This window comes from Meriones unguiculatus, chromosome 2 (genome assembly GCF_030254825.1).
Source record: "Meriones unguiculatus strain TT.TT164.6M chromosome 2, Bangor_MerUng_6.1, whole genome shotgun sequence".
Taxonomy (NCBI): domain Eukaryota; kingdom Metazoa; phylum Chordata; class Mammalia; order Rodentia; family Muridae; genus Meriones; species Meriones unguiculatus.
Window position 1 is genome coordinate 107,453,890 of NC_083350.1, and position 72,089 is coordinate 107,525,978.

Sequence of the window (72,089 nt, forward strand, 5' to 3'; positions counted from 1 at the left end):
GTCATCGGGCCTGATGCTATTGTTTTACTATTTGTGTCTCCCCAAAATTCATGTGCTGACAGCTTATCCTCTGTGGTATTGAGGGGTCTTTGTGAAATGAGCATGTCATTAAGGTCAACACATTTGTGAGTAGGGTTTATGTATTTAAGGGAGAGACCCAAATGAGCTTGTTTGCCCTGTCACTGTGAGAGGACATACTAAGAAAATGACAGTAACATTCATGCATATAAAGCAGATTCTCACCACAAACTGAATTTAGAGTCCCTTAATTTTGGCCTTTAGAAATATGAAAAATACAATTGTGATTTTCAATCTACTCAGTCTACATTTTTTTTTTCTATAATAGTGGAAAGGGATGAAGATGCTAAAAATACCAGCATGCTTTAATCCAGGAATCATGGTGTTCTGAGTTTCCTGACCAACTAGAAACACAAATTACTTGATATCTTGGCTGAAGTTAAATGTAAGCAACACACAAAATTATTATATAATCTTGTAATATAAATACTCATTTTTCCTTAAGTATAAAGAGAATGGGACATATAGATCAGTTGTAGGGAACTTGTTTTCTGGGTTTAAAACCAAACATCACAAACTTCCCAATGGAAAAGAAAGACATACCATTCCTGAAAGGTTCACTGGAGGAATTCAAAGTATCCTAATATGAAACCCTCAAGATGCAGAGAAAGTTGAAGTTTAGGTGAAGCACTGGGCCCCAAGTGGCACAAAGTACAATGGACTTAGACTCAGACACCCTCAGGTTCAAAGCCACACTCTGCCATTTGGCTACTTGGTTTTAGGAAGGCAAGTGAAACTCTCTGAAAAGAAAACTCTTATATATTGCCAGTGGAAGTATACAAACCTAAAAATAGAACTACTGTACATACATCCAACAAGCTGAATCACTATGTCTTTAGGTATATATCCAAAATAAATGGAATTATTACATTGAAGGGATACTTCATTATCATGTGCATTGTGTTATTAGTGATAGCCAAGACATGGAATCAACTAAAGTACCCATCAATGGATGGATAGATTAAAAAAATGTAGTATATCTGCGTAATATGTTAGTTCTCAGTGATTAAAAGGATGCTGTTTGTGTCGACTTGCATGGGAATGTAGGACACTGTGTTATATGAAAGAAAATATGCATAGAAAGAAAAACATCCCATGTTCTTACTCGTTTGTGGAATCTGCAAAAGTTGACCTAATAGAAGAGACTAAAACAGTGATCGTTAGAGCCTATAGAGGCAACGGAGGCCAGGAAATAGGAGAGCAGATAGAAGGTATCAAATTCGGAGGGAGGGATTACTATTACAGCAAAGCATGGTAAATATGCCTTACAGTGATTCACTGCACATTTAAGGGTGATTGAAAGACTCAACTTCCAAGGGATCAACATTGGAAGTAGGAGAAAACAAGTAACAGGATAGAAGCCTACCACAGAGGGCATCTGAAAAACTCTATCTAGCAGTGTATCAAAGCAGATGCTGAGACTCATAACCAAACCTTGGGCAGAGTGCAGGGACTTCTATGAAAGAAAGGGGAGTTAGTATGACCTAGAGAGGACAGGAGCTCCACAAGGACCAAATATATCTGGGCACAGGGGTCTTCTATGAGACTTTTTCTCCAACCAAGGACCATGTGTGGATATAATCTAAAACCCCTGCTCGGATGTAGCCCATGGTAGCTCAGTATCCAAGTAGGTTCCCTAGTAAAGGGGACAAGGATTATTTCTGACATGAACTCAATGACTGGATCATTGATCTCCCCCCGTAACCCCCGAGGGAGGAACAGCCTTGCTAGGCCACAGAGGAGGACATTGCAACCAGTCCTGAAGATACCTGAGAAGCTAGGGTCAGATGGAAGGGGAGGAGGACCTCCCCTATCAGTGGACTTGGAAGGGGGAAGGGAGGAGATGAGGGAGGAAGGGTGGGATTGGGAGGGAAAGAAGGAGGAGGCTACGACTGGGATACAAGTGAATGACCTGTGATTAAAATAAAAAGTAAAATAATAATAAAAAAAACAGACTCAACTTCCAGTACAGACTTTTAAGTGTTTGGATAGTCAGAATGCTATTGTGCTGATTTGATCATTTTTACTGTACACAGTGCATAGAGTTATCATACTATACCTCATAAATAAACAAACACTGTGTGTCATTGACATTAAAAACATTGGACTGTATTCCTTTACTATATGTAACTTATACTGATTAATTTTATTCTTATAAAACTGAAACTGTTAAGGACATGAAAGCCAAAGAAGAAAACTCTCTCTGACCTTCTACATTTCCTGCAGGTATGAACATTAGCCATGGCTTCCTTCCTTTTTTTTTTTTTCCAATTTTCATTTTTATTTACTCATTTTGTATGTCAGTCATAGCTCCTTCCCTCCTCTCCTCCCAGTCCCAGTTTTCCTTATCCCCCATGCCTTACTCCTCAGAGAAGGGGGGCTCTTCTTACCCACCCACCCTAGCATATCGTGTTGCATCAGGACTGAGTGCATCCTCTTCTTCTGTGGCCTGATGAGGTAGCCCCACCAGGGCAAAGTGATTGAAACGCAGGCAACAGAGTCCATGTCAGAGACGGCCCCCATTCTCCTTACTAGAAAACCTATCTGAAGACTGAGCTGCCCATCTGCTCCCTCTGTGCAAGCTGCCTAAGTCCAGTCCATGCATGGTCCTTGGTTGATGCTTCAGTCTCCACAGGTTCACCTGGGCCCTGATTAGTTGGCTCTGTTGGTCTTCTTGTGGAGCTCCTGTCTCTTCTGGGTCCTTCTATCTTTCCCTCCACTCTTCCACAAGGGTCTCTGGGCTCCACCTAATGATTGGTTGTAGATCTCTGTATCTGTTTCCATCAGCTGCTGGGTAGAGCAACTCAGAAGACAGCTAGGCCAGGTCCCCTTCTGAAAGCATAGCAGAGTGTTGTTAATCATGTCAGGGTTGGCTGTCTCCCATGGGGTGAGTCTCTTCAGTCTTCATGACTCTGTTACTAGGAATCTCAGCTAAAATCATTCTCATATCCTCTCAGGAGCCTATGCTGTCGTAGACCTCCAGCTTGTTACAGGGACATCCCTGCCCAAGGTTTTTCTTCTCTCTGCAAACCTTCTGTCTTCCAGCCTCAGTTCTCCCCAGGTCTGACATCTGCCCTCATTTCTCTCCATGCTCCCTCCCTTACCCAGTTCTCTCTCTTCAAGCACTTCTGGTGTCTATTCTGTTTCTACTTCTGAGTGGAAGTTAAGCATCTTCCCTTGGGTCCTCCTTATTACTTGTCTTGTTTGGGTTTGTGAGTTGTAATATGATTGTCCTATACTATATGGCTAAAATCCATTTAAAAGTGAGTACATATCATGTATGTCTTTCTTGGTCTGGGTTACCTTACTCAAGATGATCTTTTTTAGTTCCATCCATTTGCCTGAAAATTCCATGATTTCTTTGTATGTAATAGCTAAGTAGTATTCCATTGTGTAAAGGTACCACAATTTCTTTAACCATTCTTCAGTTGAGGGACATGTAGGTTGTTTCTAGATTCTGGCTATTACAAATAAAGCTGTTATGAGCATAGTTGAACAAGTGTCCTTGTTGTATGGTAGAGCATCTTTTAGTTATATACTGAGTTGTTATCTTGAGTTATATACTTTGGTTATATACTGAGTTGCATCTTGAGTTAGAGCTATTCCTAATTTTCTGAGATAGTATCAGGTTGATTTCCTGAGTGGTTGTACAAGTTTCTGCTCCCACCAACAGTGGAAGAATGTTCCCCTATCCATATCTATCACCCTGCAAAAAACTAAAGTCCAAGCAGATCAAAGACATCAACATAAAACCAGACATACTAGCTCTGTTAGAAGAGAAAGCGGAGAACAGCCTTGAACTCATTGGCATAAGAGACAACTTCATGAACAGAACATAAACAGCATAGGCTCTAAGATCAACAATTAATAAACGGGACCTCATGAAACTGAAAAGCTTCTGCAAAGCAAAGGAAATGGTCAATAGAACAAAATGGCAGCCTACAGAATGGGAGATGTTCACCAACCCTATCTAATATCTAATATATATATATATATATATAAAACTCAAGAAATTAAACACCAACAAAGCAAATAATCCTATTAAAAATGGGGTACAGAGCTAAACAGATAATTCTCAACAGAGGACTACTGAATGGTGGAGAAACACTTAAAGAAATGCTCAGATTCCTTAGTTATCAGGGAAATGCAAATCAAACGACTTTGAGATTCCACCTTACAACGATCAGAATGGTTAAGATCAAAAACTCAAGTGGAGAGGTTGCGGAGAAAGGGGAACCCTCCTCCATTGCTGGTGGGAATATAAATTTGTATAATCATTCATGGCTTTCTTTCTTTCTTTTTTTTTTTTTTATGGCTTTCTTTCTTAACTGTTGCTAAGTTTCATACTAAAGTGAACATACTCTTGGCCCTGAGCTTTGTATGTCATAGGTGCTCATCCAATGGTGTTCTCATGCAGATGGGCTCTCTGCTTATAATTTTCAAGTATTCTGGAAACTTTTGGTTGAATTCAAGAAAGTAGAAGGGCTCGGTACCTAAGAACATGTGCTGCTCTTGCAGAGGATCTGGGTTCAATTACCAGCACCCACAGGATGGTTGAGAGCTATAGCCTGTAACTCCAGTTCCAGAGGCTGAGTGAAGGTCAGGACCCAACAAGAGATGCCTGGAGACTCTCAGATCATTAGATGTCAAAAGAATAAAAGTTGTGGTGGAAAAAAGAAAAAGAGACCGTGATCCTTAAAGTTTCTGGAATTTCATAGCTAGGTAAGATAGTTCAAATTATATATTATATATATAATATGTTAAGATAAATATATTTTGTTTAATTAACTATGTGAGCCCTGCTGAGTGCTTGCATCTTTGCTTCTGCCTGGGTCACACAGCTCTTTGCAGCCATAAAGCTGGTCTGTTATCTGATTCCCCACTTTCCTCAAATATACTGAGAACACATGGTAGGTGTTTGCTAAAGTGAGTTAGCATTTTGATAAATGCCAGTTGAATTCAATTGGTTACCTAAGGGCTTAGGGCCAGGAAGATGGCAAAATATTTATGAGAACTTTTCTTATGTTAAAAAGCCTAAGAAATATAGGCTCATCGAGCTGTTAGTTTCTGCAGCAAAGATGGATGTGCCTGAGTCCACCCGTAGCTGAGGATCTTCTAGGCCTTTGCAAAGCAACTGGCCATATTAGGAGAGGAGCCGGTGGCTGAGAATAGGCAGGCTAATCCTTTAACAAAGGTGATGCCTGAGACTCTTACACCCTAAGAGAAGCTGAAAAAAAGGAGGAGGCCAACCACCAGCACTTACAATGTGGGGGTCCTATGAAATATTTAGTTTAAGTTGCCTGTAATGTATGGCCTTGAGAAGCTGTCCTCTGCCCCCACCGTGCTTTTAAAAGAAAGAAGTATATTTAAGAAAGGATCAGGCTATTTTGCTCCTCTCCAAGTCCACAGATAGGGGAGGTCTTCCTCTTGTTCCATCTGACCCTAAGTTATCTGGTCATATCTGAACTGGCTGCATTGTCATCCTCTGTGGCAAGGCTGCTCTCCCATCAGGGGGAGAAGGTCAAAGAGCCAGCCACTGAGTTCATGTCAGAGACAGTCCCTATTTCCATTACTAGGGACACTGAGCTTCCAGGTCTACATCTGAGCAGGGGTTCTAGGTTATAACCATGAATGGTCCTTGGTTGGAGTACCAGTCTCAGAAAAGACCCCTGTGCCCAGATTTTTTGGTTCTGTTGCTATGGAGCTCCTGTCCTCTCCAGGTCTTACTATGAGTGAGGGAAGGTGAAATTGGGAGGGGAGGAGGGAGGAGTCTATAGCTGGGATAGAAAGTGAATAAACTGTAATTAATATAAAAAATAAAAATTTAATAAACAAAGAATGGATCAAGCTTAAGAAGGTTCCATACCTTCCATAGCTAAGGGTTGGGGCAAAGGAAATTGTGGTTTCTGAGCATGTCCGAAGGCACCAAACCTTTGACTCCTCAAATAAAGATTCAATTGTGTTCAGAAAGGTCAAGTTTCCTCACACAAGAGGGAGTGACATATTTGTAATTACTGCCAACTGCAAGAGGTGAATTAAAAGAAAAAAAAAAAGTCAAGGACTCCTAGTCAAAATATACAACTGGCTTCCACCCCTTTCATGGTGCCAGATTTCAGGTGTTCTGTGCTGTGACACAGTTGAAGAAATTTCTCTTTTAGTAGGTTCCAGGCATAAAATGGACACCATAAGACGCCGGTGCTCACTTAAGCCCAGTCATTTGTTTTCACTTTTGGACATTTTTGATAATTTATAATTAATAGTTCCACTGTTCTTTGTCTCTTCACAACTTCTTCTTCTTTTTTTTTAAATTACTTTATTTACATTTGTGTTTGCCCTCATACATATCTGTGCAAGGCTGTCAGATCCCCTTGAACTGGAGTTACAGACAGTCGTGAACTGCCATGTGGTTGCTTGGATTTGAACTTGGGTCCTTTGGAAGAACAGCTAGTGCTCTTAACCACTGAGCCATCTCTCCAGCCCTTCTCCATAACTTCTATGTAAAAGTCCAGTCATTTGTTATCGCTTTTGCATCTTTTTGGCAATTTATAATTAATACTTCCACTGTTCTTTGTCTCTCCATAAGTTCTATATAAGTTTGTGAGATCTCCAGAGAGTTCTCGGACAGTATTAAAAGTGAGATGAAATTTCTGATTACTAAGGCTTTTCTCTTTTGGTTTATTACATGCCTTTGTAACTGAGAGTTACCTACTTAAATACCATCCATAGTTGTACAAGCAATGTCAGCAAAACCATATGGATGGTTTACAACAAAACAAATGTCAAAGATTTAAATGCTGTTTTCCTACCGATTTTGAGTTCACTGGATAATGGATCCACAAAGGAATAGTATTACCATAATACTTGCTTATAATTATGTTAGTATAATGCTTACTATGAAAAGGTATTTTTCAGAAATTAAGAAATTCCAGTTAGAATATATATATATATATCACTCTATTGTAACTATTTAAAACAATCTGTTCTACTTTCTTCCAATGTGCTAGAAGTCTACAATGGATTGGACAGGCTAAGGTCAGACTCCAAGTGTGAAGGCATTGCTTATATACTTGTCACTTCCCAATGATATCATGTTTTGGGAAGTGTGTGTGAGTGTGTGTGTGTGTGTGTGTGTGTGTGTGTGTGTGTGTGGACACATATGTGTATGCTTGTATGTTTAGGACAGGGCACAATCTTGAATTCCCTTTTGCAATTCCACCTTAATTTTTTAAGACCTTTCTCTCATTGGCCTGGAGGTCACCAAGTAGGCTAGGCTGGCCAGCAAGCCTGGAGCATTTATCTGTTTCTGCCTCCACAGCACTGCGATTACAAGGGAGAGGAATCGCATGAAGCTTTGTTAGGTAGGAACTGGGGATTGAATATACGTCCTCCTGCACATAAGGCAAGTACTTTACCACCTAAGTTTTCTCAACAGCATTTTAAATTTAACATAATTAAGTTTTGGAGACAAAGTCCTGTTCCGTGTAACTCAGATTGGCCGGAAGCTCACTGCTTAGTCCATGCTCACCTTGGTTTTGTGGCAATCCTCTTGGTACAGCATCCTGAGTGCTGGGATTGTAACACTGCTCCTGACTACAAATACATGTTTTAAAAGTAGTTACTTTTTCTAAATCACTCACGATACATTGTTTATGAGAAAGCATTTGGTGCAGTCACTGAACAGTGAATGGATTGGGAATGCTACATGTGGTTCTGTGGATGTTGAGCTTTCCATGGAGGAAGTACTATTTTAAATCTCCAGATATATGTGGAGCAGATACAGTGTGTGGGGTTAGGGGGTAGGAAAGAGAAAATGGGGGTCTGATTACAAACTAGATATCATAAATGTCCCATCATTGTGGGACAAATCTGCTCAGTTTTCTCATTTGTAAATAGTCAACCTATCCAGATCAACGTATTCAATCTTTGGTTCAAAAACATTAGAAAAAAATTGCAACAGTATTAGATATGTCTAGGGTTTTTTTCCTTTGTCACAATTTCCTGAGCAATACTGCTTAACAACTATTTACACAGAATTTACAGTGTTAGCAGTTTACAAATAACGTAGAGATGATTTAAGATCTAGAGATGAGACTAGGCATATGTAGGTTATGTGAAAAGACCAGGTCACTGCACATAAGGGACTTGCACAATTTGTTATTAATTTCTTCCCTAAGAATAACAGGATGATGTAGTGTAAAAAGAGGCCATCGGATGCTGAAAATCCTACTTGGATCCATCAAAAAACTCTAGGAGTCATTGTGACCACAAACAAGAGTGAAAATTGGTTCACAGCTACTTCCCCTGGCTAACACTTGTGAAAACCTTCAAGCCTCAAGCAACTCTAGTCATCTTGTATATATAAATTTGTCCTAGTGAAAGGACAAGCGTAACATTATGGAGCAACTATGCCTAATATTGCAGCCAAGATGGCCAGGAACGATGCTGCAGACTGTCTCCCTTTCAACCGTGCAGTTTTTTTCAGGGTTAACTCCCAAACAATTGTCTTGTCGGCTCCACCACAACACGCCTCTCCCTTTTGCTATAAGTGCTTTGAGACGTTGCTTGGAAATACAGGAATAGATGTACAATTGCCTTCTAAGGGTTTAACTTCAACACAGCGTTTCAGGATGGCCAATATAAATTAGGGGCAGACTTAAATTCCTTGGGGGAATTAGAGGTTAGGAGAGGCTACATGGGAGGGGGCAGAGTTTAGAGAAAGGTGCAGAGTAGGGGAATGCTGAAGGAGAGCTTTTATGAAGATGGATGCAAGGCAGTGTGTTACAAGGTTTCTCTTTTCTTCTTCCTATAATATTATCTGGCTGATAGTTAAATTTTGATTGAAGGATTAAACAGAAGATTGGTATAGAAAAGGAGGATGAGCCATCCCTAAGGTGGATCTCTGGTCCCAATTCTCTTAAAAAAATCTTGAAATGTAATGTAGAGAGAATAAACCTAAGAATGAGTGATTCATGGTGTCTGTAACTAGTCTTAGCTTTGAAAAACTGGTGGGCTGGTGAATCCTCCACAAATTAGGAAGAAGTCAAATAAAGTATATAGAAGTATAATCAAAAAATAAGAATGATCAAAATCTCACTGGAGGACATCTGGATGACTAGCCATTATGAAATAAATTATCTTCCCTGAAGACATGCAAATGTAAACTAAATCTTCTAGTGAAGTATTATTTTATACCCAGCAGATGGCTTGTGTGTGTAGGCATGTATGAATTTGTTTGTTGACTTTTGCAATAGCAGGCCCTTCTAAGGACAGAGATCAATAGGGACTTGTCTTCTGATGGCCCACATGTAGCTCTGTCCAATCACCATAAAGAACAACTTAGCAGTATACATTGCACGAAGCTCTCTTCTAGGTGTATCAAAAAGATGCTCTCCTGCTCTTTGCCTAAAGAGGTGGGCATAGGATTTATACCGCAGCCTTGGTTTTAATAGTGGAAAAGCTGGGAAGCTGTATCTTGCTTGTTGCTAAGTTAAAGACCTCATAATAATGTTTTGGTCCAACAGAGGAACATTATTTAGTGCTACTTCTCTGGTTCTTCTCTTTACAAGAGAAGAAGTAAATTACTCATGCATGTGACCTAAGAGAATGAAGCATCATGCTGAGCTTCTTTCTTTCTCTTGGAGGTGTGCCACCCTTTGGGAAGGGCAAACAATGCTTTGACCCTCTTCTGCTGCTTTATTAGTGCTAGGATCACCCTGTTGGTATGGAGAGAACTGCCAAAAGTGACCTCAGCTTCACTGAAGTTCTCAGGTACAGAATCAGCAAGCTCAGTTGCCTATGGATATAAAATGTATTGTCCAGATGAGGTTTTTTTTTTTTTTTTTTTTTTTTTTTTTTTTTTTTTTTTTTTTTTTTTTACCAGTAGAAAACAGAATAGTTTAGTCTCTGACACATTTTCCTTCCTCTCTTAAGTGAGTCAGTGTACATGTGCTGTATGGATCCCTTGATCTTTAACCCTGGAAAACAAGCAAGAAACGGACTCTGGGATGTAAAGAACCCATGCACTAAAGATGCTTTTAGTGTAGGTAGAGGTGGGTATCTCCATATCTAGGGCATACTATGCTACTGTATGCTGTTGTTCTTTTTCCCAAGAGAGTTTCTCTGTGTAGCCTTGGCCGTTCTGGAGCTCACGGAGACCCAACTGCCTCTGCCTCCTGAGTGCTGGGATTCAAGGTGTGCACTGCCATCATCCAGCTTGACCAGTATATTTTACCTTAGTGAGTTTCTTTACCTTAAAGTGCCTTTACCTCCCTTCCCTTGTGGATTGATTTTAGAAAGGCAGGGCTGTGCAAATGCTATCTGGCCCGGTCTTCATGTAGCAAGAGCCATTGAGGTGATGCTGCGTCAACCAGAGAGGAGCCAAACGATTGCTGTACCCATTAACCCACATCTTCCTGCCATCACCCTCTAAAATAAAAGCATATTTTTTGATGACAGCCTTTGCACTACTGCCCAAAGTGAGCTGAAATTAAGGAGGGCTATTCCAAATGGAAAAGAGAAGCAAATCTGTGCGTTTGTCATTTCAGAATCCCTCAAATGAAAAACGGTTTCTTGGTAAAGACTAGGTGAAATCCCTGGACACAGTGTGCATGTGGCAGTCTCTGGGAAGTTGGAGGGCCCTGGGCCCTGGGTGCTTCAGCCGTGCAACTCACTGAGCTGTCTTGCCAGTTTCTACTCTGGCTTCATCAAATAGGATAAAGAACATATCCTTGCAATTTCTCAGAGACAGTGATAATTTTTAATGGATGTCTTCCACATATACTACTATAGTATTTCATTGAATAATAGCTAAAATACAAGCTCTACTTGTTCTGCAATACAGGCATGCTCATTTTGTTGAGATGTGTGTTCTTGCCCACTTGATGAGACTTAGAATGAATGAGGGTGCAAACCTCTGAGTGTGTCTGTGAGAGTGTTTCCAGAGAGGATTGATTGCTCTCAGACAGGCCCTAGAGAAAAGTAGTGTCCCCTGCCTGTTTTCTTTGCTTTTTTTTTTTTTTTCTGAGAGTCTCTGTCACTTCAGCTGACATCAAACTTTCCAGCATCAACTTAATACCAGTGATGGGCCAGGGAGCTTCTGAGGTTTGAGTATGGGGTTGATATTTTCCATTTGTTCATCTCTGTGAACTGAGCAGCTACTGGATTCTCAGGTGCTCCAGCATGTAGGAGGCCATTGTTGATAGTCCTATAGCATAAACGAATCTAATAAACCTACTTCTTATAACACACACACACACACACACACATACACACAAACCAACACACACTATTAATTCTACAGAACCCTATCTAATACTATGTTCAACGTCTGCTGGAATTCATCATAAGTAACTCTCATGGAAACTTTGCTGTAATGGTTGAAATCGGAAGAAACCACAGAGTTTACTAGGATCTGCTGGATGTTTACTTAAGAGTTTCCCAAATTCTTGTCTGCTTGACTTACCCAGAGTCCCAGTCAGTACAGTAATAATGGTCAACTCATCCTTACAGCATTGCAATGGCTTTATGTATAAGGGAAATGTGTTTCAACACTGTGTTCATCTTTATCTGTCTGCAGACGCATGGTTCAATCGTTTCAGTCTTTTATAGCTCTCTGTACATCTACTGATCAATATGAAGGTCAGACCTATGTGCCTCATATATTTCCATCCTGAAAGGTACACAGTGGGAGGGGGCGTATGACTAGAAAGGCCAAAGCTAGACACTCTTTAAAATAGGTGGATCTGCTTGTTTGAAAGCCTGGGTAAAACAAGACCCATTTAATATATAGCTATTTATCCTGCCTGGGCTACAATAATAGCTTGTCAGCTTTACTTGTAGAAGCCAACTTTCTAGCTGTGCATTCTGTTGCAGTCCTGAGGCTATGTGCCAGCTCCCAATGTGGCAGGCTTCCTGGCACACAACTTGGCTGGACATTTTAATGCCTGTGCCATTGATGGTACATGAGGTGGAAAGAGCAGCTGTGTGAGGGAACAGGACACCTTGAGCCCACCCAGGAGCAGGTGGCAGTGAAAAAGGAATGGGCCTGGCCCAGGAGCACATTCTTATTTAATTAAAAAGGTGTGTGTGAGTGAACAAAATGAGACTTATGTCAAATTGAGTTGGGAGATTTCATGTGAATCCCACCCTGAAACTTACGCTTATATTTCCTTGTATTCCTGTCTTCAGTCACTTATGCTGTAGCTAAGACAATGCTGTGTTTTATGCACTGCTAGTGCTCCAAGTCTGGGAATTCAGTTCAGACTTTAAATCAGCATGAGGGCTTTAAGGTCCAGCAGTTATCCTCCAGGGTTCCAACAGTCCCTCCCTGCTCATGGGGAAGCTCTACAAATCAAATGCTTTCAGCTCCTCTAAATTGCTGTGGTCTCTTTTGTTCCTCTTCCTTGGCAACTACATATCATTTGGGTTGGAACATTCTTCTCTTTGCTACCTCCTATGATAGGCCTGTCCAGGATACCCTGACAAGCATTCGGACTCTCCGTCTATGGCTGAGAAGCTGTGAATAAAGTTCGAAAACGTGTTTGTGTCTCTAATGTGCAAGGTATACACATCGTAAGGGTTTACTTGACTATCTCCGCTGGAAAGTAAGTTAACTCTTCATGGACAGAGGATGTCTTACATCTCTAGTGTGGAGCATGCATGGATTGTTAGTAAATGGGGGCTCTATAATTCGCCATCCAAAGCAGGATGCTGTCAGTCATCCTCTTGTCAAAACAGGTGTTAACTCAGGAAAGCAGCGCTTTCAAAGTTAGTAAGTGTTGTAGTAAATGCTATGCATCTTGGAGTGAGCTCCTCCTTCCCTCCCTGGGGCCTCCTTTCCTCCCTCCCTCTCTCCCTCCCTTTTTTTCTTGGAGATTAAACCATGACCTTTTATGCACTATATAAGTGCTCTAGCACTAGATTATAAACCAGCCATTTTTAAAAATTTGAGACAGAACATGCTAACTTCTCAGGCTACTTTTGTACCAGAATCACAAGCCCAACTTGTGATCCTCCTGCCTCAGCCTCTGGAGTAACCAGTACTACAGGAATACACCATAGGCTTTGCTTTCTTAGAGCTGTCAGCATCCAGCGTGCTTCAGGCACCTTGAAAATGCATCATGGTAAGGATCACTTGAGCTCATTCTACTAATGGTTGCCTTCCGCTGATACTTCATCCAGGACAGGACATTCACCATTGCTACACAGCAGGGATTTGGTGAAGGCTGCTAGCTCTAATAGAAAAAGAGTGTTTTCAAATGAGTGTCCATGCTACAGTCACAGAAGAGCACCAACTCCAGTGTCTTCTACTGTGAGCCTCCATTTATAACCATCTTTCTTCAGGAGGCTCCTTTTTCAATTGCCTAGTTAAACCTGCAGGACTTTGTAATCCTCAAAGTTATCCACAAAGCTAGCCGTGGTAACAAATATATGTAATCCCAGCACCCAGGAGGCCGAGATACCTCGATCTTGAGGCTAATTTGGACTACAAGCAAGACTCTATCTCAAAGATAAACAACAAACCGAACTAGTCAGTGATAAATACGTCATCTGCTCAAACTTTTGCACGTGTTGTTCTTGAGGATATGGTTACTGTGGTAACAGTGCTGAGAAGCCGTGAACAAGAAAGAATGAAATCTGGAATGTCTTTAAGTTTGGTGGGAGGTCAGAAATACCAGAATCACTCCATTCACGAGTAGTTCTTGGCTAATGAGTCAGCCCAGTTGCTTTGCTTCAAGAGAAAGTTTCTCAGTTCTCCTACACTGTCTCTGTGTTGGTTTTACATCCTGACCTCAAGGAAGATTTCTATTTCTCGTCTCTCTTGTGTAGGAGTCCTCTGCCCACAGGATCATTTTGAGTTAGAGTTAAATGATTCTGAGTGAGTGATAAAAAGAAAATGCCTAGCTGAGCTGCAGAGATCTTTGTTTAAGCCCTGAATTTTCAACAATTAAATCTAAATATACCCAACACCTGCTAGCTTCTTTCAGAGGAACTATTAAATTTAACTAGAAGTTATGAACTTGCTGGTACACATTTATTTCCAGACACATAGAATCAGGCATAAATGCCGGCCTTCAGCTATAGCCTCTTTGGTGGTGTACTTAGATGTTTGGGTGTGTGGATAGAGGGGCTGAGAACTTGGAATAATAGCATGCTAAGGTTCTACTCACCTCGTCAACAGCATCTCTCAGTGGACAGGAGCCAGGCAGACTATACCCAAAACATCTACTTTTAGAGAGTCAAAAGACACTCAGAAGAAACTATAACAAATCTTCATTAAAATTCTTAACAAGGAGTTAAAGATGTTAAAGTTCTCTCTTTCTCTGTCTGTCTGTCTCTGTCCCAGTTTCTGCCTCCCTTCCTCCTTTCCACCCGCCCCCTCTCCCTCTCCATACTGGTTAAACCTTGTCCTTTCACAAGGAACCAAATTCTAAATTCTATCAAAGGAATTTAATCTAATTATCCTACCCTGCATATTCCCAACTTAAGAAAATTAAATCTAAGAGGAGATGTTCAGATAAAGACCCAGGTCTGACACAAGATATCCAGAGAACCTTGAGAAATTAATTTCCTTCTCCTCCTTCTGGCCTCATTATCCATACAGATAGTATAAACTAAGGCTCAGAAGAGGCGGTTGCGCTGCAATTCCCGGCTTCCACGCTTTGAGGCCGAACGGAGAATGCGCCCTGAGACCACTAGTCGTCGCCCTTGAGCTGACGACGAGAAAGCTTCCCTGCGCTGCAAAGTAGACCGCAGTGCTTTTGGTTAGCCGGGCACCCACAAGAGAAAGCTCAGACCTTCACGGTGCTGACCTTCATTAGCACATTGTCCTCATGCTTTCCACGAGAATTCCGAGCACACAGATCTGCATTATGAGGAGGACGGCATTTTTAAATAAGCTGGTTGGTTTGTGGTATGTTTAGCTATTAACGGTTTTCCTAAATAGGGAGTTCCAGGGAGTGATTAGACTGAACATAAGCTAATTCATTTTTTTTTTTCAATGCAGTTTATTCAGGAACATTGAACAATCCTCGGACCCCGGGGAAAGCCAGCCCACAGCTTAAATAGCCTCTGGGTAGCCAACCCAGGCGTGCCACGGGGGCAATGCAGATAGGTCCACATACATGGAAGCAAGCCAGATCCTCAGCCTTAGCCAAATGTGGAATTGTTCATGACAGAGAGCACTCACCATCGGGAAGGTGGAAGGCGGAAACCAGCTCCATCTTTAAGGCATAGCATTCCGCAGCTCTCTACAGTTCCCCCTTTTTGTTTTAGACGCATCAGGCAAGAGTAGAGGTCTGATCTCTGATATTAGAAATAAATTGGGACTTTGTACAGATGTTCATTTAGGTGTCATCCACCCAAAGAGCATCAGACCCGTCCGATACCTTTTTCTCAGAGGCGGGACCTGGGGCATCAACCCGCATGCAATCAGACATGCTCTTCTCTGGGTCCAAAGCGCTGACCCTGAGTGCAGTGCTTAGCCTCGCATCCTGAGCGTATCATTTTAGCTTTTTATGGTATCCAACCATGCTTGGGGAGAATGTCCTGCTTCAATGGCTGTAAAGGCCTGAATGATCATGGCTGCATCACACTGTTGTGAGACTCTAATCTTGCATATATACCACAGGCAAACCAAGGAGACCAACACCAGAAGGCCTGCTAACACTCCCATGCCCGCCCATTCCTTCAGATGATTCATGGCTGCAGCAATCCATGATGATAATCCTGTGGCTAGTCCTGCGTCCACTCCGGTAGAATTTACTGTGACAATGGCCACTCTCAGCTGCTCCATCATAGTATCGAATTCTCCAGTCCAATTACCTAAAATATAGCTCGACAATTGTTTAGACAGATTTGCAGCATAGGAAAAATTCTCATGTTGTATGCTAGTGACACAAAGTCCAGCATACTTTCATTGACAGCCAGGTTGAGCGATTTGCCATAGGGTATCAATTTGCTCCTGCACGAGGTCAATCCTCTGATTGAACACCATCAAGCTTCCTTTTAGTTGAGCATTAATTTCTTTATGTACAACTAAGGCATGAGCTACATTGGCTAAATGATTATTCAGAATTGGAGGAAAACATGGAGTTAGTCAATTGGCATGGAGCACGTCTCGCCCCTGGGGGCAATGGTCTCCTGAACCTACTCAGACCTCGGACACCACCACTGCTAGTTCTAGAACTGACGCAGGATGTTCCAACGAGGGGTTAAGGCTTCTCATAATATTTCCTATAAGCCCACACCTGTTTGTCTATATCCCCCATTTTTATTCATTATTAGCCAGATAGAGCCAAGTAATTGTGGTAATGATACTTGCTTTTTTGCCCAATGCTGGAATGCTAGTAAATTTAGGTATGCCCTGGTTACTCGCATGCCTCACTGGGTGCCTGCGCCCATTGATGCCCCTCACGCTATGACTCTCTTCAGACAGAAAAGGGATCTTGGAACTACAGCCACCATTGTTACTACCATCTCATTGACGGCTGTTGGAGCTACCACCAGGGCATTAGCCATGAGTCATACTGGGCAGACTGCTCAGACCCTGAATAATTCATTTTTTTTTAAAGCAGGGTTTTTGAGAAATGTTGTGCTTTCTTGTAAACACATGTGCTCTCTCTTCTGCGCACAAGAACCAGAGAGAACTACAAAGGGAAGTAAAGCTTCCTGGTATGTGCTGCTGCCTCCCTGTTAAGGACAGAAGCTCAGTTTTTTTATTTCTGTGGTTACAGACAGCAACATCTCAACCTGAATTCTGAAACGAATGGGTGGAAGACATACTCAGCGAGATACAGTACCCGACGCCCGTTTTCAGGTGGTAAGACACTCTCAACGACCAGGAAGATAAAAGTGGCTTGCTCTTTTATAATGCAAGTTTCAGTCAAAGGGAACCGTATCTGTAAAGGAGCGAAACTGAAATACACTTACGTGTGTGTTTTGATTTTAAGAAATTTATTGGATGATACTGTGTGTCCTCTAGAGGTAATGGTTAAAAGATTGAAAATATCTGAAGATTAATTATTATCACTTTACTTTTTGGGGTAGGAAGACCCTAGGGAAGATGCTCAATCCTTAATTTGTACTTCTGAAAGTACAAATGCAATAGACATCGGAAGCAGAAGAAGACAGCGAACAGGACAGGAGCCTACCACAGAGGGCACTGAAAGACTCTACTGATCAAGGCATCGAAGTAGAGGCTGAGACTCACAGCCAAACTTTGGGCAGAGTGCAGGGAATTTTAGGAAAGAAGAGGGAGTTAGAAAGACCTGGAAGAGACAGGAGCTCCAAAAGGAGACCAACAGAGCCATAAAACGGAGCCTGGGCTGTCCCAGACAATTAGGAATAGCACTTCCTTAAGATCCAGCTACACCACTCCTAGGCATATATCCAAAATATGCTCAAGTACACAATAAAGACATTTGCTCAACCATGTTTATAGCAGCTTTATTCATAATAGCCAGAACCTGGAAACAATACAGATGTCCCTCAACAGAGGAATGGATACAGAAATTGTGGTACATTTACACAATGGAATACTACTCAGCAATTAAAAACAAGGAAATCATGAAATTTGCAGGCAAATGGTGGGATCTAGAGAAGATCATCCTGACTGAGGTATCCGAAAAGCAGAAAAACACACATAGTATATACTCACTTATAAGTAGATATTAGACATATAATATAGGATAAACATACTAAAATCTGTGCACCTGAAGAAGCTAAGCAAGAAGGAGGACCCTGGGTAAGATGATCAATCCTCACTCAGAAAGACAAACAGGATAAACATTGGAAGAAGGAGAAAAGAGAAAACAGGATAGGAGCCTACCACAGAGGGCCTCTGAAAGACTCTACCCAGCAGTGTATCAAAGCAGATGCTGAGACTCATAACCAAACTTTGGGCAGAGTGCAGGCAATTTTATGATAGAAGGGGGAGATAGTAAGACCTGGACAGGTCTTGTGGGACAGGAATTCCACAAGGAGCGCAACAGAACCAAAAAATCTGGGCCCAGGTTTTTTTGTTTGTTTGTTTGTGAGACTGATACTCCAACCAAGGACCATTCATGGATATAACCTAGAACCCCTGCTCAGATGTAGCTCATGGCAGCTCAGTATCCAAGTGGGTTCCCTAGTAAGGGGAACAGGGACTGTCTCTGATAGGAACTCAGTGTCTGGCTCCTTGATCACCTTCCCCTAATGGGGGAGCAGCCTTGCCAGGCCACAGATGAGGACAATGTAGCCAGTCCTGATGAGACCAGATAAGTTAGGATCAGATGGAAGGGGTGGAGGAAGGGGTGTACTACTAATAATACAAAACAAATAAACAAAATAAATAATAATAATAATAATACAAAACAAAAAAGAGTAAAAATGAATTTAAACTGGGAAGTAGCTCTCTGATGCCATGTTTATGAAAGAAGGGGATTATAGTAATAGTAATAGTCACATCAGTATAATCACAGTAGCACATGTTATGTTTAAATTAAGAATATAGTATTTACATATAATGCATATTCCATATTATCTATAGTAAAGTCTACATACCATGTGGCACATATAGTACTATCTACCCCATCTGTGAGTTTTATATCCTTAGATTCAACCAACTGAAGATCAAAAGGTAGAAGTAATGTAGAGACACATTGAAGTATATTGGAGTTTGTGGGCAGGTTGTATGCAAATAGCACATTATTTTAAATAAGGAATTTAAAGAGGTGAAAATTTTGATAGCCTAAGGGGAATGAACTAAAATCACTTCCCTGCAGATTCTTAGGGACAGATTGTGTGTGTGTGTGTGTGTGTGTGTGTGTGTGTGTGTGAATTTAAAAATGAGCATATGTGATATACATTATGGCCTGGTATATATTATACGCATGACTACTGCAACTCTACAGCATATGTTCTATACTTTTGTTACTGTAGATAGCATACTGTATGTTATATTGCTGTAACACAGTAATTGCTACAGTAATACTAGTTAGTACCTTACATTTGTTGGGCTTACTCTGTATTGAAGACCATATTTAGTATTTTACTAAACTGATTTCTTAAGTTCTCCAGGAAGCCTATGAGTCACTGTGAGTTGTGGTTATTCTTACGTGGCCCGTAAAGATACCAAGGACTAGAAAGGAACCCAAGGACCCAGATCTGTCTGGAGTAGTAGAGGCAGCATTGACATCTATAGCCAGACTGAAACGATTATACTCTGCTGTTGAAGATCAAAGGTTTGCCAATGGCCATGAACATGGAAAAATCATTTTAGGACAAATCAATAGATCCATTTCCTTCTTTATATCTCTCGCTGGTTTTATATGAACTCACGACCCTTTTGCCTTCTGCTTCAACCTCCCGAGAACCAGGGTTGTGGCTGTATGACACCACATCTGACAGCTCTTTAGCTCTGCATTGGCTAAATTGGTCTTGTGTCGGCTAGTGGCATTAAAATTAATATTTACTGGGATTGGATATTGTTAGAAAATATTTGTGAAAAAAGGGTGAAAGGTAAACATAGTCTATTTTCTTGAGGTTGCTCGTATGACAACTTTTATTTGTGACAATTATTGTGAGGAGTCCAGGGGTGTGGACAGAGACTCTAGTTTGTGATGCTTATCCCTTGTTAACTCAATTTACTTAAGAAAAGATTTCAGTTTCCTTCAAAATGAGAAGCAAGAGCTGGGAGAGGGGCCCTAGGGTGACAGCGTTTACTTTCCGGTGTTTTTCTCTCTTGCTCTTCATCCTATTTTTTGAGACAAGATCTCTCCCTGAACCAGGAACTCACTGACTCGTCTGGCTGGCTAATAAATCCCCGCTCTCCTCCTGTCTTTATCCTGCAAAGCTGCGCCTAGCTTTTATATAGGTGGATGCTGGGGATTTGAACTCAGGTCTTCGTGCTTACATATCATGCTTTATCACATTGGCCCAGCCAACAGCATCTTTCCTTTCTTTTTATCTATCCTGTTTTTCCAATACTGTGTAGGGAGCAGAGGAAACGGAGAATGAGGGAAGCCCTGAATCAATGTCTTTAAACATCACCGTGGCCTGTCAAAGACTCTGAGACCAATATGCCCATGGCAAATTGTCAAGACTGTTTTTCTTATGGACCAATCTCAAGAGAAATGGTAAAGGTTTCGCCCGAGTCCGAGCATGAGTGCTTAGAAAGGACAATCAGTGTGGGCAGAGAATAGCCTACCAGGTTTACCACCTGAGACTGTTTCCTATGGAGACCTCCTGCTGAGGCTAGCTAGGTGTTAAAGAGTTCAGATAAACTAACTACACGAAAAATTTCAAATGTTATATAAAACTAAAAATATTCTTTTTATACATCAACATATGAGATCAAAATATACATTAGATATATTTAATTTATAGGTTAAAAGTGCTAGCGCTACAGCTGAGTAATAGAATGTTTACCTAGCTTGCCTACAGCCTTAAATTTAATGTCCAGTGCTACAGTGACCAGCTTGGCTAGGGTCTGGGAACCCTGCCTAGGGGTGGGGAAGGAATGAGGAAAGGACAGAAAGCACAGGCCCACATGGGGTGAAGCTGGATCAGCTGGGGTTCTCTAACCACTGCCGCTGCAGCCTGGAATCTCAGTGTATTATGCGCAACCCGTAGGTCAGGGCATCATGGAATGCTCATCAGAGAAGACAGATGGCAATCAACAGAGAGATGCACAACTGTGCCATGTGTGGAAGGCCAGAGACTTCAGAGTGCTCAGCTTTAAAGGGATTGTCCTCCTCTCGCTTCGAGGCTCCCCGATCTGTTCAGAAGACAGAATGTTTCCAAAAGCCAGAGGTGGTGGATGACTTCAAGGAAACAGCATTTCCTAAAGGCAACAGATCCATTGCACATGTGAACTCCCAGAGACTGAGACACATGTACAAGACTTGGGTAAGTTCAAGGCAGACCAAATTCCCAGCGCGGAGGAGGGAAAGTGGTCATAAAGTCCCACTCTTAGCCAAGTGTTAATGCTACTACTACTATTTTAGTTTAATTATTATTAAGTTTTTTTGAGATAGGATCTCTCTGCACAGCAGAGGTTCACCTGCTTCTGCTTCCCAAGTGCTGGGATTAAAGGCATGTATTACCATGCCCGGCTCCAGCTCCAATGTTTTCTTTTGAAACTACTTTAAGATTTCCTAAGATCTCTAAGAGCAATCATGAACCTTGATGAAAGTAGTAAAATCAGGTTGGCTTTTGTTTGCTATGTTTAATATTTCATTAAAAATTTTTAGTTTTATAAATTTTACTCCATGTGTATGCATGTTTTGCCTCCATGTATGTGTATACACCATGCATATACCTGGTAGGCCTGGGTCACAGATGGTTGTGAGCCACCAGGTAGGTGTTGGGAGTTGAACCTGGGTACGCTACAAGAGGAACAAGTGCTCTTAATCACTGAACCATGTTTACAGCCCATGGTTTAATATTTCTGAACTAGATCGATCAAGATTTTAAAAACTGAGGCAATTATTAGAACTGTGTCATGGGAGAAGAGTTATCAAAATAAAAGCTGGCCTTACCTATGTCAAGCGCGTTAGCAGATTATGTCTGTTATGTCTAATCTCCATTGTTGACTTCACTGGATTTAGAAACACCTACAATTAGGTACAATTCAGGGTGTGTTTATGACAGTGTTTTCAGAGCAGGGAGGACCCAGGGGCTGGAGTTGCAACCTCAATGGAAAGGTAAAAAAGGACAAAGTTAGATGAGCAAAGCAACTCCCATTTGTCCAAGTGGCACCATGAACCAAGCTGCCTCTACCCCCATGCCTTGCCTGATACGGCAAAATACAATTCTCTGAACTGTCTGTCAAAATGAGCTCTTCCCTTTTTAGCTCTTGTTTTTTTTTTTTTTTTTTTTGGTCAGGTATTTGGTCACAGTGATGAGGAAACAAACTAGTACAATGGATACTTTGAGAGGAGAGGAATTCAGCTACACTGGCAGGCACTGCTGATACGCAAACAGATAAATTTCTTGGGTTTGCTTTAGAAGACCCTGCACTGGAGAGTGAACAACAGAGAGCCTTTGTGAAATCCTACATTCCTTGCACAAGTTTCCACATGGGAAGCGCTTCTCTGGCAAAAGTAGATTCTGAATACTGTATAGCTCCGTACTCAAGTTAATACCTAATGCTACATCTTCTCAAGTTAAATGGACAGCATATTCCAAGCCACCAGTCTTTCTTTGAATAGATGGTTACCTGTGTATTCATGAATAATCTTTGGAGATTATTTATGGTCTTTAGCATTTATTTCTATTAAGAAAATGTTGTCCTACCTGACTTAGAAATAAGGCTAACAGAGGCCAGAGTGCTTGCAGTTTCACATGGAAATTTGTTTAATGGTACTAGCCAAGGATCACCAAATTATTTGAAGAAAAGCACCTTTTATGGATTTGCTTTTTAGTATCAATTAAAAGTCTACATATTATGAGCTCATGCATTCATTTGGTAAATAGAAAAACCCCACAATTTTCTTGCAAATCAGATGCCATTAACCCTAATATTTAACAACAGCATCAATACAGGTCATGCAATAGTAAATACCAAAGAGGCCATTAGCTAGTTTTGTATCTAACCCAGCAATTGCATTCAGATGCCTGTTGACTCCTGTTCCTTCTCTTTCAATCATGTTTACCATTTGTCCATTTCTTTTTTCTTTCATTTCTTAATTGAAGAGATGAATATAGTAGTCCTTCTTATCTAGTTTCATATTCTATAGTTCAGTTACCTGAGGCCAACCTCCTGGGAAAATATTTAATGAACAATTCTAGAAACAAATCATGCATCAACTTTAAATTGTCTGCGATTTTGAGCAAAAAGAAGCAATGTCTGCTCACCCTGCTCTGTCAGTGATGAAACCCACAGTGTATCCTAGCTGTATGCATTATGTCTTATTAGCTACTTAGCAGCTACCTCAAATATCAGATTATGTGCTTGTTTGTAAGTGACCCTAATTTTACTAAATAATGACCACCAGGTACCAAAGTAGTAATATAAAGTTTGTAAAGAGGGGTGTGAAAGAAGAGTGCTTTCTTAAGGGAAAGTCTTCAGCAACAGGGAATCAAAAGCCTATGATGCGCTTGCTAAGGCTATAGTGAGAATGGATCTATTTATGAATCTATAAAGAAAAAAAACTCCGCAAAAGTCATGCTGGTTTTACTCTTATATATCAAACTGGAAAACTTATGGTCACAAGCTTAAATACAATGGACAAGGAGTTACATGACACATACAAGCAGAGGCTAATGTTAACCACGTTTCTGTCTTCCAGTGAGGATCTTAGAATGCTGCTCCCTGAACCCAGAGGGCACTACTATACCCAGGCATTGTTTTTGGAATTTCTTGGAAACCATGTTTTGACAAGAGGTTTTCAAGTTTATTTTTCATTATATTTATGGAGAAAATTTTTCATATTTAAATAAATTTGAGAGAATGTAACTATAGTCTAGTAAAATATCTACTCTCTTCTCACTAGCATTCCCTTCCTCTTTCCCCTCCTTCCTCTCCCTCAATTTCTCTTCCTTTTCTCCTTTCTGCCATTTCCCTATACAGGTCTCTTTCTTTCTCTCTCTCTCTCACATGCACACACACTTCAAATTTTCATTTCTTAACATATTTCAGTATTTCAGTCTTGCAACTCCTCTTATCCCCTTTTTTCCCCTCTCTTGCATTCTTTTATCTTCTCACCACTAATATATATATATATATATATATATATATATATATATATATATATATATATACATACATACATACATATACACACACACATAGGATTTTCTCACCTGTTCAGCATTCTGGTGCTGTCTTGTTGGGTCATGATGCTTCTTTGCCTACTCCCAGTGTTCAGCTTAGTCTGAAAACAGGGTCTCACTCTATTCCTGCTCCTCGCATTCTGGTCCTCATCAAATGGCCTAAATAACAACCCAGAAATCTCAATGCTGTTATTTTTCCCTTTGTAACTATTTTATGGTTTTATATTTTACTCAGCTAAGTTCAACCTTCTTCCCTGCCAGTCCTCCTCTTCTTTGTTCTCTCTTCCCCTCAGTTGCTACCTGGTTCTTCTCATTCACAGATTTTAGCATCACCACTATCCTCCACCCTCCTCAAATGATCCACACTGCTTCCCTCATAGGGTTCTTTGAGAGTGGTCTTCCTCTATATCTCTACATGCCATTTCTCCATATGCTTCTGTCTCCATCCTCAGAGGTACCTTGTGACCACTCAGTTAATGACAGGCATGCCAACCTTCAAAGTGGACGATTTTCCACACTGCTCTAATCTGCTTACCAGTTTCTGAAACTGTTTACTAATTTATTGATTTTTATTACATTCCTATTTCTTCTCATAGTTCTCCACTCTCGTCCAACCCCTTTTTGTTCTATCTATAGAACCTAGAACAGTGCCCAACATTCTACTCATAAGTGCTCCAAGCAGACAAGCCAATCATATGGACTAATGAATGCATTTTGTGGAATAAACCACATGAATAGAAGAGCTGTGTGACTCATGCTGGGAAAGCAGAAGTTGAAATCATGGAGTAGTTTCTAAGTTAGAATCTCCTGAAAACTCTCCAAGACCTTGCCACGATCTCCTAATGGACAGGGCTGCTTTACTCCTGACCTTTATCCCAAGCATGATGTATGAATAGGCAGAATAGTTTAAAATGCTGAGGAAGTGTGGTTACTCCCAAAGCTTGCATTCTTTGCACTTTAGGTTGCACGAAAGTCTGCTATTCGGAGGCATTTCAGAGGTATCTTTATCCTCTTTTAGTAGTCATGAATTCTTCGAAGGATTAAGGCAAAGATGGAAGGGATGAAAATGGTTAGTTCTGGCAGGAATTGAGCCTGCACATAGGTTTTGTGTGGCCCAAACAAGTGTTTAAATATTTGACTCATTTCCAGCATTTTAAAATGAAGAGGTTTTCAAGTAAATCTTAATTTTTATGTTGAAACCAAGCCTGGTTTCTCTCTGGGGAACTACTTTTTGGAAAAAATAGACTTTTTCCAAAAAATAGTTACCGCATTAGAAGTATGCAGTTACAGCCAGATTCATGACATTTTTTTGAGGCCCTTAACTTGCCTGATCTTTGCAACTCCTTATCTTAGGTTCCTACAGTCCTTTGCTCAACTGCAGATTAACAGAGACCATTTCCTTCCCAGAAATTTAGGCAAAACTTGTGAGTTTTGTTGTAAGTAGGAGGTAGAGGTTATTTTTTTTTTTTTGATTTTTTTTTTTCAATGCAGTTTATTCAGGAACCTTGAACAATCATCTGACCCTGGGGAAAGCCAGCCCACTTTAAATAGCCTCTGGGTAGCCAACCTCAGCATGCCACGTGGGCAATGCAGATAGGTCCACATACATGGAAGCAAGCCAGATCCTCAGCCTTAGCCAAATGTGGAGTTGTTTGTGACAGAGAGCACTCACCATCGGGAAGGTGGAAGGCAGAAACCAGCTCCATCTTTCAGGCGCGGCATTATGCAGCTCTCTACAGTTCCCCCTTTTTGTTTTGGACGCATCAGGCAAGAGTAGAGGTCTGATCTCTGATATTAGAAATAAATTGGGACTTTGTACTGATGTTCATTTAGGTGTCATCCACCCAAAGAGCATCAGACCCGTCCGATACCTTTTTCTCAGAGGCGGGACCTGGGGCATCAACCCGCATGCAATCAGACATGCTCTTCTCTGGGTCCAAAGCGCTGACCCTGAGTGCAGTGCTTAGCCTCGCATCCTGAGCGTATCATTTTAGCTTTTTATGGTATCCAACCATGCTTGGGGAGAATGTCCTGCTTCAATGGCTGTAAAGGCCTGAATGATCATGGCTGCATCACACTGTTGTGAGACTCTAATCTTGCATATATACCACAGGCAAACCAAGGAGACCAACACCAGAAGGCCTGCTAACACTCCCATGCCCGCCCATTCCTTCAGATGATTCATGGCTGCAGCAATCCATGATGATAATCCTGTGGCTAGTCCTGCGTCCACTCTGGTAGAATTTACCATGACAATGGCCACTCTCAGCTGCTCCATCATAGTATCGAATTCTCCAGTCCAATTACCTAAAATATAGCTAGACAATTGTTTAGACAGATTTGCAGCACAGGGAAAATTCTCATGTTGTATGCTAGTGACTCAAAGTCCAGCATACTTTCATTGACAGCCAAGTTGAGCGATTTGCCATAGGGTATCAATTTGCTCCTGCACGAGGTCAATCCTCTGATTGAACACCATCAAACCTCCTTTTAGTTGAGCATTAATTCCTTTTTGTACATCTAAGGCATGAGCTACATTGGCTAAAAGGTTATTCAGGGTCTGAGCAGTCTGCCCAGTATGACTCATGGCTAATGCCGTGGTGGTAGCTCCAACAGCCGCCAATGAGATGGCAGTAACAATGGCAGCTGTAATTCCAAGATCCCTTTTCTGTCTGAAGAGAGTCATAGTGTGAGGGCATCAACGGGCACAGGCACCCAGCGAGGCATGCGAGTAACCAGTTAGTAAATTTACTAGCATTCCAGCATTGGGCAAAATGCAAGTATCATTTCCACAATTACTTGGCTCTATCTGGCTAATAATGAATAAAATGGGGGATATAGACAAACAGGTGTGGGCTTATAGGAAATATTATGAGAAGCCTTAACCCCCTCGTTGGAACATCCTGCATCAGTTCTAGAACTAGCAGTGGTGATGTCCGAGGTCTGAGTAGGTTCAGGAGACCATTGCCCCCAGGGGTGAGACGTGCTCCATGTAAATTGACTAACTCCATGTTTTCCTCCACTTTGGAAAGTCATTTAAGGTTCTTAAATTATTTTTTTCCCTTTTTTTTTTAAATTTTCCTCAATTACACTTTTTTCATTCTGCATCCCCCCATAAGCCCCTCCCTCTCCTCCCAATCTCACCCTCCCTCCTCCCTCTGCATGCATGTCACTCCCCAAGTCCACTGATAGGGGAGGTTCTCCAAGTAGAGGTTATTTTTAAATAGAGCTATGATCACATAGTAATTATAATGCATGGGGCCAAGATGTGTGATCTGAGTCTTAGAAATTTGTAATCAGCTAGAGAAACTGATTGTCTATGGAAGAATTGTATTGAGTAACCCTTGTGATGTTTTTTCTTTTTTCTCTTCTCTTTTTATAATTTGTTCACTTTTTATCTCGATTGTAGCCCCTCTCTCATCTCCTCCCACATCCTCCCTCCCTCCCTTCTCCCTTCCCTCCTTCCTTAGTCCACAGAGATGGGGAACCCTCCTCCTCTACCATCTGACCCCACCCTATCAAGTCTCAGTCATACTACCTGCATCCTCTTTCTGGCAAGGCCCCTCTACCCAGGGGAATGGTCAAAGAGCTGGCAACAGAGTCCACATCAGAGACAGTCCCTGTTCTCCTTTCTAGAAGACCCACATGAAGATTGAGAAGTCTACTGGCTACATCTGAGCAGGCGTCTAGATCCTCTTTATCCATGGACCTTGGTGAGTGCATTAGTGTTGGCTTTGTTGGTCTCCATGAGGAGCTCCTGTCCCCTCTGGGTCCTTCTATCCTCCCACTTTTTCCATAAGACTCCCTGCTCTCTGCCCAAAATTTGACTGTGAGGCTCAGAATCTGCTTTGATCCCCTGCTGCGTAGAGTCTTTCAGAGGCCCTCTATGGTAAGCTCCTGTCCTTTTTCCTATTTTCTCCTTTTTCCAATGTCCATCCCATTTGTCTTTCTGAGTGAGGATTGATCATCTTACCCAGGGTCCTCTTTCTTGCTTAGCTTCTTGAAGTGTACAGATTTTAGTATGTTTATCCTATATTATAGGTCTAGTATCTATTTATAAGTGAGTATATACTGTGTGTGCCTTTCTGCTTCTGGGATACCTCACTCAGGATGATCTTTTCTAGATCCCACCATTTGACTACAAATTTCATGATTTCCTTGTTTTTAATTGTTGAGTAGTATTCCATTGTGCAAAAGTACCACAATTTCTGTATCCATTCCTCCACTGAGGGACATTTGTATTGATTCCAAGTTCTGGCCATTACGAATAAAGCTGCTACAAACTTAGTTGAACAAATGTCCTTGCTGTGTACTTATGTATATTTTGGATATATGCCTGAGAGTGGTATAGCTGGATCTTAAGAAAGCGCTATTCCAAATTGTCCTAGAAAGCACCAGATTGATTTCCTCTGTCAGATATAGGGTTAGTGAAGATTCTTTCCAAGCCTGTAGGCTGTCGTTTTGTTCTGAAGACAGTGTCTTTTGCTTTACAGAAGATTTTCAGTTTCATGAGTCCCATTTATTGATTGTTGCTCTTAGAGCCTGTGCTGTTGGTGTTTTCTTCAAGAAGTTGTCTCCTGTGCTAATGAGTTCTAGTCTCTTCCCCACTTTTTCTTCTAACAGATTTAATGTGTCTGGTTTTATGTGGAGGTCTTTGACCCACTTGAACTTTAGTTTTGTGCAGGGAGATAAATATGGATCTGTTTGCATTTTTCTGCATGTAGACATCCAGTTAGACCCGCACCATTTGTTGAAGATGCTGTCTTTTTTTTTCAATTATATTGTTTTGGCTTCTTTGTAAAGAATCAAGTATTTTTAGGTATGTGGATTTTTTTCTGGGTCTTCTATTCAGTTCCATTGATCCAGCATTCTGTTTCTATGCCAGTACCATGCAGTTTTTGTTACTATTGCTCTGTAGTATAGCTTGAGATCAGGGATGGAGATACCTCCAGATGATCTGTTGTTGTACAGGATCGTTTTGGCAATTCTATTTTTTTGTTTTTGTTTTTGTTTTGTTTTGTTTTTCCATATGAAGTTGGCTTCTTTGTAAAAAACCAAGTGTCAGTAGGTGTGTGGGTTTATTTCTGGGTCTTCTGTTTGATTCCATTGATCCACCAGTCTGTTTCTATGCAAGTAACATGCTGTTTTTATTACTGCTGCTCTATAATACAAGTTGAGATCACCGATGGCGATCCCTCCAGAAGATCTTTTATTGCACAGAGTTGTTTTAGCTATCCTGGGTTTCTTAATTTTTCATTTGAATTTGAGAATTGTTTTTTTCAAGGTCTATAAAGAATTGTGTTGGCATTTTGATGGGAATTGCATTGAATGTGTAAATTGCTCCCTCCCTCCCTCCCTCCTTCTTTCTCTCTTTCCATTTCTTTCTCTCTTCTTACCTTCTCTCTTCTTTTTTCTCAGAGGAAGAAGAAAAGAGTCTTCAGAAGATTACACAGCTAGTAAATGAAGCACTGTAGGGTATACCTTACCGAAATTTGTTTTGGAGTACATTCTATCGTACTCCACTCTTCCTCCACAAGTAGATAGGGTGTGTATGCTGGGATTTGCTGTCATAGGATTTCTTTTTCCTGCATGGTTTTTACAGGCTCTGCTCCCCTTTCCTGGACTCTGACTCCACATGGTTGCTAAAATAGCCATGTAATGTGCCTGTCTTTGATTTTGACTTTAGTTCCCTGGTTGTGGTGATTTGAATAGGAATGGTCCCTGTAGATTCATGTGTTTGAATGTTTGGCCCAAAGGGAGTGACACTATTAGTAGGTGTAGCCTTATTGGAGGAAGTGTGCCACTGCAGCAGTGGGCTTTGAGGTCCCTTACATGCTAAAGCTAGGCTGCCTGTGTCTCAGTCTCCTTGTGCTGTTGTGGATAGACGTAGAACTCACTTATTTTTATTTTTATTATTAGTTACATTTTATTAACTCTGTATTCCAGCTCTAACCCACTCCCTCTTTCCCTCCCAATTCCACCCTCCCTCCCTCATCTCCTTCCTGCCCCTTTCCACTGATAGGGGAGGTCCACTGACAGGGGAGGACCTCATCCCATTTCATCTGACCCTGTTTTATCAAGTATCTTCAGGACTGGCTGCAAAGTCCTCCACTGTGGCTTAGCAAGGCTGCTCTTCCCTCGGGGGATGGGGAGTTCAAAGAACCCACCATTGAGTTCATGTCAAAAATAGTCCCTGTTCCCCTTACTAGGGAAACTCACTTGGTTACTGAGCTACCACGGGCTACATCCTAGCAGAGATTCCAGGTTATATCCATACATGGTCCTTGGTTGGAGAAACAGTATCATATAAGACCCCTGTGTCCAGATATATTTAGTCCTTGTGGAGCTCCTATCCTCTCCAGGTCATATTAACTCCCCCTTCTTTCATATGATTCCCTGCACTCTCCTGAAGTTTTGGTTATGAGTCTCAGTATCTGCTTTGATACACTGCTAGGTAGAGTCTTTCAGAGGCCCTCTGTGGTAGTCTCCTGTCCTGTTACTTGTTTTTTCCTACATCCAATGTCCATTCCATTTGTCTTTCTAAGTGAGGATTGATCATCTTATCCTGGTCTTCTTTCTTGTTTATCTTCTTTAGATGTATAGATTTCATTATGGTTATCATATCTTATAGGTCTATATAAGTGAGTATATACTATATGTGTCTTTCTCCTTCTAGGATACCTCACTCAGGATGATCTTTTCTAGTTCCCACCATTTGCCTGCAAATTTCATGATTTCCTTGTTTTTAATTGCTGAGTAGTATTCCATTGTGTGAAAATACCACAATTTCTGTATCCATTCCTCTGTTGATGGACATCTGGGTTGTTTCTAGGTTCTGGCTATTACAAATAAAGCTGCTATGAATATGGTTGAGCAAAGGTCCTTGTTGTATACTTGAGCAACTTTTGGATATATGCCCGGGAGTGGTATAGCCAGCCCTTGAGGAAGCGCTATTCCTAATTGTCTAAGAAAGCACCAGATTGATTTCCAAAGTGGTTGTACCAGTTTACATTCTCACTAGCAATGGAGGAGGGTTCCCTTTTCTCCATAACCTCTCCAACATGTTAGAACTCACTTATAAGCAGATATTAGTCATTTAATGCAGGATAAGCATGCTAAAATCGACAGACCTAAAGAAGTCAGTACCATCAGTTTTTATTACTGTTGCTCTATAGTTCACCTTGAAATCAGGGATGGAGATACCCCCAGAAGATCTTTTATTGTACAGGATTTTATTTATTTATTTATTTATTTATTTATTTATTTATTTATTTTTATCAGTTACATTTTATTAACTCTGTATCCCAGCCATGTCCCGATCCCTCATTCCCTCCCAGTCCCTCCCTCCCTCCCTCATCTCCATCGTGCCCCTTTCCAAGTCCACTGATAGGGGGGACCTCCTCCCCATTCATCTGATCCTGTTTTATCAGGTATCTTCAGGACTGGCTGCAAAGCCCTCCTCTGTGGCCTAACAGAACTGCTCCTCCCTTCGGGGGTGGGGAGACCAAAGAGCCAGTCATTGAGTTCCTGTTAGAAATAGTCCCTGTTCCCCTCACTTTGGGAAACCAATTGGTTACTGAGCTACCACAGGCTACATCTGAGTGGAGGTTCTAGGTTATATCCATACATGGTCCTTGGTTGAATGTCAGTCTCAGAAAAGACCCTGTGCCCAGATATATTTGGTCCTTGTGGAGCTCCTATCCTTTCCCCATCAGACTAACTCCCCTTCTTTCTTATGATTCCCTGTACTCTGCCAAAGGTTTGGTCATGAGTCTTTGCTTTGAAAACACTGCTAGTTAGAGTCTTTCAGATGCGCTCAGTAGACTCCTGTCATATGTTCAATGCACATCCCATCTGTCTTTCTAAATGAGGATTGATCATCTTACCCCATGTCCACTCAATTGATTATCTTTTTTAGGTGTATAGATTTCATTATGTTTATCATATCTTATAGATCTATATAAGTGAGTATATCCCATGTTTGTCTTTCTCCTTCTGGGATATTTCACTCAGAATGATCTTTTCTAGATCCCACCATTTGCCTGCAAATTTCATGATTTCCTCCTTTTTGATTGCTGAGTAGTATTCCATTGTATAAAAATACCACAATTTCTGTACCCATTCCAGCGTTGATGGACATCTGGGTTGTTTCCAGGTTCTGGCTATTACAAATAGAGCTGCTATAAACATGATTGAGCAAGTGTCCTTTTTGTGTACTTGAACAAACTTTGGGTATATACCTAGCAGTGGTATAGCTGGGTCTGGAGGAAGCACTATTCCTATTTGTCTTAGAAAGCGCCAGATATCTTTCCAGAGTGGTTGTACCAGTTTACATTCCCACCAGCAGTGGAGGAGGGTTCCCCTTTCTCCACATCCTCTCCAGCATGTGTTATCGCTTGAGTTTTTCATCTTGGCCATTCTGATGGGTGTAAGGTGATATCTCAGGGTCGTTTTGATTTGCATTTCCCTGATGGCTAATGAGGATGAGCATTTCTTTAAGTGTTTTTCTGCCATTCGATATTCCTCTGTCGAGAATTCTCTGTTTAGCTCTGTTCCCCATTTTTTAATTGGATTACTTGGTTTGCTGCTTTTCAGCTTCTTTAGTTCTTTGTATATACTGGATATTAGTCCTCTGTCAGATAAATGGTTAGTGAAGATTCTTTCCCAATCTGTAGGCAGTCGTTTTGTTTTGATGATGGTATCCTTTGCTTTACAGAAACTTTTCAGTTTCATGAGGTCCCATTTATTGATTGTTGCTCTTAGAGCCTGTGCTGTTGGTGTTCTGTTCAGGAAGTTGTCTCCTGTGCCAATGAGTTCTAGGCTGTTCCCCACTTTTTTTTCCAATTGATTTAGGGTATCTGGTTTTATGTTGAGGTCCTTGATCCACTTTGACTTTAGTTTTGTGCAGGGTGATAAATATGGATCTATTTTCATTTTTCTGCATGTAGACAATTGTACAGGATTTTTAAAAAAGCTATTGTGGATCTTTTGTTTTTCCATATGAAGTTTAGAATTGTTCTTTCAAGGTCTGTAAAGAATTGTGTTGGTATTTTGTAGATTTCTTTGGTAGGATGGCCATTTTTACAATGTTAATCCTTCTGATCCATGAGCATGGGGTATCTTTCCATCTTCTGGTATCTTCTTCTATTTCTTTCTTCAAAGACTTGAAGTTTTTTTTTCATACAAGTCTTTCACTTGCTTGGTTACAGTTAAACCAATGTACTTTATTTATTTATTTTTTTTGTGGCTATTGTGAAGGGTATTGTTTCCCTATTTTTTTTTTCTCAGCCTGTTTGTATTTTGTATTTAGGGGGCTACTGTTTTGTTTTGTTTTTTTTTTGAGTTAATTTTGTATCCAGCTACTTTGCTGAAGGTGTTTATCAGCTGAAGGAGTTCTTTGGTAAAATTTTTGGGGTCACTCATATATATATTATCATATCATCTGCAAGTAGTGATACGTTGACTTCTTTTTTTTTTCAGATTTGTATCCCCTTGATCTCCTTTAGTTGTTTTATTGTTCTACCTAAGACTTCAAGTACTATGTTGAAAAGACAGGGAGAGAGCAGGCAGCCTTGCCTTGTCCCTGATTTCAGTGGAATTGATTTAAGTTTCTCACCATTTAGTTTGATGTTGGCTATAGGCTTGCTGTATATTGCCTTTAATATGTTTAGGTATGTGTCTTGTATCTTTGATCTCTCCAAGACTTTAAACATAAACAGGTGTTGGATTTTATCAAATGCTTTTTAGGCATCTAAGGGATGATCATGTTTTGTTCCCCCCCCCCGCTCAATTTGCTTATATAGTGGATTACATTGATGGATTTCTGTATATTGAACCACCCCTGCATTCCTGGGATGAAGCCTATTTGGTCATAGTGGATGGTATCTTTGATGTAGTCTTCAATTTGGTTTTGAGTATTTTATTGAATATTTTTTGCATCAGTGTTCATAAGGACAATTGGTCTGAAATTCTCTTTCTTTGTTGGGTCTTTGTGTGGTTTAGGTATCAAGGTGACTGTGGCTTCATAGAGTGAGTTTGGTAGTGTTCCTTCTGTTTCTGTTTTGTGGAATAGTTTGAGGATTATTAGTATTAGCTCTTCTTTGAAGGTCTGGTAGAATTCAGCCCTGAACTTTTTTTTTTTTGGATGGGAGACTTTTGATGACTGCTTTTATTTCTTTAGGGGATATAGGACTGTTTAATTTATTTCCATGATCTTGATTCAGCTTTGGTAAGTGGACTCTATCAAGAAAATTGTTCATTTCATTTAGATTTTCAAATTTTATTGTCTATAGGCTTTTGAAGTAAGACTTAATGATTATATGGATTTACTCAGTGTCTTATTTTGTTTAAGGATTTGTCTATAGTGTTGATTTTCTAAAAAAAAAAACTAGCTCTTGGTTTTGTTGATTCTTCGTTTCTATTTTATTGATTTCACCCCTGAGTTTGATTATTTCCAGATGTCTACTCCTCTTGTGTGTGTCTGCTTCTTTTTTCCTGGGCTTTTAGGTGAGCTGTTAAGTTGCTTGTATGAAAAGTTTGAAATTTTTTTATGAAGGCACTTCATGCTATAAACTTTTCTCTCCTCTTAGCATTGCTTTCATTGTGTCCCATAAGTTTGCATATGGTGTGCCTTCATTTTTATTGAATTCTAGGAAGTCTTTAATTTCTTTATTTCTTCCCTGAGTCAGCTGTTGTTGAAGAGAGGGTTGTTTAGTTTCTATGCATGTGTAAGCTTTTTGCTATTTCTGTTGTTGTTGAGGTCCATGTTGTTGTTTAATCCATGTTGATCTGATAGGATACAAGGGATTATTTCAATCTTCTTGTATTTGTTTAGGTTTGCTTTGTGACTGACTATATTGTCTATTTTGGAGAAGGTTCTGTGAGGTGCTGAGAAGAAAGCAATTTCTTTTGTGTTTAGGTGAAAGGTTCTGTAGATGTCTGTTAGGTTCATTTGATTCATGACATCTGTTAGTGTCATTGTTTTTGTGTTTAATTTTTGTTTAGTTGACCTGTCCTTTGGTGAAAGTGGAGTGTTGAAATCTCCCACTATTAGTGTGTCAGGATCTATGTGTGGTTTCAGTTTTATTAACGTTTCTTTTACAAATGTGGGTGACCTTGTATTTGGGATGTAGATGTTCAGGATTGAGATGTCTTCTTGGTGGAATTTTCCTTTAATGAGTATGGTGTGACCATCCTCATCTCTTTTGATTAATTTTGATTGAACGTCTATTTTATTAGATATTAGAATGGTTAATCCTCCTTGCTTCCTAGGTTGGTTTGCTTGGAAAACCATCTTCCAGCCCTTTACTCTTAGGCAATATCTATCTTTGTGACTTAGGTGTGTTTCTTATATCCACAACAGAATGTTGGGTCCTTTTTACACATCCATTCTGTTAGTCTGTGTCTTTTTATTGGAGAGTTGAGTTCATTGATGTTGAGAGAGATTAATGACCAGTGGCTGTTAGTTCATTTTATTTTTAGGTTGGTTGTGGTAGTGTGCTTATTTGCTTGTCAACTTGTAGTTTTGCTGTAGTGAAGTTATTTATTTTTTGTGTTTTCCAGGGTATAGTTACCCTTCTTCTGTTGTATTTTTCCTTCTAGTATCTAATGTAGGGCTGGATTTTTGGGCGGGTACTGTTTAAATTTGTTTTTGTCATTGAATATGATGACTGGGAGTTTTGCTGGGCTGACATCTTAGGGTCTGCATGATATCTGTCCACGCCCTTTTGGCTTTCAAAGTCTCTGTTATGAAGTCAGGTGTGATTATGATGGGTTTGCTGTTAAATGTTTTTTGGCCTTTTCCCCTTGTAGCTTTTAGTATTTTTGTCTTTGTTCTATATATTTAGTGTTTTGATTATTATGTGGCAAGATAATAGATTTAGTTTCTATGCATATGTAAGCTTTTTGCTATTTCTGTTGTTGTTGAGGTCCATGTTGTTGTTTAATCCATGTTGATCTGATAGGATACAGTATTTTTCTGTTCTAATCTATTAGGTGTTCTGTAGACTTCTTGTATGCTTACAGGTATCTCTTTCTTTAAATTGCAGAACTTTTCTTCTATGATTTTGTTGAAAATATTTTCTGGGCCTTGGAGAAAGGAATCTTCTTTTCCCTCTATTCCTATTATTCTTAGATTTCATCTTTTCATGTTGTCCTTGATTCTTGGATGGCTTGTGTCAGGAATTTTTTTAGATTTAACATTTTCTTTGATGGATGAATCAATTTCTTCCATTGTATCTTCTACACATGAGATTTTTTCTTCCATCTCTAGTATTCTGATGAAGATGCTTACCTTTGTAATTCCTGTTTTCTTCTCTAAGTTCTCCCTCTCCAGGATTTCTTCAATTTGTGTTTTATTTAATGTTTCTATCTCCATTCTCAGATCTTGAACCATTTTGTTGATTTCCTTCACCTGTTTGTATTTTTCTGCCTTTCATTCAATTCCTTCACCTGTTTGTTTGAACTTTCCTTCATTTCATTTCATTTCATTTCATTTCATTTCATTTCATTTCATTTCATTTCATTTCATTTCATTTCATTTCTTTCAGTGACTTAATCATTTCCTCTCTAAAGGCCACAATCTGGCTGTATCTTCCTGTATTTCTTTACAGATTTTATTTGTTTCCTCCATTATCATCTTCATAAGCATAGATTTAAGGTCATTTTCTTGAATTTCATTTGTGTCCAGGATATCCAGGGCTGCTTGCCCTTGGATAACTGGGTTCTGGAGATTCCATATTGCTTTGGCTTTTGTTGAGCTTTGGGGCATAGTCTGGAGCTGATCCCACGGCTCCCAGATGTCTGTCTGAGGTTGGAGCTCCATGCCTCAGAACCTAGAAGGTAATCAGTGGCCAGTGAGCACACCACACAGGAGTGTGGCTAGAGGCTATCTAGACATCTTGAGCCTTCGGGAACCCAGAAATTTTTCCAGGGATTAGTTGGGTGACATATTTGTCTCACCATGGCATTTCCTCTCAACCGGGAGATCCAGTCTCTGGTGTTTTGGCGCCCACAGTTCAGATGGGAAAGTGAGCACAGTGTGCAGGCATGTGGCTCGGTGCCGGATACTGAGTGCCTGCAGGAACCCAAGAACTTTTCCAGCGTTAGCTGGGTGATCTTATGTTGGGCCCAACTGTTTCCCTCACCATAGAGTTTTCTCTCATCTGGGGAACGCAATCACTGGTGTTTTGGAGCCCAAAGTTCTGTCTGTTGGAAGCTGTGCAGTCACAGCTGCTGTGCTGACCAGAGACAATGTACTCTTGGTGCTGCCATCTCTTGAAAAAGAGGTTGGCCCCACTTCAATGACCTCATGTAATCTACATTACATCCCAAAGTTCTCACTTCCAAATACTTTGAACAGTCGAATTTGAAGATTGTTTACAATTCATGAATTTAGTGAAATATTTTCATACAATAATAGTAGATTTTGAACTGAACACTAAAAGATAAGGAAGGTTTTACCAAGACCTACCAAAGGAGTGCCGAAGGAAGAGAAAATCCCTTTCAGATCTCTCAGAGGAGAGAAATCTTAACCAATGAAATTAGGCATTGCCTAGTGATATTCAGTGTACTAATGTTTCACAGACTTGTTTTCACTTAATATTCACAAAACTATATCAGTTAAGCTTATTAGTATCTGCCTTTCACAAATTAGAACACGGACATATAATGATGCTACTTGCGTATGGCCACAATGAAAGTATGTAGGAACAGCATGCCTCTGATGTCAGGTAGTGTAGATTGAGCGCTTAGCCTTATCAGTTCATGAAAGCAATGTGAGGAAAGGTATCCTAAATTGTTCAAACCAGAGTGCAGTATTTAAGAAAAGAAGTAATATAAAGAAGGAATAACTGTTGAAATTTTTTTACACAAAGACATTTCTTGGGCATATGTCTGTCAATCATGTTGCTAATTAATCTATTTAATATTACATATACATGGCCAACACTGGTTTGACTTTTACTATATATGAGGAGTGTTGGTGGGAATGGTAGATGCAAGAAAGAGCCAGCAAAAAGAGAGCCTTGTGATACTGGCTCATGCAATTGTCAAATCTGAAGAATTTAGCTGGAGATGGGCATTATCTCAATGATGGCTTGGATAAAGTTAATTTACTGAACTGCACATTTGGGAGAATTGATAGTAACAGGCTAAAAAAGTTAGGGAGAGAAGAAAGAGAGAAAGGGAGGGAGACAGGAGGACAGAAGTGGAGAGGAGAGGGAGGAGCTTATTGTAATAGAATAAGATATTAGAGCCTTAGCCATAGCAAGGAACATGAGAGTAGAAAGGGAGAGACAGTAGAAGCCAGATGTTGTTACTGATGTGGGCATGAAGGAGGAGGAGTGAGGGGAGGGAGAAATGATCTCTCTCCCTGTTTTCTTTCCTCTTTAATTTTTTACTCCTTTCACCATCTTTGTCCTCTTTCTGGCTTCCCCCCTTCTCTTTCATCTCCTCTCTCTCTACCTGCTTGTCAACATCAAGTTTTCTTATAAATATCCTTATAATTACATTTGTCCCATTGGATAATACACTATAGCTTCCATCTTAAAAAATCCTAACTCACATTTACAAAGACATTTTACTTGTATAAAGCAACATATAGGCGCTAGAATTGGAATGTGCTATCTTTATAGACCACATCTCTACTTTTAATCTATTGGTTAGATGTAGAAGGAAATTTTTGTGTTTGTATGGAAGCATCACCTTTCAATAAAAAGCTAATGGCCTATAGCTGAGTAAGGAAATAGGAGGTGGGACATCCAGGAGGCAGAAAGAATTCTGGGATAGAGCCAGGCTCTGGAGATTCATCTGGGAAGATGTGAGGAGGACCAATACATGGTACCTAAGCATTGGTAACCAGCCACATGTAGATTAGTATAAATGGGTTATTTTAAGTTATGAACTAGTCAGAGAAGAGGCTAGCTATATGGGTAAGATATTTGTAATTATATTTTGAATCTCATGAGTCATTATTTGGGGATCTTGGGGCTAGGAGGGAAGGACCATTACAATAGTTAGAACCAGTGACATACTTGACATCTCTCTCCTAGATGCAATTTCTCTGAGGAGTAGGGTCTTACAGGTGGCTCAGAAGGAGAGAAGAGTCATACAATGTTGAGTGTTGTATTTTTGAACACCACCACCCAGACTTAATACTATGAAGCCCGATCTGGATTGATGATAAGAACCTGCTTCAGAGTTTAGGCTTTGGTGAGAGATTAACTTTGACTTAATTTTGGCTCAGTGACAGAAATATGAACCTATCTTATTCTGCTAATGTAAGGCCACTGATAGGTTTATGAGAAGACAGTGACATAGATTTGGTTTTGCTTTGCTTTTAGCCACAGCACAAAGAATGGGTTAGAGATGTACAAAGTTGCTTAGTTGCTATAATGTCACTATAATCCTGCAAGAAGAAAGAAACAGTAACTGAAGGGGGTGTGCATAAAGACAAAGGACTGCTTGGACATAGTTTTTGAAGTCCAGTAAACAAGATTTGCTGGTGAATTCAGATAGGAGTTGAGGGAAAGGATAGGTCAAGAATGGCCACCTTTTTTTTTGTGTGTGGTGGATGTTAGTACCAATCAAACAGTAAACAGAGTGGTGAAGATGGAAAAAGGAGGTGTTTAACCATGGTTTTGTTCCAGATTTCTGTTGGGGATTCAGTTGGAAGGGTAGTATAGAAAGTTGAATATACTGATGTGTTTCAGGGAGTGATTCAAGTTAGAGGTTAGACTTGGATCAGTTGAATCTCCTCATTCATGTAATTAGTATTTTCACACTCACACTGATGAGTATTGTTCTGGAATCTGGCAACAACCCATTTCAGCTTATATCCTTACTGTGGATCAAATGATCCAAGTTTTGGCTAAGGTTGGTTTTTATTGTAATATATGGTACATACCAAGTAACTGAAAACATAATTAGACAAAAAAAATCAGTAAATATACAGCAATTCTAAAAATGATGCGTAACAAAGTTTACAAAGCAGTATATACAAAGCACCGCTCAAACATGTATTTACTAGTACATTTGGAATTGTTTCATCTCTTGCCAGTGCCAGCTTCAGGTTGATTTTAGAATCATTTTACCATGACCTCAATAGCACTAATCAACTTCCTTGTTGAGGGATACGGTGAAATGTTCCACCTTCATCTTGATGCTATCCGTCTTTTGCATTTTGTTTTGTCTGAGTTGGAAACTGTGTTTCAGAGTGGAAGTCCGGATGCTCATTTGCACTTTTCGCTCGCACAGATTAATTATTCTTTTAAGGATAAATGAGAATCACTACATGATCTTGTGATTTAAGTTCAAGAGTATAGAGTTTTTACTTAACTCCCCCTATCTAGAGACCATACACACACTTTTAAAAATAGGCAAAAAAGAATGAAGAGGGGCAAATGAAATCTTTGCTCAGCCTTTGTTGTTTTGTGCTACCAGACAAGTAAGAAGCAAGAAGTTTCTCTTTACAGAAAATGAGGCAACAACAAGCATACATCGTCACGTTTTTACACCTGGCCCCTCCTCAGGAAGGGTAAGACTGAGCTCCAAGAACAGCTTATAAAAGTGAGATACTGAGTTCCTTGACAAAGCAGGGCATCGCTTTTAAAACAGCTTTATTGAACAATCACGTGTGAATCTGGTAGTTTCTAAGATCTAAAAAAAATGACAGGAAAAATGAGAACTGGGAAGTTTCTAATGACAGCGCAGGGGTACAATTAGCAAAATTCAAAGGAGGGAAATGAAGAGCTCTAAAGACGAAGCAAGTGACTCAGTGTTTCTGACAAATAAATATCAGGAGGATAAAGTGGAATATTTAAAATGGGCTTATGAGACTCATCAATTAAACCAGAGTCAAATTAGCAAGTAAAGGCAAAGTCTAGTGTATGTCTTGCATTTCCAATTTGATCTGGGATAATAAGGATGGAACTGCCTCCCTGTTCCTAGCTATAGTAGTCACTTGCTGATCATCCTTTCCTGTGTGTATTTAGGACATTGAATGGACTGTTAGAAACTCAATTTTCAATTGGCCTCATTAAGATAGTGTTTATTATTAGTTTAAGTTTTAATTTATTTTTATATTTTTAAAGACTTGCTTTTTGTTTTTATAGTGTGTGTGTGTGTGTGTGTGTGTGTGTGTGTGTGTGTGAAAGAGAGGGAGAGGGAGAGAGAGAGAGAGAGAGAGAGAGAGAGAGAGATGTGCACATGGGTGCTGATGCCTGAAGAGGCCAGAAGCATTGGATTTCCTGGAGTTGGAGATACAATTGGTTATGAGCCATGTGGTGCAGACACTGGGACTCAAACTCAGGTCCTCTGCAATACATGTTCTTAGCCTCTAAACCACCTGTCCAGTCCACTATTGTTAGCTATTACAGTGGTAATTAGCAGTGAGCCCATGACTAATTTCATGAGCCCCCTAATGGTCAAGGGACTGTGGTATTATCTCATTTCCTTTCCCAGGAGGCTAGTGCAGCTTCCTTCTTATTCCTGTCTTACAGATGATGAAACAGAGGCATTTGAGAAGTTGAATAAATTACTCATGATCCCACAGCTGCTGTCAAGCTAGAGACTTGCACCTGAGAACACGAATGCCTACCTAGAGATGTTATTGTTCTTATGTACTTACTTCAATAGAAATGTAATACAGGAGATTTCTTTTTTGATTGTGTGCTCTTTGATGCCATACTATAATTTAATAGGAGTCCTCTAAAATAAACAACGTGAATAGGAACCAAAGTGAAATCCATACCTATTGTAGCAGAAGGGTTTATGTCTGAATTTGACTGGAGTTCTGCTTTAAATCGCTTGCCATTTCAGGATTGCTTCAGGGATCAATGGTGGGACAGAGAAATGTTTTAGTCTAATAATATTAACCTGAATATATAAAATGTGCTATCTAGGGACATAATGTACTTTTGCATTAGAGAGTAAGAAAGGAAAAAAAAAGACTGAAAACTAGAGCAGAGAGGTAGAAAGGTGAAGAGGAATTTAGGTTATGGAAATGAGAAGTCAGATTGGGAATAAGCTTGATGAATAATTAGTGAGAGCAGGGGGTTGGGGTAAGGCCGGGCTTACTCTGCAAATGTACAGTGCCTCGAACTTGGAGAGGCACCATCCATTTCATAGAGGGTTGCTTTGTTTGTTCATGTCGCTGATGACAATAGTTCAGATGCTGCTACTGTGCCTTAGGATCCTAAGCGAGTGCTGCATAACTGAGGTGACGATGTTTATCTTATCCCATCTTAGTACCACTGGGTTTGGGCCATGGATTAAGGCTTATTTGGGGACTCTCTGAGTGATACTGGAAATTATCTGACTCTCTGCTTTTTGTTTAGGACACAGCTGAATTTGGTCATGTAGTACCAAGATCCTGTCATGACAGTGTCTTACAAAATGGGAATGGAAGAAATCTTGTTTCTCTAGCAGCTGTTCTAAGCCAGCTAACCTCAGGTGGATGACTGGCAATTGATTATTTGATTATATTCTAGAATATGCTTAGATGTAGTATCTGGATGTACTTTGGGATCTATTTTTATATGTTTATAGATTAAATATTACATCTTATACATGAAATACAGAACAATGTGGAGTTAACAAACGATGACATATTTTGAGCAATGAAAGTGCTAGATTTGTAATCTCTAAGATATGAATAAGAATGCCCAAGGGTAGGCTGGAGCTACCGAACCTAATTCTAATGTTTGCTGAAATCTCTCTATTATATGGTTTACTTAAATCAATGCCACTAGGTCCTACCCCTTCTTCAAATGCACAGTGTTTTCAGTGCCTGTGGCTATCAATCTAACTTTTATTCAACATTTCCAGCACCGAGATCATAAGGTTATGCCTCCTTCCCATCCACCTACTTACACTTTACTAAAAAGTATGTGTTCATTCTGAGCTGATGTAATTCTTAACTGTCACCATAAGACTTGATATATTCTTGCCCTTGAGTTCTTAAACAAAAGGATGAAACACACAACAGCAAAACCTGATAGAATTCTGGTATATTCCAAACAGTTACACGCTGACTGGCATAACTAACTGCTGAACCTGGTAAAGCCAGAGTGCGCTCGCTGACTGTGATGGTTGCACAGTAGATGCAGTGTAGATGTGACTGAGCATATGGGTGTCCTCAGAACTCCTTACCTAAACGCACCAAGTTCAACCCAGGTCGATATCACTGTCACTTGCCTTAATTAAGCCTTGTGCATGTGGATTGTTTTGCAGAGAAACCAGGCCCTAATCTGAAGCCTAGCAGTGCCACACAGTATAGGATTTCCTGTTGGCGAGGCTGAAAGTCATTGCATTTGCTATTGTGGTGACTTATTATATTAAGAATTCTCCACCCTATAAACAAGATAATTTAAAACACACTGAACTAAATCAAAACCACAAGTAGCAATCCATTATAAATGAGTTTTGTCCAGTTTCTTTATTTTTTATTTTTTATTTTTTTTGTCCAGTTTCTTTTTAAAATGATCTGTTTATTTATAAATCCTCAATTTGATTTTTAAACATAGCCTCTGCTTTGCTTAACTTCTTAAAATTATGTAGGTGTTTCATCTTTAAATCTTTCTGTACCTTTTAATGAACTGTCTTGATCATTATACTCTTCTTTACCACTTGCACAAATGTTTTAACAGTTCCTCTAATTTTTTAAACTAGAACTATGGTAGTCAGTAATGCTTAGGTGTATACAAGAAGTGAAAATTTGGAATAATATTAATAATATAAATAGGGAGGTGTTGTAAATGCAGAACACGCATTGAATTTTAGACTTTGCAGAGCAAAAACAATGTAAAAACTATTCATTAATATTTTGAACAATAATTACGTGTTTAAATGACAGCATCTGGTATTTGTCAGAATCAGAAGAACTAACACATTTGACCTTTTATTACTGCAATAACGTTTTCATTGTAATTTGTTGTGTCCAGTAGAATAATGAATCTCATCTTTACTTAAAGGAGGAAGTAAACTTCCCATTTTGGAAATGGTAAGTTTTGAGACTGAAGCCAGAACTCACTGATTCACCTAGACTGGCTGGTGAGACCCAGGGATCCTCTTTGGTCTGCCTCCCTAGTCTGAGGACATGGACACTTACCTACACGCAGAGCTCTTTACACGTGTGCTAAATCAGAACCTCTTGTTTTTGCAGCAAACCCTTTGTTGACTGGGCCCTAGCCCTCCAGGTGAAATAGGCCAGAATGCAACAATGGAGGAAGCTCTTTGGCCCTCGTTACGACACTGAGCAAAACTACTAGAGTGAGGCGTGTGTACTTTAACACACTTGAACTATGCCCAGACTTTATTTACCTCTGATATAATCCTGCCTTTCCCTTGATGAAGGAAGAAACCCAAAAATCCACCAGGAAGTTGCCCTCTAGAATCCGATGAGATTACAAAAGTGAAGTCACTTGTTTCTAACTTCCGGACGGCAGAACCGGAAACAGTGATAAGTAAGTGCTAACAGTTTGAAAGGAGATGGCTGACTAATGTGTGTAACTGAAAAGTCCTGCACAATGTTACTGTGATCTCGCTAAACAAATCTTCAGTAATCACGGGGAGGAAACCTTACGCCACCGGCAGATGTAAAAACACTGAGAATCCAGCTGTCCTCTCCTTTTGGGATACTCCTGGTCTCATTGGTTATCTTGGTTGCATTCCCGATTAAAAGGCATTTGAAGCAGAGAAAACAGCGTGCTTTTTTTTTATTCTGACAAATTATCTCCAACATGGAAGTATTTCCTACCTTTCTTCCATTTATGGCATTTGAGCACTTTTCATTTGTGTCTTTCAATGCTGGCACTGGGATATGGTTAATATGGAAATAGAGGCTGAGATAATTTCATCGTTTTATAGTCAACCATGGTGCCTGGAACACAATAGGTATCTAAAAAGTGACAAAAGAAGAGAAGGATGAGAAAGCAAATTTGTACTTCCTGTCTCGTGCTGGAAAGATGCCAGTGGAGGATGGAGACGGGAGAAGATGCGGAGAAGATGCGGTGGCTGGTGGAGAGCCTGGAGAAGAAGCTCTGGAACCCTGGTTTGTTCTGAGGAGCACAGGGGCTCTGGCCAAGCCAATGGTCATTCTCACCAATGTCCTCTCTCCCTGCCAAATGCAATACTAGTTTAAATGAGTAAAATGTTTTAAAGAAAATTTCTTATGACTAATTTTTTCTTTTTGGCAGAATTTTCTAGATAGTCAATCAAGATGTTGCATTCTTTGGTGTACACGGGGATAAGCAGGGAAGCAAAGAGTGTTTATTCTTTATTTTGAGGACACAGAATGGAGTATTGCTTTTTACATGCTTGTTTGGTTTTGGTTTCGTTATGTATCATTATTTATTGAATAGGAAAGTCTCCTAGGTTTTCTTTCTTCTTCATTTTCCTCTCATTACACAAATTTGAATGAGGGTTTTCAATTATACAACAAATCTATGTTCTTAAAGATACATCTTCAAGAGATATTGGGATAGACAATGTAAACTAGACTTTCAACATCATTGATACCTGCTCCACCCAAGCCCATCTTCATCCTCAGTGTACACATTTCTATTTTTCTGCATGCTTTCCTCTATAGTTCTATGTAGTGGAAGTTCTGGTTTCTCAGTTACGTTATGTAAACATAGTTTTGTTTTAATCCCAGGTGTGGAATTGTCCACAGTGGCCAACTATTTGTTGCATGTGGGCTCTGACAGGGGCTTTTTGCCAGCTGCAGGTAGTCTAATTATGAGGACTCTGGAGAAGAGATAAATGCCAGATTCCAGAGAGAGAAGGGGAGGGGGCTCCAAGAAAGACGGGTGCTGGTGCTCCTTCCTGCTGTGCCTGGTTGCTGTTTGTTGCAGTTTGACAAGAAGAAGTTGATGATACCCAGAAATTAAGACTGGACATGCCCAAGGAACCCAACAACCCTGAATAGCAGGAAGTAGCCAAAAAAGAACTATGCCCCCTCTTCCTACTAACCTCCTTTCTCTCCTACCTGGTATTTGGGTGTTGGAAGCGATTGGGGTAGAGAAGGGAGGTAGAGGCTTAAGAAACAAATAAAAAAAGATTTTAAAAGTATGCCAACAGTTCTGAGCTCACAAAGTAGTTTTTAAAATGAATTTATTTGTCTATTCATTTAATAAACAGCTATTGCGATTTTAGCAAGTACAATCAGGCAGTATGCTATCCTAAGGATACAGGTGTGTATAAGCAGCTCTAATAAAATAGACTAGACAGCCAGCAGAAGGAGTCATAATTTGGATGCATTTAAACACCTGAGTGAAGTAGAACACTGCGGCAAAGACATGCTTTGTTTGTAGAGTAGTCCTGATCATTTTACCCTTTCTAATAAAAGATACAATTCAACCTGGAACCAGCAAATTCTTATTTGATTACAAATTCCACAATTCCTCCCTCTTCTGTTTCTCCATTCAGGGGGAGGGGCTGAAGAAGGGAAAAAATAGGGACCCTGAGTCAGGGAAGGTTTTTCTCCTCCAAAGAATTCATCCAGTTTTCAGATTAGGAAATACAAAGACATGGGGAAAGACAGACAATAGGCAATTCCTATGGCGTAAGAGCAATACCAAAATCTTGGAAAATTTGTTCCCAAAAATTTGTTCACTTTGATTAAGAATTTTCTTCCTACATCTGAGCAGGAGTTTTAGTTCCTCTCCATTCCATGGTTCTTGGTTGGGGTATCAGTCTCTTCAGGGTCCCCAGGGCCCAGATTTTTTTTTGGCACTCTTGTTCTCTTTTTGGAGATCCTGGCCCCTGGAGGACTTTCTACCCCCCCTTCTTTTGTAAAATTCCATGCCCTCTGTCAAGTTTGATTATGAGTCTCAGCCTCTGCTTCGGTACCTCCATCAGTAGAGTCTTTCAGATGCTGTCTATGGTAGGCTCCTGTCCTGTTCTCTGTCTTCTCCTGCTTCCAATGTCTATTGCATTTGCCTTTTTTGAATGAGGATTTAGGGTCTTCCCTGTTGTTTAGCTTTTTTAGGAGTATAGATTTTAGTATGTTTATCCTATATTACATGTCTAATAACCACTTATGAGTATATATCATGTGTGTCTTTCTGCTTCTTGGTTACCTCACTGAAGATGATCTTTTCTAGTTTCCACCATTTGCCTGCAAATTTCATGATTTTCTTGTTTTTAATAGCTGAGCAGTATTCCATTGTGCAAATGTACCATAATTTCTGTAGCCATTCCTTTGTTGAGGGACATCTGGGTTGTTTCCAGATTCTGGCTATTACAGATAAAACTGCTATGAATATGGTTGAGCAAATGTCCCTGTTGTGTAGTTGAGCATATTTTGGATATATGCCTAGTAGTGGTATAGTCAGTCTCCAGGTGGGTTCCCTAGTGAGGGGAGCAGGGGCTGTGTCTGCATGAACGCAATGGTAAGCTCTCTGATCATCTCCCTCTGGGGGGTTCTGCCTTGCCAGGCCACAGAGGAAAGAAATGCAGCCAGTCCTGATAAGACGTGATAGGGTAGGGTCAGATAGAAGGGGAGGAGGACCTCCCCTATGAGTAGACTTGGAGAAGGACTTAGAAGGAGATGAGGGAAGGAGGGTGGGATTCGGAGGAGATGAGGGAGAAAGCCACAGCCAGGATACAAAGTGAATAAATTGTAATTAATAAAAATAATAATCTTAAAAAAGAATAAAAAAAGAATTTTCTTCCTTCCATTTGGGTCAAGAGCAGACAAGTACAAATACCAGGTCCATAGTTAACAGGAAAACCATGAGTGCATTTGCTGTTTTCCCACATTTAGGGTATGGTCTGAACAAGTCTTCTTGTGTGTCTCTAAGATGAAAGGGCCAAGTACTTGAAGAGAAGAAAACCAAGACACCCGAATGCTCTGGGTGCTAAGAGGGTTTCAGAGTTCACATCTGAACTACAAGCTCCTAGGCCCAATGGCAGATGCCATCACAATGCTGGGGGAGATACAGTAGGTCTTTCGTGCATGCTACCACCTGAGACTATAGTTGGGCTATGGGCTCAACCCTCCCTTAGCCAGTGGACACAGTCAGAAACACTGAATCTGATTTAAAAATGCAAGAACATTGCTGAGCTAGAAATTAGCCCAAATGAAAATACAGACAGAAAAGTAGGCAAAGTTGGGATTTTCCTTGAAGACATTTGAAAAACGAAGTGAGTCTAAACTTCCAGGTTTGATGCAGAGCAGAGAGAACAAGCAGATCTTGGATTACTTTGGACGAGGGGGCTGTCATACAGAATGTTTCCTTCCTTAGTGCATACCACTGGAAGCCGAAAATGCCACGGTTTCCAGCTGGACTAGAAAGGAATCCACATCACTTTCTCTTTCCCCAAAGGGAAGAAAAGGAAATCGCCTTTCTCAAATATTGGAGTGGAGTTAAATACTTCTCTTGGGAGCTCAGAATTGTAACCCTCTTTCTTTGCGTAGGTTGCTTTGAAGTCGTGGTGATTAAGCCTTGTTTGCCCAAACCCATAAAGCTCAGAACTTATTTTAAAGTAGTCCAAGTTCTGGGCTGAGGCAAGACAAATCCTGGCTATTAGAACAAATATACCCAAGTCTTAAATGGACTTCCAAGAATTTCTAGTTCAAAAACAGATCGAGGAAAAAAGACACTATGACTAAGACTGAAGCAAATGGGAGTGATCACATCTGACCTAATGATGTTCTAACGATATTCATTAGAGTGCAATTGTTAGAAAGTCTGGCTCCGGGTTAAAAATGGGCTTGAAAAATCACATGCAGGTTTTTAATTACATCTAACTCACACCCACCTAACTGGCCCTGTGGGGAAACTGCCGTGCTCACACCAGACCTGCCGTACATCAAGCACATTGTCATCTGAAAGGAATCGAAATCAAGATCGCAGGTTCTCTCGGCTGTTACATTTCTTTGCATATTCACACCCTGGTTCAGACACTCCAGTCTTTGACCTCTCTATTTGATGAATCAGTACAGGTCTCCTTCCACTAATCCCATGGGGACATCCTATATGGGGAAATAGGGAACTTCGAACATGCTTCCTTTACTCTGACACAGGACCCTGTGCTCTGTACACCTAGCTCCTTTCTGATTCTGTGGAGCACATGAATTGAAACAATTGTTTGAGCCTTTTAGGCCAGGCTTCACCCAAAGGTGACATCCTGATCCATGTGAAACCATGTGACGTTCTGTAGAAAAAAATGGAGCAGGGAAGGTAGGTACTTCTCCAATGTTAGATCTTGCTCACAGCATCCCATAAAGGCTTATTTCTCTTTGTTGTCTGACTGTCTTAACTGGCCACTTTACTTGATAGTTTACCTATCTGTCTGACAGCTCAGTTGTGTGTCAGATATTTTATAAATGTTTAAGCACAAAAGAATTTTAAAAAATACAAATAAGGCAAAAGCGAACATTTTAAGAGATCCAGGTAAGAAAGAATCCACAAGAACAACCAGGAATCAAAGAAGAAACAGAGGAAAATTGAAAAAAAAAGACATCAACACATCACTGAAAAACACTAAATATAAAAGATTTTGAAAGTCTCTGGAGTATAGATAGAATATCTCTTTAGTGATGCTAGTTTGGTAGGGGAATTCTCAGGAACCATAGTAAAAGCAGCAGACAGTCAAAGTACCATCCGTCATTTGTAATAACCAAAAGCCAAACATCTCCCAACACATCCAGAAAACATCTGGTCAATTTATATTTGGAGAAAAGAAAGGTATTTTAGCAAATAAAAATCAAGCTTTCCCAATGAACCCTCAGCATTAAACAGGTTTTTCTTCAGGCAAAGGAAGATAATTTTACAAATATAATCAGGAACGTTAAATGGAACAAATAAAGAAAGAGAAAAAAAACAATAAAAGAGTAAGCATAGGCAATATATTCTGCAAATAAACTGTTCTGGCACACAGTAGGAGCACAGCTCCACTCCTCCCTGAGTCTGGGCAAGGCAGTGCACAGGGACCCAAGGCTGAAGTCTCACCAAGGGAGACATGAGGAGAAGTAGAGCTCATCATCTGGACCCAGACAACTGGGACAGGCCAGGAAGTCACACTTTCTCTCTTCCATCTATGTGCTTGGAAGTCAAGTCACAAGCACGTGTGTTTACACATAGGTTACCCAGATCCTGCATTTCTCAGGCATCATGGCATGTGTTTAAAAGCTCATCAGATAGAGCCACCTAACCTGCATGACCATGTGATATGAGTAAGATACTGGCTAAGAGTGTAGCCTTTATATTTGCTCTTATTAAAATTATCAAGAAATATTGATGAATGAAACAAAAATAATTAAATAAAAAGCAAGGTCCTTTTAATATTCAGTCCAAGAATAAAAGTAGTGTCTTTAGACTTTGAAAAGTCAACATGGCAAAAGCAGAAAGACACACACAGTATATACTCACTTGTAAGTGGATACTAGACCTAAAAGGTAGGATAAACATACTAAAAATCTGTACACTTAAAGAATCTAAACAAGAAAGACGACCTGGGTAATCAATCCTCACTTAGAGAGAAAAGTAGGATAGACATTGGAAGCAGAAGAAAACATGAAACAGGTCAGGAGCCTACCATAGAGGGCCTCTGAAAGACTCTATCTAGCAGTGTATCAAAGCAGATGCTGAGACTCATAACCAAACCTTGGGCAGAGTGTAGGGAATCATATGAAAGAAGGGGGAGACAGAAAGACCTGGAGGGACAGGAGCTCCACAAGGACCAAATATATCTGGGCGCAGAGGTCTTTTCTGAGACTGTTTCTCCAACCAAGGACCATGTTTGGATATAACCTAGAACCCCTGCTCAGATGTAGCCCATGGCAGCTCGACATCCAAGTGGATTTTCCCTAGAAAGGGGAACAGGGACTGTTTCTGACATGAACTCAGTGGCTGGCTCTTTGACCTTCCCCCTGCCCCTCAAGCGAGCAGCAGCCTTGCTAGGCCACAGAGGAGGACATTGCAGCCAGTCATGATGAGACCTGATAAGCTAGGGTCAGATGGAAGGGGAGGAGGACCTCCCCTATCAGTGGACTTGGAGAGGAGAATGGGAGGAGATGAGGAAGTGAGGGTGGGATTGGGAGGGAATGACAGAGGATGCTACAGCTGGAATACAAAGTGAATAAACTGTAATTAGTGTAAGAAAATGAAAATTAAAAAAGTCAATATGGTATATTTCCCAACATATAAGTAAGATCATGCAACTTCCAACGAAATACAGAAAAAAATTAGATGTCAAAGGTTTTAATTTATCTAGAAGAGAAAAAGAAAAAATTAATAAATGCAAGGTAATTGTACAATATACGAATGGTGATAGACATCTATGAGTTAGTTAGTTTACAAAATGCTCATTACACGTAAAGATGCCCTCTACATATTTGTTTGAAAGTCTCGCACATACTGTCAAGAAGCAAGTCCCCTCTCCTCCCCCCCCAAAAAAAGGACTGGTATTTCTTAGGAGCAAAAGAATAAAAAAATAAAACAATTTAAAAGAAATAAAAAGATAGAAAAAAGAAGAAACACGTAACCGATTTTTAATGTAAGAAAGGGTATTTTAAAGCCAAAAAAAAACAAACAAAAAAAACAAAAAAAACCCCAAAAAACCCCAAAAAAACCCCAAAACAAAAACAAACATTATTAGAGAAAAGAATGTCTCAAATCTAAAAAAAAAAAAAATCAATATTCTATGGATTTTTTTTCCCAGTAATGGGCTTTGAACCTAAAGTCTCATAAATTCATGCAGTCTGGGTGTTTTCTTTCTTTCTTTCTTTCTTTCTTTCTTTCTTTCTTTCTTTCTTTCTTTCTTTCTTTCTTTCTTTCTTTCTTTCTCTCTCTCTCTCTCTCTCTCTCCCTCCCTCCCTCCCTCCCTCCCTCCCTCCCTCCCTCCCTTCCTTCCTTCCTTCCTTCTTCCTATTTTTTTTTTTTTTTTTGAGACAGGGTTTCTCTGTGTAGCCTTGGCTGTCCTGGACTCACTTTATATACCAAGCTGACCTCGAACTCACAGAGATCCACCTGCCTCTGCCTCTGCCTCCCAGAGTGCTGGAATTACAGGGACACACCACCGAGCCGGGCTAATCTGTGTGTTTTCTACCACTGAGCAAATATCCTCGATCATTTTATTTGTTTGTTGGGGACTAGATTTTGCTCCAAGTTGGTTTTGAAGTCATTCTCTTGCCTATGCAGGCTTTGAATGTGCAACCCTCCTGTCTCAGACTCGGTCGCTAGATTTGGAGGCCTGTGCCACAGGTCCGGAGATATTAACATTCAAGGCTCAGATGCTTTTAACAACGTAAATCTCTAGAAGAATTCAAGATATCATACTTCAGGCAAAGGAAGAGAATTTCACAGTCACAATCAGGAAAGGTAAAGAGAACAAATGAAAAAGGAAAAAGCAAAACAAAGCGTAAACACGGCTAACTGTGTCTAGCTTAAACAGTAAGTTCTATAATGTATGGTGTGGGCTCCCAGTGGGGCGGCAGATGAACTGTCCGCTACAGGGCATTGTCATAGCTCAGCTAGGAGATGGCATGACTGGAAGTTAAAGGCAAAACAATAAAACATCATAACCACCCTACCTTATCGAATGGGAATACACTGAATACTGCATACACAAAATGAGAATGGACATTCTTTTCTGCTGTACTTCTGAAATTCATTAGAATTGATGCCATTTCGGTTCTGATGAAAGCATCAATAAATTGCATTGTATAATACACATTTTTCTCACAGAACTGCAGTCAAGTTAGGCATCATGGGCTAGACGGTTGGCTCAGTGGCTGAGCGATCTTGCTGCTCCCTTAGATCTGAGTCTAATTCCCAGCACCCATATGGCAGCTCACAACCCTCTGTAACTTCAGTACTAGGGGGATCCAGATCCAACTCCCTCTTTTGACCTCTGTGGTCACTAGGCACACGCACGGTGAACAGACATACCTACAGGAAAAACACTCACACAGAAAAATAATAAAAGAAGAAAATCCGAAACAAATTAAAAATTACACGTACTTTCTAAAAAATCCCAGAGCAATTCCAAATGTTGGGAGATCAGAAAATTCCTTTAAAATTAGGGATAAAAATGGGATAAGAAAATGAAAACAAAAATGAGGGAATCTTTAAGATAGAAAAATTCAGAACAAATTATAGATGAACGCCATGGGAAGCCACTGTTGAAGTCTTGTAAGAAACTGCTATAATCTTAAATTTTACTACTACAGAAAAAAGGCAAGGAAAACAAGTAAACTAAACACTATGTGTTATGTTTTTAAGGACCTCAGCCACTAATTCAGGTCTTCAAAACAACAAAATTTATCCCCTTCTTGCCATGGGCATGGATGATCATCACCTTACATTTTTTAATTTTACTTTTCTTCTGCGTGAAGGAAATTCTTATTTAGCAGAAGGTATAACTTTATCAATTAAATTTATTTTTAGATTAAACATAAAAAATTACACCAGTAAAGTTGCTTTGAGACTGATTTTTAAAAAGGGATCTACTCAAGCGAAAGAGGCCATGTGTTGCCGTCCTTCTAGGTCTGCTTGACTTTGCTTAGCCTTGTGGCTGATAGTCCCAACAGTGCTGAAAATGACACAAATTCATTATTTTTATGTGTGTGTGTTCATTGCGTGCATATACATCTATGTCACATTTCTGTTTTTCTTACCTTTTATCTTTGAGATCATAATACAATTCCATTATTTTCTCCTTCATTTTCTCCTTCTAAACCTTCCAATATATTCCTGTTTGTTCTTTTTCAAATTCATGGCCTCTTTTTTTCATTGACTATCGTTATGCATATACATACATATTTCTAAGTATAACCTGCTCAGTCTGTATAATGTTACTTGCAAGTATGTTTTCAGAGCTGACCATTTGATATTAGATATCAAATTGGTGTTCTCTTCAATGGGGAAGACTCTTTCTCCCACTATCTCATTCCTTAGTAGCCTTTAGTTCTTTGTGTTGGGTTGAGACAGTGATGGTCTTTTCCATCCACTTTGGCAAGTCTATTGGTGTTATTCTTATTTAGCTTATGTTTAGGTGGGTAGTCTTGTTGGTGAGACTTTAACATGTTCTCATGTTAAATCAATGATAAATCAATGATATCTCATGATAAATCAATCTTATAGATTTGGGGAGTAAAGGAATAAATTAGAAAGATCTCCATCTTTCTAATGTTGATTAGTGGGCACTAACCAACAATCAGATAGGGAAAGAAGTTCTGGTGTGCCATTAGAGAAGAGTGATTATAAGTAACAATCATAAACTACTTCAAAAAGCCTGACTATTTTGAATGTTTTCGTCATAAAGACTCATTGTTTGTGACATTCCTAGAAGATACAATTTGTCCTTGTTCATTTCATGTTTAGACAGTCATGTTGGTGAGACATTATGGGTGTAGCTTCTGATACAAGCTCACAGTAGACTCTGATATTCTGCATCTTACAATCTTTCCATCCCTGTTCCTCAGTGTACCCTGAACCTTCATTGTGGGGGTTGTTTTGCAGATGTATCAATTGGGAATGGTCTCCACTTCTCTGCATTTTGATTGGCTGGGGTTTTCTATAATGGTCTCCATCTGTTGCAAAGAGAAGTTTTCCTCATCGGGAGTGAAGAATACACATATCTCTGAAAATTTGGATATAGAAGCCTCTAGTAAAAAAAAGAACAGACAATGTCTTTCTCAATGTTTTGAGTCTGAGTTAACTCACTGAAAATGATCTTTTCTACTTCCACCCATTTATCTACAAAGTTTATGATATTATTCTTCTTTAAAGCTGAATAGTATTCCATGTGTATATGTCCCACATTTCCATTTTACATTTATCAGTTGAAGAACATTTTGGTTGTTAACATTCTTTAGCTATTGCAAACAGAGCAGCAATGAACGTGGCTGTTCAAGTATCTTTGCAGAGAGGTGGAGTCCTTTGGGAATATGTCAAGTGTTGATAGAGCAGATCATATTGTAGATTTATTTTTAGCTTTTTGAGGGTTCTATACTCTGATTTCCATAGAGGCTGCATGGGTTTGCAATCCCACCAGTGAATGAGGGTTTCCTTTTATACACAACCCTCTAGCATTTATAGTCAGTTGTTTTGTAGATTTTTGCTATGCTGAACAGGGTAATTGAAATCTCAAAGTTCTTTTGGTTTGTGTTTCCCTAATTGTTATGGAAGATGGACATTTTTTGAGATATTTCTTACCCATATTTTTTTTGAAAACTCCCTTTAAGTCCTTATTTTTCTTTTTTTATGATTTTTTTAATTAAATTTTTTTAAAAAATTTATTACAATTTATTCACTTTGTATCCCAGCTGTAGCCCCAATCCCGCCCTCCCTTTCTCTTCTCCTCTCATTCCCCTCCCCCAGTCCACTGTTAGGGGAGGTCCTTCTCCCCTTCCATTTGACACTAGCCTATCAGGTCTCATTAAGCCTGGCTGCACTGTCTTCCTTCTTGACTTGGTAAGTCTGCAAGCATAACGATACGGGATATCTGGGCTGGCTGGATATGTTGGATTCAGTGCAGAAGGGACTCCTGGGGGGTGGGGGATCAAAAAGCCAGCCAGAGTTCATGCCAGAGACAGTCCCTATTCTCCTTAGAGACCGAGCTGCCAGGGGCTACATCTGCGCGTGGGTTCTAGGTTCTCTCCATGCATGATTCTTAAAACCAGACACACTAAACCTGTTAGAAGAAAAAGTGGGGAAGAGCCTTGAACTCATTGGCACAGGAGACAACTTCCTGAACAAAACACCAACAACACAGGCTCTAAGATCAACAATTAATAAACAGGACCTCATGAAACCGAAAAGCTTCTGTAAAGCAAAGGATACTGCCATCAGAACAAAATGACAGGCTATAGACGGGGAAACGATCTTCACCAAATCCCTATTTTTCAAATGGGTCATTTTTTAAAAACTTTGTTTTTGAGGCTTTATTTGTATATGCATATATATGTTTATATTCTAGAAACTAATCTTCTGTCACATGTATATCTGACAAAGATCCTCCCAGAATCTGTGGGCTCCCTCTGCATATGGCAGGTTGGTTCTTATATAGCTTGTGCATGCACAGCTGAACAGCAACTGCCGCACACCTGGTGGATGACACGTGATGACATCATAGGTTACTAGGCAGCCCAGAAGCAGGCTGTCTATACGCTAACAACAGGAGAGGCCTGTGGATTGGGGGGCAGAGATGAATTCCTGGAAGAAACCTAGAAACTGGTTGCTGCACAGATAAGCCTGGGTGGACAAAGCAGGAACACTGGATATGAGACCCAGGCTATAACTAATGGACAGGGAGAGGGTGTGAATGGGGAGAGCCAGAAAGACTTATGAGGCTGTGTCTTGGATAACGATACGGGATATCTGGGCTGGCTGGATAGGTTGGATTCAGTGCAGAAGGGACACGTGGTTGGTGGCAGTTCCATAATATTTAGGTCCCATTTCTCGGCTGCCAAGAGTATTTTTTTGCAGTGAACCGAGGAAGGCAGATATTTGTTCAGCACACTGGTTTCCTTTCTTTTGGCCACTTACCCCACAGTTATTGCTCTATCACATGTATTTTGCATTTTCTCAGGAGCTGTGCTTGAATCTTGAATCCAGGGTAGTGGCGTGGTAGGCTTCCACTCGGCCGCATGTTTGCAGAGGAAACAACCAACCCTGTAGTGCTAAGCTAAGACCGTCTGGAAGTTAGGTACTTAATTGTCTTGTTTAAAATACTTTTTCTCTGAGAACTTTGCTCGTACATCATGATGTACATGATGTACAGAGTACATCATCTGTGTCACTCTCACCTCTCCCTTCCCCCTCCAATACCTCTGAGGTCCCTTCCCCCAGTTTTGTGATTTTCAACTCGTAATGGTGGTATCAGAAGGTACAGTGGACCTGTGAGTCAGCAGCTCGTCTGCCCAGTTGTCTACCTGTGAGTCTTCGCCCCTTGTGCCTTCACATTCCAAGATCTAAGTTCAATGGGTGAAGTCAGTAATAATGTAGTAATCAGTCTGTTCTTGTTCCTAAGGATTAGGTGAGGAACGTCAGAGGTGGTGAAAATGAATTGGTGTCATAAAGCTTCTCGTCAGAATTCACTCACTCTCCAAGCAAGTCTCAGCCAAAGGCAATGGCTTGAGATGTATATAAGGAAATAGAATACTAGCTTCTATCTTGATAAAACTTTCATTTTTCTTTTATAAGGAAATGATAGGCACTCTCAGCCTCCAGGGAGAAACTCTAAAGACCATTTTATTCTTGCCATTAATTTCAAAATCCAAGGTCTCGTGACATTCTTTCCATTGGGCACAAATTTAGAGGTTATAAAAAAAATCCTACAGATGTATAATCATATCATAGTGAATAATAACTGTGACAAATTCTCCCAATGCAAGTGTGATAAGAAATGTTACTTAAGTCTTTTTTTCCCAATTGATTGTTTTTAAAAGTACTGAGCGGATCTGTCTGTAGAAACCTTCATGTCCATTATCTTCCTCGGTCACATCATGAAAGTTTACCCAATAATATGCATCTAATATGGCCTGTGCTTGTGAATCTTGCTCTCTCTTTGTACAGGGATGTGAGCCCCAATGTGTCTTAATAATAGTCTTTAATCCAGACTATTGGAACTTTTGACATTGTGACTCCAAAAGCATGTTTACTTTAAAAGGGATTTGAGTTTAGTCAGAAGCATGTGCCAATAACTATGTGCTCGCTCTTCTGCAAGGTGCCTTTTTCTTCTGAAGACTTCTTTATAGATAACGTGAACTAGCAATGTTGGAGATAATTGTTTGTAGCTTTCTATTAAGCTGTTTTGTTGATGTGATCTGCTTTTCCATACATGAACTTAAAACATCCAAATGTTGTTACAAAGAACATGAATGCCAATACATGCCACTGGGGTATATTTTAAGCTGAACACCTTTGTCAAAGCATTTAGTTTTTATTGCTTTTAATAAATAGAAACAGTTCTTTTGTTCATCTCTCTAAACCTGAAAACTTCTGGTTACTTTAATGTAGTTTTCCCCTCCTCACACCATAGTCCAGGTCTTCTCTGAGATTATCTGACAATTTAGAGGATGAGGAATGAGCAAGTAGCTCATAATACTCTGCTTGGAAACTGTTTCTAAAACCATATTTAGTAAGTAGATAGACTATCTTCCTTTCAAGGTTCTGCAGGTGCCATTCTGCTAAACATTGTGTCACTCTATGTCATGGGTCACCATTTTCCCAGTCTCTAGTAACAACATACAACTTATATCTTCTTCAATTGTCAGCATTCATATTTTCAATTGTTTGTTATGTTCAACTGTATCACACTTTGAGATACCAATATCTTTGTTTTAGTAACAAGTAACCTCAAAAGCTTAGTTACTGTTTTTTTTTTTTTTTTTTTTTTTTTTTTTTGCTCATGTAGCAGAGCCTTGGAACATCTACAGTTCTGCTGGAGCAGTGCTCCTCAATCAGTAAGGCCATCAGAAAACACAGATATTTACATTATGATTCATAACAGTAACAAAATTATAGTTATGAAGTAGCAACAGAAATAATTTTATGGGTCACCACAACATGAGGAACTGTATTAAAGGGTGGCAGCATTAGGAAGGCCGAGAAATGCTGTGCCAGGGCCTTTAAGAATGGAGATCTGTGCTCTCCTATCTTCCCATCTGATGAGCTTGGCTGAAAATCCAGCTTCTGCTCTCACAATTCACCTCTCTTAAAGATCTAGACCTGATTAAAGCGAAACAATCTGGCATCTTGTCCCTTTGGCTCATGCCATATCATCCAAACCGAGTTCTACAGAATTTCAGAAAGTTTTATAAAGAAGGGTAACATGGATAATCACAAATAACAAAATGACCACTATCCCTGCCTACCTGAAAAAGAATAATAAATTACTCGGCTAAAAGGACAAAATAAATAGTAGAAACAACTGTATTAAAAAGCAAGCATATCAGAAATATTATCCTAAGTCATTTTCAAGAGAACCAATAAAAGTGAGAAATACTTGGCAAATGTTTAAATATGCTCAGAATAAAAAAAAAAGAGTTTCTAACCAGAGATGTGGCCAATACTATGAGGAAATCATAAGAAGAATTTAATGGGCAATATTTGATAATATAGAGAAATCTGTTGAACTATGAGGGCAGTTATAAGCATGAATGTTCCCTTACGGAAAATAAATTAGTATAAAAATATAAGAGTCAGGAAGGTAAAATAGGAGAACCAGACCATCTCATAGGGAAATTTTACAAAAGTTTGAGGAAATAAATGCTTTGGTTATTAAAAAAAAAAGTAGTGTAGAGCCTAGGAAAAGCACAAGCACCTGCCTTGTAAGTAAGGGAGTGAGCCTAAGCTAACCTTGGGTAGCATGACCTGCCACGCATAGGAAGAAGAAGAAGGCAGAGATGTCTTATTCCTGAACAGGAAGGCAAAGATCCTGTATAACAGGAAGGCAAAGGTCCTATACATGAAATGAGCAAGCCATACCATGAACATATGGGCAGGCTTCCGCATCATTTACAGTTTAGGCCCACTTTAGTAACGAAAGTCCTGCTTAACAAAAATAGCAGGGTTAAGCGAGAAAGGTTCAATGATTATCTCAATGGGTGTACAAAACTTTGGATAAAATGAAACATTGGTTGAGGCTCAATCATGGCTCAGTGGCTGAGCTGCTTTTGTGGATGACCCAGTTCAGTTCCCAGCATTCACACGGTGGCTCTTAATTGTCTGTAACTGCAGTTCAAGGACATCTGACATCCTCTTCTGACTCCTGCAGGTACCAGGCATGCTTATGGCACACAGACCAGACGCACACGTAGGCAAAACATTAATACATGTAAGATGAGATAAATAATGTAAAAATTAATTCAACGGTGATCAGTGATTAACAAACACCTGAAAATACCGGCAAAAAAAGAGCCATTGAAGTGTTAAATAGGATTATAGGCACAATAATCAGAAAATAAGTTATAGCATGTTCTAATTGCTTTATTTAATAATACAAGTAAGACTGTCAGTATAGCTAAGAGCCAGTGGTCAGTTTTGTTAAGAATAGTGAGGTAACCAAAATGCAAAACATATAATGACTAAAAGGAAAGCAAAAGATCAGCATAAAGATCAGTAAAATTGCCAGATAAAATATGTAAAGCAGTTAGCTTTTGAAGCACAAGTAAGAAGGAAGAATAGCAACAGTAGCAACATGTCACTTATCCCCCCAGGAAACAGTAATTTCCTAGAAATAAGCATAAAGGTAATATTTCAGCATGCAACAAACACATAACATTTTGCTGAAAGACACAAATAGTATGTCATAAGGACATTTCACTACAGTGAATCCAAATCTTCAATATAAACATGGAAATACTGAATCCCCAAAATACCATTTTGAAAACTGTTTTAGTTTTACTTATTTATGTTTTTCCCCCCAGTGCTGGGATTGCACAAGTGTCTCCTGGATGCTAACAATCATCCTGCATCTGTTACACCCCGGCCCATTTAGAAGTCCTTGAGGGACAGATAGAGGGTGACAGAGTATTAGGATATTATTGCCAAAGCAGACCTGGGGATTGGGTTGGAAAGAAGTCAGCACTGAAAACTTTCAGAGACCTAAGAGGCAAGGAAGGTTGGGAGATGATACATTGGTGGTGTATCATCATAGGACTAGTGTGTGTGTGTGTGTGTGTGTGTGAGAGAGAGAGAGAGAGAGAGAGAGAGACAGAGAGAGACAGAGAGAGACAGAGAGAGACAGAGAGAGACAGAGACAGACAAAGAGGATATGTATGTCTGTGTTTATACATACACACATGTCTATTTACACATACACACATGGAGGTTAGACTAGGACATTAAGCCTCTGTGTCTATTGCTTTCAGCCTCCTTGAACAAACCTTGTTCTTTTAAGTAGGTTGCCTGTCCAGCAAGCTCCTAGGGTCCTCTTGCCTCTGCCTCCTCAAAGAGCTGGGGTTCTATACAACAAATACAGTCATAGCTTTGCATGTGGGTCCTAGGAACTCAAACTCAGATCATAATGCTTGCATAGGGAGCACTGTAACCCATTGAACTATCTCCCTGGTCAGAGCATATGTTTTAATTTCTTTTCTTTTTTAATATTATTATTATTATTAATTACACTTTATTCATTTTGTACCCCCATAAGCCCCTCCCTCCTCCCCTCCCGACCCCACCCTTCCTCCCCTTTCTGCTTGCATGCCCCTCCCCAAGTCCATTGATAGGGGAGGTCTTCCTCTCCTTCTTTCTGATCTTAGACTATCAGATCACATCAGAAGTGGCTGCATTGTCATCTTCTGTGGCCTGGTAAGGCTGCTCCCCCCTCAGGGGGAGGTGATCAAAGAGCAGGCCAATCAGATTATGTCAGGGCACTCCCTCTTCCCATTACTATGTAACCCACTTGGACACTGAACTGCCATGGGCTACATCTGTGCAGGGGTTCTAGGTTATCTCCATGAATAGTCCTTGGTTGGAGTATGAGTCTCTGGGAAGTTCCCTGTGTTCAAATTTTCTTGTTCTGTTGCTCTCCTTGTGGAGTTCCTGTCCTCTCCAGCTCTTGCTATTTCCCACTTCTTACATAAAATTCCATTCACTCTGCCCAACTGTTGACCATCAGGCTCAACATCTGCTTTCACAGTCTGCATGGCAGAGGCTTTCAGAGGCCCTCTGTGGCAGGTTCCTAGGTTATTTCCTGTTTTCTTCTTCTGGCTTTCAGAGGCCCTCTGTAGCAGGTTCCTAGGTTGTTTTCTATTTTATTCTTCTTCTGATGTCCATTCTCTTTGCCTTTCAGGATGGGGATTGAGCATTTTAGTTAGGGTCCTCTCTTTTGCTTAGTTTGTTTAGTGGGTTTATCCTATGTTGTATGTTTATATGAGTGAGTATATACCGTGTGTGTCTTTTTGCTTCTGAGACAACTCATTCAGGATGATCCTTTCCAGGTCCCACCATTTACCTGCAAATTTCATGATTTCCTTATTTTTTCATTGCTGAGTAATACTCCATTGTATAGATGTACCACAATTTCTGCATCCATTCTTCAGTTGAGAGGCATCTGGGCTGTTTCCAGCTTCTGGCTATTACAAATAAGGCTGCTACAAACATGGTTGAGCAAATGTCCTTTTTGTGTACTTGAGCCTCTTTTGGATATATGCCTAGGAGTGGTATGGCTGGATCTTGAGAAAGCGCTATTCCTAGTTGTCTGAGAAAGCGCCAGATTGCTTTCCAGAGTGGTTGTACAAGTTTACATTCCCACCAGCAATGGAGGAGGGTTCCCCTTTCTCCACAACCTCTCCAGCATGTATTGTCACTTGAGTTTTTGATCTTGGCCATTCTCATGGGTGTAAGGTGAAATCTCAGGGTTGTTTTGATTTGCATTTCTCTAATGGCTAATGAGGTTGAGCATTTCTTTAAATGCTTCTCTGCCATTAGATATTCCTTTACAGAGAGTTCTCTGTTTAGCTCTGTTCCCCATTTTTTAATTGGATTACTTGGTTTGCTGCTTTTCAGCTTCTTTAGTTCTTTATATATACTGGATATGAGTCCTCTGTCAGATAAGTTTTTTTAAGTCTTTTCTTTAAAAAAAATCTTTAGTACTTCTATTGTTTAATTCATCAAATGCAGAGTCTCTTTGAGTAAACTGTTTAGTATATTATTGCCTTGTCAGTGCTTGGTGTGTGTGTGTGTGTGTGTGTGTGTGTGTGTGTGTGTGAGAGAGAGAGAGAGAGAGAGAAAGACAGAGAGAGTGAATCAGTATTAGATTGAAGTTTGAGTATATGTCTAATTCTATAAAGGTGATTATAAATAGTGGTTAGTTATAAATGTGGCACAGAATTTCAGACCACAGTATGTGGGTTAGACAAATGGATGATTCTTATATATGAATTAAATTAACTATTACAGCATCAGGCAGTTTTATTGTTTTTAAACCAGGTGGCTACACCTTAATTAGTTAAAGCCCCAAACTAGTAAGATTTTGCGATGAGTTCTAGGTTTGCAAAGAAAGACACAATATAACTCCAGGGGTTTGGGACAGGTACGTAATGGGAGTCTATCATTGGGATCTAGTTTTGAATGGATCTGGGGCTTCCCTTTTTGAGTAGAAGCTTGTATCAGTGGACAAAGAGCTTTATCTCTGCTGACGGGAAAGCTAAGAATAACTGTTCTTTATGAGTCATGCAAACACATTCCAAAAGGGCTTTCTTCTATTAAACATCTGTGGCAGCTTTTCCTGTCCTTTCTCACTACCTCGGCCCAGGTAGAGCTGACAGGCAAGGGAGAATAGCCCTGGTTATTTTTACCCCATTCAGTTTCAATAAAGGAAGACAAAATAATTCACAAGAACAAATAATATTCAGTTCTCTGTCTTCAGAGACAAAGTGTGGCCAAGAGTGACCCTTGGGGACAGGAACTAAACATAGAAAGGATCTTTTGCCAGCCTGTAGTCAGTGTCAGCTTTTCAGCAGTGTGGAGAATTCTGGCACCATGGTTGAGACTTCATCTTGCTCTCTTTCCTGGGCATGATCATTTCTGATTTGTATAAAATATTTCTGCCTTGGATAATATTCAGCCTTACAGGGCATCGTCCTAATTTTGTCTTTTCATGAACTAATCTAATTTCTTTAATTGCAGAAAGCTGACATTTGGGGCTCTGAATGATATTGTGTTCATATATCTAAAAATCAGGAGAAATAAAAAAAATGTATTTTTTTCCATTAAAAATTGGCCATTAAAAATATTTCTTGGTTTTTCTGACTCAAAGAAATTAAGTACGTACAAAATAATAATATGGTGTGTGTGTGTGTGTGTGTGTGTGTGTGTGTGTGTGAATGTGTGTGTATGTGTGTGTAGTTTTTGGCTGAAGAATTTCCTAAGTCATCACTGGAGGTAGGGGTTGGAGGCAGGTGAAGTTGTCTCTGATGGACTAGGGAGGATTCACTGCAAAACACAACTCTGCTTTAGTGGTGAGGAGATGTCTCACTTCAGACTTATCACAAGCCATTCTCTTTGCTCATTTTACTTTACTTCCTGCTCAGCTGGCAGATCAGACACAATATTCTGAGTCTGTATAGTTCAGAAGAAAGCTGTGCCACTCTTGCTGTCTGTGCTTAAATCTGGGAAATAAAAAGAAAAGAGACAGAATGTATGTGTGAGGATTATATTCAAAACCCACATTTTGGAAGGGATCAGCAGCTAGCTTCTTTGCAGATATTCTTGAGCAAACAGAGGTTCTCACAGCGAAGTTTTCTTTGTGACATTGCAGCTGTGTGATGAACCGTGCTCACAGAGTAAAGCCTTAATGATATTTATTGCAAAGGATAAATGCCTTTGTAAGTGGACAGAAAATGTATTAGTGTATTTTCTAGCTGAACATCTATATCTTGGTGGCTTGACCTCAGAGAGAAACAAACAAGCTCATTCTGGCTGGGATATGGTACTTTTCTTATATCGGGCTAGCAGGTCAACAAACATCCAGCATCCAATGCAGCAAATAAGTCATAACAGCTGCCTAATGAATCCTCAAGTTAGAGGATTTTTTTTAGTGCACATCCCAGCATGGCAGAACTAATGGAGGGCAAATTTTACAAAAGCAGTTAAAATAGTGCCAGCTTTCACAAGCAAGAGGAGGGGCCTCGGCTAGCCCAGACTCTAAGGACTGGCAGCTGCTGATGGCAATTTCAAGAGGTGACAACCTTTCTCACTCCTAGGAGCTGGCTTATTGTTCTGCAGCAGTCTCATCAGTAATGAGAGACCTCTCAGATCCTGCAAATGTGCCAAGAGAAGTGCCTTCCATGGCAGTTCTGCTGGTTACCATGATTTCATCATTGGCTCCAGTTCCTCTTTGTTATGTGCATGTGCTGCAAAGCAGCAGGAGAAACAGGAGCATGCCTGCAGAGCTTTTGATGGAGTGCATGCAGTTTTTTTCCCCCTTGGGGTTTATTTCTGTTGCTGTCTGTATCAAAATAATGTTTTACACTCAAACTCAATTTGAATGCCCGCTCCTCACAGAGCAATGCATGCTGGTTGCTTAACTTTCTTCTTCTTTCTTAGCTCCTTCTTTCTACCTGAATTCTATTTTTCTTTTTACTTCTCCAGATGTCTATTCCATTTCTGCTTTTTTTTTTTTTACATCTATCTGAGAGTGTAGGGGAAAACATTTACAGGATTATTTAGTTTAAAATCTTTAAAATGTTTTTAGTTTTTATTAATTACAGTTTATTTACTTTGTATCTCCTACTGTAGCTCTCTCCCTCCTCCCCTCCCAATCACACCTGCCCTCCCCCTTTTCCACCAATGACCTTCCCCTAGTCCATGGATAGGGGAGGTCTTTCTCCTCTTCCTTCTGATTGTAGTCTATCAGGTCTTATCAGGAATGACTGCACTGTCTTCCTTTGTGGCCTGGTAAGGCTCAGAGGGATGTAATCAAAGAGTCAGCCACTGAGTTCATGTCAGAGATGTTTCCATTACTAGGGAACCCACTTGGTCATGAAACAGTCATGGGCTACATCTGTGCAGGGGTTCTAGGTTATCTTCATATATGGTCATTGGTTGGAGTATCAGTCTTAGAAAAGACCCCTGTGCCCAGATGTTTTGGTTCTGTTGTTCTCCTTGTGGAGCTCCTGTCCTCTACAGGTCTTACTATTTCCCACTTCTTTTATAAGATTCCCTGCACCCTTCACAAAGGTTGGCTATAAGTCTCAGCATCTGCTTTGATACCCTGCAGGACAGAGCCTTTTAGAGGCCCTCTGTGTTAGGCTCCTGTCCTGTCCCCTGTTTTCTCTCTCTTCTGATGTCCATCTCTTTACCTTTATGAATGGGGATTTAGCATCTTAGCCAGAGTCCTCCTTCTTGCTTAGTTTCTTTAGATGTACAGATTTTAGTATGTTTATCCTACCACTTTGGAAATCAATCTGGTGCTTTCTCAGACAATTAGGAATAGTGCTTCCTCAAGATTCAGCTATACCACGTCTAGGCATATATCCAAAAGACACTCAAGTACACAACAAGGACATCTGCTTAACCATGTTTGTAGCAGCTTTATTTGTAGTAGCCAGAAGCTGGAAACAACCCAAATGCCCCCCAGTTGAGGAATGGATACAGAAATTGTGGTACATCTACACAATGGAATATTACTCAGCAATAAAAAAACAAGGAAATCATGAAATTTGCAGGCAAATGGTGGGAACTGGAAATGATCATCCTGAGTGAGGTATCCCAGAAGTAGAAAGACACACAGGGTATATACTCACTCATAAGTGGGTACTAGACATATAATATAGGATAAACATAGTTTAAAATTTTTAAGGACATAGGTTAGTTAGACCTATCTCATAGATGACTCAAAATTTCCTGGGCTATGCAATATGAAGGTTGCTTGAGACTCGAATATTACACATTTTTTTTGTACTTCTATTTCCCTTCAAAATCTGGGGAGGGGGGGTTGTCTTTGGAGCAAATGATCAGTCCTGAAAGGTTGTAAATATGTCAGGAAGGAGTAGTTTAAAAGTCAAAAATATGTGATTCTCCACTGTCAAGGGGTATCTTATCTTATTCAAAAATTATCAACCTTGTTGTCTAGTCTGTGCTGAGTTAAACAAGTTGTTTTTCGTCTTCTGGAATAGCTGGAAGACAAGGCATTTCAAGTACAAAACAAACAACCCTTCCCAAACAACGGCAAACCTTTGTCCAGTCTGAACTGAAGGTGGATTGTGGATTTATGAAGGAATATCTTTTCCTGTGCCAGCCATCATTATTTCAGAGCGGCATTTGCATTAAGCTGTACCTAAAAGGTGAATGAGATTATGAGTTGTGGGCACAGAGTGTATCTGTCTATCACTATGAAGGGAGTATTGTCACCTATGAGCCATAGTTACTTATTGAGTACCTACTGAACTCTCCTATGGCCCAAGAATACAATAGCTAAAATGCGGGTTGAAGTCAGTGATAGAACACAAACATAGGCTGCATGTGTTTGATGCTCAGCGCTACAAAAGCAAACAAACAAACAAACAAGCAAATAAATAAATAAGTTTCATCAAAATATTGTTCTGAAATATGATGATCAAATATACCAGTTTTAGTTGCAGGTGACAAAAAATACAAACTACCTTCAATCAAAAATAAATTTGTTGACAAAAAAGTGAAAGGTACACAGGTATGGCTGGCATCAGTCATGGCTGGTTTTGGAGGGAAGACAGTGTTAAGTCCAGTAGTTGAACTGTACTTCTTTCTGTGGGTGGAGTTCCTCCCCGGACTGACAAGGCTCAAGGGACTTTCCCAGTGGGGTTTGGTGGTATACACATTTTATTGACACTTGGGAGACAGAGGCAGAAAGAAGTCAAGTTTGGGTAAGCTTGGCCTGCAAAACGGGACTTCAAAATGCTTTCTTCCACGTCGCATCATCTTAAGGAGAAAAGTGACACTGCCTCTTACTAATAACTTGCAAAGTTCCTGAAATTCCTTCAGATGGCAAAAATACATTCTTTAAGTGAACTGAAGAGGAGATGAAAGTAGTGGAACTATAGAAACTGAAGATGCTAAGTCACATGATCTTGGAAGGTGGTTCGGAGCTTGAATTTGAATCATTTGCTGGGAAAGAAGACTCACAAATGTGAATGGCCATGCTTCAATCACATTTTACTTCCCAAATCAGGGTTAGGGCCTAATGCCCAGGGATATGCAAATCTGATTTCCCAAAAGAAAATCACTGTGTTTATTGGAAGGAAGAGGGACAAAGTAAAAATGTCTATTGTTGCATTACTCTGTACAATAAACAAACATATTTGATTCTATCACCAGTACCACAAAAAGAAGAAAGGATCATATTAAAAGCACATTAAACTTATAGTAAAGGAAACCATCTGAATTATTGCTATGCTCTACATAGAGTATGAGGCACTGACCTGTTCATCTCCTTAATTTCTTTCATCGACATTTGATTTGATTACAGTTTGTATCTAAGAAGTCAAACTTTCAAAAAATTAAGTAGGCTGTGCAAACGCACACAACTTGAAAGAAGCCGAAGCCAGATTTGAGCTTTGTATATCCTCCAATTTGGAAGACTTTGTCCTCAAGTAGCATGATGCACCCCTCTTTCAGGCAAGGACAACAGCTAGAATTTACTGGGTACTTACTGTGCAAAGGACCTGAGTAGATGAAATTCTACTACTCAATTCATGCAGAGTGTAAGCAGTTTATCTTCTAAGCAAGGTTTTGTTGCGATAAAGAGGTGGGCACAAAGCTTGAGGCTCCCCTCCGCATGAAGAGACAGCAGGGCTAGCTAGTACAGGGCTAGCTTTGAATAGCAGCCTGGCCTTGCCAGGTTTAGGGAGCTGTTGTCAGGAGGATAACTAAGTGTTTGGAGACAGAGAAAGGGCCGAGATAGGCGGCACTTGATAAGACAAAAGAAAATAGGGAGTTGTTTTTGCAGCCAAGTCTCAGGCCAAGTAGGAGGAGATGAGATTAAAGCTTTTAGCCTTGAATGAGAGGGACACCTTTTCTCTTAAGACAAATGGGGAAAAAAATGATGAGACAAAGGAAAACAACAGCTCCTTTGTAAATGAAAAGGCTCTTTGCATGGGATAAATTCAGTCCATACCTCCATAATTCAGCGTTGATCCTATCTTCCACAAGGTCAGAGGTTTCTTGGCTTTCCATAGATTTAAAAAGCATTCATCGTATTCCTTTATGAAAGTCTTGTCAAGTTGTCCAGCTTCTTTGCAAAGCTGATTACATGTGGAAAAGGGGCTTTCTTTCCTTCTGTCTGATGCTTAAATGTTGAATGCCCACAGAAAAACTAGGTTCCCAATTTTTCATAGACTGAGATATGATTTATTTTTCATGAGTAAAAATATACAATGTGTTTTGAAGAAAGAAATGGACTGAGCTAACCAATTAGCTGCAGTTTGTAATTTAGATACATTGGCAGCTGGAGGTGACAAACCAGTGCTTCATAATTAATTGACTTAGATCATTTTAAAATTAATTAGTTGAGAAGCACAGCTGGGCAATGATTGCTGTGCAGAAGGCCCTCGGTGCTCCCATCAGAAATCAAGGTCAAGTGAATGTGGCAATTTGGCCTTTCACCTGCCTGGTCAGCAGTAATTCAACCAGCTGATTATTGCTGATATGCTTACTAATTGTCTTCTCCAGGTTCTCCTGACTCTGCCAGGAAATCAGCAGAATCTGGGTTTTCTAAATATTGATCTACCCTAATTATATAGCCCTATTATTCTGAAATTTAAAAAGTGAATAAACACTATAATTGAGAGATCAATATCTCCAGTCTCCATAGTATACTAGTCGTTTATTTAGTACTTTATTTCTTTTCCCCAAGAAAATCCCCAAGGATTAGATGTTCAAAGAAATGATATGATATAATGGTGAAAGTCAAGATGGATATGTCTGACATGTCAGAGTTAGACCCCAGCATAACTACTAATTGCTGTGTGACTTTGTGCCAATTTTGTAACCTTTCTCTTGGTTTCTTTATCAGAAAATGGCAATTTTTATACTGCCTTCTTCATGAAAGCATGCACAGATCAAACTCCTTAGGCTGCACAGCATTTAAAATGAAAACAAGCTGCCGCAATGTTATCAATTCCTTTTTCTCCTCATCACCTGCCAACACCAAAGTACATTTTGAGTATCTAATTGCTTCCAAAAGATTTGTGTATGTTGACAGAAGTAACTGTCCCAAGAATGGCATGCAATGGGTGAGGGCACTGGGGGTGTAGAGAGCTCTGAAAAGTTGCCTAAAGTGACCAAGCTAGGTAAGAAAGAAGCAAAATGAACCCTCGGAAGCTCTAGATCTGAAAGCAGAGCTTCAGGCATTTTTGCCACAGCGGTTCAATTCTTCTTGCTTTGTCTGTACTGTGACTATACTGAACAAAATGCAGTCCCAGAATAAGCGAGTGTGTTTTGTTTGTTTGTCTGTCTTTTGTTGTTTTGACTGTCATTACAGGTACTTGTAGTCTGGAAGACTCTGGCATTCCCTTGCCTATATATTGAAATGAAAACCTAGTCAGCCACAGATATCCAACATTAACAGTAAAAACCACCTCTTCTGGGTTAACTTTCCTACTGTGGCATACATGCATTTCTCCTTTATATCATACAAGATTCTGTTAGTTAAGTAACTGATAAACATTTATGTGGTCATCAGGAGCTTTCATGGATTCCTTTTTCTTAAAGGGCTGGAGAGATAGCTCGAAGGTTAAGAACACTGGCTGTTCTTCCAGAAGTCCTGAGTTCAATTCCCATCAACCACATGGTGGCTCACAACCATCTATAATGAGGTCTGGTGTGCAGGCAGAATGCCGTATAAATAATAAATAATTTTTAAAAAAGTCTATGAATGGGAGATGGTAGACTTGAACCTTATACAGAAAAAAATATCAATTTAATGTCAGATATTCAAAATGACATTAAGAGGTGATGCGCTGCATTAATCTATGTGCTGCTTCGTGTAAGGTGGTTGCAGATGAGACTGGAATCATCAGACGTAGCCAGATGTGCACTGGTCAATGTGGAGGGCGCAGTAAGTGGGAGGAACAACGAACACAGAGGCTTTCTGTGGGATCCAGATCACTGCCTTTAAGGGATGAAAATAAATAGATATGACTGATAGTAACATCAATTACATTGGTTACAGCGAAGAGTTACGTATTTTTATTCTGTCCCTATGTATAGTCTGAGTTCTTTAGGTTTGGGGTAGGTCTTATGTATTTTTGGTCCTATATGTCTAGTACATTTTCTATACTATTTTTGGTGCCAAATGCCTGGATAAATTTTTGGCACATTGAACTGTTTTCCAAGGTCTCCTATTTCTCTTTCCTTTTTCATCTTTTTACTCTTTTGCAATCATTCTGTTTCTGGTTTTCCTTTCTAGTTTTTGATCCACATTTGCTCCCACTTTTACTACTCTTGTCTTTTGATTTCTTGCTGCTTCAGAAAACACCAACCTGAGCTGCAAGATGCTGAAGGTCAAAGGACTTGGGCAAGGGGTGAAGCCTCTCTGCCTCAGCCATCTCCTACTTTATTTTACTCTCTCCCTTCTTTCACAGACCCTGAATAATTCCTCAGAGTTTGGAGGTCAGGTACCTCAACTAAAGAAATAGCCCAGTGCTGAAATCTCCTTTGGAGAATGAATGGCAGCTAGTTCTCTTTTAAGTGGTTGTTCTGGGTGCTGGATTTCCAAAGGAAACAGTGATTCACTGTCATTTTTTTCTGGCTCACCAAGGAAGAAATTTGATTTCTTGATTGCTCTTAAAGATTGAGGTTAAAGAAGAAGTTTAAAAAAAGAAGGCAGAAAGAAATGACCAATTTTAATAGTTGAACTGTAAAGGATTTCTACACTTAAAAAAATCTGATAGAGAAAAGAAGCCATATCGGGGCCTTTGTGTTGCGAGGCCGCTTTCATCTGCTCCCCAGGACTACATAGTGCTATTCAGGAGGAAGGATAACAGAGGCTGAGCGCAAACCTCCCTGGGTGCCTTAAAGGCCATCTCTTTTAGTAGCTAATCGACTGAACAGACAAATCCACAAACCGTGGTTATATAGAATTTAATCAGCTCCCCTCCCGTTTATTCTTCCTGTCTTTCAGAAAGTAGGTTTCACCTCCAAAGAGCTTGGAATCAATTCTGAAAATATAAAGATCAGCTTTTTCCTGCCTGCGATTGTTCTTGAGATTCCAGCCAGTGACCTAATTCCATGTCTCTTCTTCCAGACACTGCAGGGAATTCAGCAAAGCCACCTTCATCCCTCAACCACAAATATAACCCAGTGCGATGACCTTTTACTGCAGAAGAAAACCCGGGGCTCCCTCTGAAGTTGTTATTTTTTAAAAGCATTCGCTTTAGACACTAGTTATAGAATGCCGATAGTACTGGTAATTATTTCAAGAAAGTGTACGGGGTACTCACTCGTGCCTTATCAGTGTGATGGTAGCGTATCTTGTGCTTGGGGTCTGGACACATATTCTTGGGTCAATTGCTTCTACTATTACTTTGAGGTGCGCCATCATTGAAAAGTTGTAGAATACCTCTTCAGATTTTTTTCTCATACTAAATGAGGAAGATGGTCCCATGTTAAAGATCTCGGAGGAGGATTCAAAAGGGTTGGAACCAGATACACACTGAATGCAGTGGCAGCTCAGTATAAATACTCAGTGAAAGGTGGCGAATACTTTGGTCAGTTGAGTAGAGGGATAGAAAGAGAAGAGATGGAGTATCACACATTTCTGGTTCCAGCCATATTGAGACAGATTGGATATTTTTACTTGGGCTACTGTGCAGTAAG

At 40.0% G+C, this 72,089-nt stretch overlaps 1 long non-coding RNA gene across 1 annotated transcript; it reads left to right on the forward strand.

Annotated features, from left to right (window-relative positions):
• Positions 1-14,852: 14,852 nt before the first annotated feature.
• LOC132652174 (uncharacterized) lies at positions 14,853-20,178 on the forward strand. The gene is made up of 3 exons (XR_009589650.1): positions 14,853-14,989; positions 16,812-16,897; positions 20,054-20,178. It is a non-coding gene; the product is annotated as an uncharacterized LOC132652174 (long non-coding RNA).
• Positions 20,179-72,089: the final 51,911 nt, after the last annotated feature.